The sequence below is a fragment of the Triticum urartu genome, chromosome 5 (genome assembly GCF_003073215.2).
Source record: "Triticum urartu cultivar G1812 chromosome 5, Tu2.1, whole genome shotgun sequence".
Classification (NCBI taxonomy): Eukaryota; Viridiplantae; Streptophyta; class Magnoliopsida; order Poales; family Poaceae; genus Triticum; species Triticum urartu.
This window is the reverse complement of record NC_053026.1, coordinates 521,058,156-521,130,244: the sequence shown is the minus strand read 5'-3', so window position 1 is coordinate 521,130,244 and position 72,089 is coordinate 521,058,156. Positions and strand designations below refer to the sequence as shown.

Here is a 72,089-nt window from a genome sequence, read left to right as displayed (position 1 = left end):
TCCAGGACGACGAAAAGCGCCGGTTCGGTCCTTTTTTCCATCAACGGCCGCAGGCCGAACCCGGCGCACTGGGGGGCGATCGGGGGCTCCAGCGCAAGGGAAAAGCGCGGCTGGCCCACACCGTCAGGCAAAAAGTCAAGATTTTTTTTCCCGACCCGCCTTCCACCCCCGCGCCCTCGGCCACCACTAGCTATATCCCGGCGCCGCCCGCCGCCCTTCACCGCTAGATAGCCATTCCCCGCCGGACAAATAACAGAGGTTCGCCGCGGCAGCCCCTCCAACAACAGTTGGGCGTTTCCGGCCGCCGTATCCGGCCGCGGAGGGGCAGTTCGGCAGGTGCACGCCCACCGGGCGCAAGGTGTTCGGCGATTTGCCTGCCTCGGCGATGGACTCGGATGACGAGGAAGCGCTCGCCGTGCTGCTGGAGGAGGAAGCCGAGGCCGACGTCCAGGAAGAAGAGCATCTGATGGTGCTCGCCGCCCTCACCCAGCTGCTGACGAGCAATGAAAAGTCGCGGCGAGGTGGATCGGCGCCGGGGCGGGTGAAAGCAAAAAACCGGCATCGTCTCGAAGGCTACTGCATGCTCTACTCCGACTACTTCGCCAATGTTCCACTTCACGGCGACAAAACATTTCAGCGCCGTTATTGGATGAGCCGAAAGCTCTTCCTCAGGATTGTGAATTCCATCCGGGAGTTCGACAACTACTTCAAGTGCAAAATGGATTGCACCGGCAAACTTGGATTCACCTCGATCCAGAAGTGCACGACAACAATGAGGATGCTTGCATACGGAGCTCCCGGTGATTCACTGGACGACTATGGGCGCATGGCCGAGTCCACCAGCATGGAGTGTTTCTACAAGTTCTGTCGGGCAGTGGTGGCAGTGTTTGGACCGCAATACTTGAGAACACCCAATGCGGAAGACACTGCTCAGATCCTAGCACAGAATGCAGTAAGAGGATTTCCTGGGATGCTTGGAAGCATCGACTGCATGCATTGGAAATGGAAGAATTGTCCATTTGCTTGGCAGGGGATGTACAAAGGCGGCAAAGGCGGTTGCAGTGTGGTACTGGAGGCGGTGGCTACACAGGACCTCTGGATTTGGCACTCCTTCTTTGATATGCCAGGAACTCACAATGACATCAACGTGCTGCAGTGCTCTCCTGTCTTTGCCAAGCTTGTTGAAGGTCATTCTCCTCCGGTGAACTTCGAGATCAATGGGTGGCACTACAATAAGGGGTACTATCTAGCTGATGGCATCTATCCGAGATGGTCGACATTTGTGAAGACGATCTCAAACCTTGTGCCAGGAGGCAAGAACGCCTGGTTTGCGAAGGTTCAGGAGGCTTGTAGGAAGGATGTCGAGCGGGCATTTGGTGTGCTCCAATCTCGATTTGTTGTTGTCCGATACCCCGCTCAGACATGGTCAAAAGATTAAATGTGGGAGATTATGATTTGTTGTGTCATCTTGCATAACATGATCATCGAGAGCGAGTAAGAAGACCCAGTGTTTGACACTGAACCATACTACAGGCAGGGTCCTCTAGCCGAAGTTTATCACTAGCTACGGCGACCCGGACTGCCTATCTCAGTATGCGTTAGGAGATCCGAGACACACAGGTGCATCATCAACTGCAGCAAGATCTGATAGAGCACCTATGGAGGCTAAAGGGCGACATCGGGCACGACATGTGATGAAATATGAGTTTTTATTTGTTGAACTATATAATTTGTATTGAATTATTTGTTGTTGTACTATTTTGTTGAAGTATTTGATTTTTCTGTGATGAAATATGTGATAAAAAAATTTATGTTGATAATTGAACGCCGAGCAACGACGAACCACGTCGAATATGGGCCTATTGTCGCCCATATGGGCCCTTTATTCGTCGAAATGGGGCTGGAAAGTGGGCCAATATCGACGCCTGGTGGCGAGCTGAGAGCGATGACTGGACGCAACCCCCCCCTCCCCAGCGGTGATTGTATAGCCGGCTCGCGCGGGGGGGGGGGGGGGATTTTTATACGTCCTAGGGGGTCAACTGCTGAAAATGCTCTAAATAAATAAATTTCGTAAAGTTAATGTCCCCGTGACCGTGAGGCACGGCGCCTTTGGCCAGCAAGCTACTATGGCACTTGTATCTGATCGTACTCGTCACCGTTGTTTACCAAGCTTTCTCTCACACACACAAGCTGATCGACAGAGCCGGCCAGCGCATCCACGGTCAGGTCGCCCCCCAAGAGCAGAGGGTTTGTTACAGCATCGTTTATCGTTTTACCGGTGCTACGATCGATGCTGTTGGCCTCTAGGTTTGGACGGTTCGTATCACCGTGTGCGTATGGGCACGAATCTTTCTTTTCTTTGCCCGCCCGACGGACAGACAGTTTCAATGGACCCTCTTGTTTTCTCCGACTCGATCTCTCTTAGCTTGACCAGAAATGTTCATTCATCAAGAGCTTTGATCGGCCACGACGAGTTGGTCTTGTTAATTTTTTTTAGGTGAACCAGTTGGTCTTGTAGATGACTAAGAATTCCTGGGCCAATTCCTCTTTGCTAATCATCCATGCTTCAACATAAACAATCCCAACATTCTCTAGATGTCCTAGAATCTATTCCTTGATACTTAAGGCATGTCAAGCTGATAGAAACCCAGGCCAGCCGCTGAACTGCCCATGTTTTAACTGATTCTTGACCGCATAATGAGAGATTTCATACTGTTGCTCATACGGTTGGGGGTAGATATCACCAATGTTTTAACTCACAAATCAATTTCTAGACCTAGTCCTATATCTAAGGCTGGTCATAGTGGGAAATAACTTATACTAGTGTCATGCATATGACATTAGTCTAAGTTACTATAAACGATGTAGACCTAGTCCTATATCTATGTTTATAGTGCAAAGTAACATAATAGTAGTGTCGTATACGGCTTCATTTATTAGCTTGTAGACTCATCTTGTATTGGGAAACGCTATGTTGCAGTAACATATTATGTTACTACTTCTCATTAACTAATTGCCATATAAGCAAAAAAAATTGGAGTGCGTTATGTTACTCGCTAGGTTACTCCCACTATGACTAGCTTAACTAACGAATTAGAATCCCTTGATCATCGCACTACTAGAAAAAGGCTATAGATTTCTTTTTAGAAAAGGAGGTAAAAAACCCGGCCTCTGCATTAATCGGTGTGTACAATCATCTTTATAACTATTCATCAAAGATCTGACAAGAACATACATCACGCCATCCGAAGCCATCACTCACACATACAAACTCGATAATGTAGAGTGCTCTCGCTCCCCATATCTAAAACCAATGTGGTCGTCGATCTATCCACATAACGTATCGGAACCTACAACAGCAAAACTAAAGCGTATGCCACATGCACACATTTTAGAAGCCGACATCATTGAACCGATGACCCATCTTCGGGAAAGAGATCATCATCACCCTTGCCAGTCCGACCATCTGTTGACACCACCACGGTGCCGAGCGACACCACCTCCCTACGCGCAAACTGCCGAGCAAATCATGGTAATCTAGAAATAGAATGGACTATTGTTATCTTCTTTTTGTTGATCCGGTATTGGAACTAAAAAGAGTATCCCGCACATGTTTCCCCAGAGGTGACCTTGTGTTATCTAACCCACGAGAGGAGAATTTCCTTGAAGGGATGGTCTCTAGCAAGCTTTTGCCGAAGTGTCAAATCCAACTTTTGACCGGATAAGCAAGCATATATTGATTCAAACACTTGTAATAAAAAGAAGGTACTGGGATGAGGTCTTAATGCTTACAACCATGTATTGGTGTTGGGATAAAAAATGATATTAGTTTGTGTTCGGGAAGTCACCCATCAAGAGGTGCTTGCTTCATTTGGAATGGCGGATGTGTCCAAATAACATCTTGACCGGCATGAGTCTTGCATCAAGAATCGGTACCGAAGGCTCTATCCGTCTCACGGGGTTGCCTCGATAATTAAGATAATAATATTAGACAAAAGCTTGGGCGTTCAATGACTACACCTCATGAATCCCCAAAGATAGGATCCATGTTACCCTACTAAACCTTACTGTCACCGGTGTTTGATATAATACTTCATGGTCCCCTTGCTCCTAGACTCACCGGTGCTCGATCTCCATGTTTCTGGGTACCTGCAGGGATGAAGATCGCCGGCAAAACAAAAGATACTTCACGATACAATTTTATTTTACACATACAAGACGTTGTGTCAAAGACTTCTGTTGATCCCATTAACAAATACCTGGGGCTGCAAGGCTCATGCCTCACCTCATACCTTACCGGACTACTCACACATGGAGATCAGATCGCGAGAAGAAATCATTGAAGTACACATCTTGAGATTGATTGATTGCAATATGCTTACAATGGATGCCTTATGCGATGCACGATTACATGAACTAGATGAGAGAGGGCTATGGTGGTGGAGATGGCTATGGAGGTGAAAATGGTGGCGGCTAGGGTTTGTGGATGAAGATGATGATGAACGGGTTCTGGTTGTGCTCGATGCTCCTCCTTTGCTCCGTCTGTTGACATTTCGACGGGGTCCCCTTAATAAAAGTTGTTCCGGTGGATGAGCTACCTCGATTTCCATGCCAAACGATTGCTCATGCAAGCGCTCGTGGTCGCATGGCATGTCGTTTTTCGCTCTAGAGTCCTATGACGCTTCCTGGTGATTCATTTCTTCTCCATTTTCCTTCCTTTCCTTTCTCCCACATGATATCTTCCCTTTTCAGCCCAATTCCGGTGGAAAAAATATTAAAGAAAGGATTTGTAAAATCCTTTGCATTCATTAGCCATTAGTGGCGATATCGGAGTGAATACCTCTCTTTTAGTGAAATATCTCGGTTTAAACAAGGTTGAAATGAGAGTAAAAATATCACTCATCAACTCCCCAACCTTAAACTTGATCGTCCTCGAGCAACATGGAGAGAAATCCGAATCATAAGGAACTCAATTGTTTAAACCGAAATAACGAGAAGGTTTTGGTTCACTTACGATCGGTATGCCTAGATAGCCCTCCACTTCTTGACCTGAAAACTTATCATAGATATAGCAGTGGCATGGTTATAGTGCAAGTGTTATTGAGGCAAACATAATCAACGCAAGTTTCTATTCCCACGAGATCCCATCTGGAGGCCTTCTCCGGTACTCCGTCGGAGGGGGAATCGATCACGGAGGGGCTCTACATCAAACTTGCTGCTATTTCGATGATGTGCGAGTAGTTTACCACAGACCTACAGGTCCATAGCTAGTAGCTAGATGGCTTCTTCTTTCTCTTTAATCTTCAATACAATGTTTTGCTTGATGTTCTTGAAGATCTATTCGATGTAATGACTTTTTGCGGTGTGTTTGTTGGGATCCAATGAATTGTGAGTTTATGATCAGATCTATCCATGAATATTATTTGAGTTTTCTTTGAACCCTCTTATGCATGATTGTTATAGCTTTATATTTCTCTCCGATCTATTGATTTGGTTTGGCCAACTAGATTGATTTTTTTGCAATCGGAGAGGTGCTTTGTGATGGGTTTGATCTTGCGGTGCTCAATTCCAGTGACAGAATGGGACATGTCACGGATTTGCATTGTTTCCATTAAGGATAAAAAGATGGGCTTTATTCATGCATAAGTTTACTTTGTCTACATCATGTCATCTTGCTTAAGGCAGTATTCCGTTCTTTATGAACTTAATACTCTAGATGCATGCTGGATAGCGGTCGATGTGTGGAGTAACAATATTAGATGCAGGCAGGAGTCGGTCTATTTGTCTCGGACGTGATGCCTATATACATGATCATTGCCTTGGATATTATGATGATTATTTATTTTTCTACCGATTGCCCAACAGTAATTTGTTTATCCACCGCATGCTATTTTCAAGAGAGAAGCCTCTAGTGAAAACTATGGCCCCCGGGTCTACTTTTTATCATATATTAAATCAAAATTACCTTGATGCAGTTTTTCTTTCTTTCTTTCTTTCATTTTGTGTCTTAATTATCTACCTATCACCATAAAATTCTTGCAAGTAACCACCAAGGGATTGACAACCCCTTGTTCGTGTTCAGTGCAAGGATTTGTTATTTTGTGTGTAGGTACTGCTAACAAGATGTTGCGTGGTACTCCTACTAGATTGATAACCTTGGTTCTTAACTGAGGGAAATATTTATCTGTGCTATACTGCAGCATCCTCTCCTCTTCAAGGAAATTCCAACACAGCTAACTGATGGTAGCTGGAACTACGTCGGTATTTCCCTGGAGAGTGTGACGCCCCCAATTCGATCGTACACTAATCATACACGCAAACGTGTACGATCAAGATCAGAGACTCATGGGAAGATATCACAACACAACTCTACAAATAAAATAAGTCATACAAGCATCATATTACAAGCCAGGGGCCTCGAGGGCTCGAATACAAGAGCTCGATCATAGACGAGTCAGCGGAAGCAACAATATCTGAGTACAGACATAAGTTAAACAAGTTTGCCTTAAGAAGGCTAGCACAAACTGGGATACAGATCGAAAGAGGCGCATGCCTCCTGCCTGGGATCCTCCTAAACTACTCCTGGTCGTCGTCAGCGGGCTGTACGTAGTAGTAGGCACCTCCCGAGTAGTAGTAGTCGTCATCGACAATGGCGTCTGGCTCCTGGGCTCCATCGTCTGGTCGCAGCAATCGAGTAGAGAAAAGGGGAAAAAGGGGGAGCAAAGCAACCGTGAGTACTCATCCAAAGTACTCGCAAGCAAGGAGCTACACTACATATGTATGCATTGGTATCAAATGGAAAAGGGGGTATCATATGTGGACTGAACTGCAGAATGCCGGAATAACAGGGGGGTAGCTAGTCCTTTCGAAGACTACGCTTCTGGTAACCTCCATCTTGCAGCAGAGGAAGAGAGTAGATGGTAAGTTCACCCAGTAACATCGCATAGCATAATCCTAACCGATGATCCTCCCCTCGTCGCCCTGTGAGAGAGCGATCACCGGTTGTATCTGGCACTTGGAAGGGTGTGTTTTATTAAGTATCTGGTTCTAGTTGTCATAAGCTCAAGGTACAACTCCAAGTCGTCCTGTTACCGAAGATCACGGCTATTCGAATAGATTAACTTCCCTGCAGGGGTGCACCACATTTCCCAACACGCTCGACCCCCTTTGTCTGGACACACTTGTCGGGGTCATGCCCGGCCTCGGAAGATCAACACGTCGTAGCCCTACCTAGGCACAACAGAGAGGTCAGCACGCCAGTCTAAATCCTATGGCGCAGGGGTCTGGGCCCATCTCCCATTGCACACCTGCACGTTGCATACGTGGCCAGCGAGCAGACCTAGCCTCCCTTATACAAGAGCAGGCGTTCCAGTCCAACCCGGCGCGCGCCGCTCAGTCGCTGACGTCACGAAGGCTTCGGCTGATACCACGACGTCGAGTGCCCATAATTGTTCCCACGTAGTTGGTTAGTGCGTATAGGCCAGTAGCCAGACTCAGATCAAATACCCAGATCTCGTTAAGCGTGTTATTTTGAAGTAACCGCGAACGCCGACCAGGGCCAGGCCCACCTCTCTCCTAGGTGGTCTCCGCCTGCCCTGTCGCTCCGCCTCAAAGTAACAGTCGGGGACCGTCGGGAACCTAGGCCCACCACTACCTGGGTGGAACCACCTGCCCCTTCAGCCCCCAACATCGGAATCACTTGCGGGTACTCAACGAGCCAACCCGACTTTAGTCACCACCTGTATAGTATGTATCTATAGTATATACCCGTGATCAACACCCGACGTGATCACGACCCGATAGTATAGCATGGAAGACAGACAAGAATGTAGGGCCACTGATGATAAACTAACATCCTATACTAAGCATTTAGGATTGCAGGTAAGGTATCAACAGCTGTAGTAATAATGACAGGCTATGCATCAAAATAGGATTAACGGAAAGCAGTAACATACTACACTACTCTAATGCAAGCAGTATAGAGAAGAGTAGGCGATATCTGTATTGGAAATATGCCCTAGAGGCAATAATAAAATGGTTATTATTATATTTCCTTATTCATGATAATTGTCTATTGTTCATGCTATAATTGTGTTATCCGGAAATCGTAATACATGTGTGAATATATAGAGCACAACATTTCCCTAGTAAGCCTCTAGTTGACTAGCTCGTTGATCAATAGATGGTTACGGTTTCCTGACCATGGACATTGGATGTCATTGATAACGGGATCACATCATTAGGAGAATGATGTGATGGACAAGACCCAATCCTAAGCATAGCACAAGATCGTGTAGTTCGTCTGCTAGAGCTTTTCTAAGTGTCAAGTATCATTTCCTTAGACCATGAGATTGTGCAACTCCCGGATACCGTAGGAGTGCTTTGGGTGTACCAAACGTCACAACATAACTGGGTGGCTATAAAGGTACACTACAGGTATCTCCGAAAGTGTCTGTTGGGTTGGCATGAATCGAGACTGGGATTTGTCACTCTGTATGACAGAGAGGTATCTCTGGCCCCACTCAGTAATGCATCATCATAATGAGCTCAGTGTGACTAAGCAGTTGGTCATGGGATGATGTGTTACGGAACGAGTAAAGTGACTTGGCGGTAACGAGATTGAATAAGGTATTGGGATACCGACGATCGAATCTCGGGCAAAGTAACGTACCGATTGACAAAGAGAATTGAATACGGGATTGATTGAATCCCCGACATCGTGGTTCATCCGATGAGATCATCATGGAATACGTGGGAGCCAACATGGGTATCCAGATCCCGCTGTTGGTTATTGGCCAAAGAGGTGTCTCGGTCATGTCTGCATGGTTCCCGAACCCGTAGGGTCTACACACTTAAGGTTCGGTGACGCTAGGGTTGTAGAGATATTAGTATGCGGTAACCCAAAAGTTGTTCGGAGTCCCGGATGAGATCCCGGACGTCACGAGGAGTTCTGGAATGGTCCGGAGGTAAAGATTTATATATAGGAAGACTAGTTTCGGCAACCGGGAAAGTTTCGGGGGTCACCGATATTGTACCGGGACCACCGAAAGGGTCCCGGGGGTCCACCGGGTGGGGCCACCTATTCCGGAGGGCCCCATGGGCTGAAGTGGGAAGGGAACCAGCCCCTGGTGGGCTGGTGCGCCCCCCTTGGGCCCCCCTGCGCCTAGGGTTAGAAACCCTAGGGGTGGGGGCGCCTCCACTTGGCTTGGGGGGCAAGCCATCCCCTTGGCCGCCGCCCCCCATCTAGATGGGATCTAGAGGGGCCGGCACCCCCCGGCCCCTATATATAGTGGAGGGGAGGGAGGGCAGCCGCACCCAAGTCCCTGGCGCCTCCCTCTCCCTCCGTGACACCTCTCCCTCTCGTTGGTGCTTGGCGAAGCCCTGCCGAGATCCCGCTGCTTCCACCACCACGCCGTCGTGCTGCTGGATCTCCACCAACCTCTCCTCTCCCCTTGCTGGATCAAGAAGGAGGAGACGTCTCTCCCAACCGTACGCGTGTTGAACGCAGAGGTGCCGTCCGTTCGGCGCTCGATCGTCGGTGATTTGGATCACGACGAGTACGACTCCATCAACCCCGTTCTCTTGAACGCTTCCGCTCACGATCTACAAGGGTATGTAGATGCACTCCTCTTCCCTCGTTTCTAAATGACTCCATAGATTGATCTTGGTGATGCATAGAAAAATTTTAAATTTCTGCTACGTTCCCCAACAGTGGCATCATGAGCTAGGTCTATGCGTAGTTTCTATGCACGGGTAGAACACAAGTTGTTGTGGGCGTTGATTTTGTCAATTTACTTGCCATTACTAGTCTTATCTTGATTTGGCGGCATTGTGGGATGAAGCGTCCCGGACCGACCTTACACGTACGCTTACGTGAGACTGGTTCCACCGACTGACATGCACTAGTTGCATAAGGTGGCTAGCGGGTGTCTGTCTCTCCCACTTTAGTCGGCTCGGATTCGATGAAAAGGGTCCTTATGAAGGGTAAATAGAAATTGGCATATCACGTTGTGGTTTTGGCATAGGTAAGAAACGTTCTTGCTAGAAACCTATAGCAGCCACGTAAAAACTTGCAACAACAATTAGAGGACGTCTAACTTGTTTTTGCAGCATATGCCGTGTGATGTGATATGGCCAAAAGGATGTGATGAATGATATATGTGATGTATGAGATTGATCATGTTCTTGTAATAGGAATCACGACTTGTATGTCGATGAGTATGACAACCGGCAGGAGCCATAGGAGTTGTCTTAATTTATTTATGACCCGCGTGTCAACATAAACGTCATGTAATTACTTTACTTTATCGCTAACCGTTAGCCATAGTAGTAGAAGTAATAGTTGACGAGACAACTTCATGAAGACACGATGATGGAGATCATGATGATGGAGATCATGGTGTCATGCCGGTGACGACGATGATCATGGCGCCCCGAAGATGGAGATCAAAAGGAGCAAAATGATATTGGCCATATCATGTCACTATTTGATTGCATGTGATGTTTATCATGTTTTACATCTTATTTGCTTAGAACGATGGTAGGATAAATAAGATGATCCCTCACAATAATTTCAAGAAAGTTTTACCCCTAACTGTGCACCGTTGCTAAGGTCCGTTGTTCCGAAGCACCACGTGATGATCGGGTGTGATAGGTTCTAACGTTCGCATACAACGGGTGTAAGCCAGATTTACACACGCAATACACTTAGGTTGACTTGACGAGCCTACCATGTCAAGACATGGCCTCGGAACACGGAAGACCGAAAGGTCGAACATGAGTCGTATAGAAGATACGATCAACATGAAAATGTTCACCGATGATGACTAGTCCGTCTCACGTGATGATCGGACACGGCCTAGTTGACTCGGATCATGTATCACTTAGATGACTAGAGGGATGTCTATCTGAGTGGGAGTTCATTAACAATTTGATTAGATGAACTTAATTATCATGAACATAGTCTAAAATCTTTGCAATATGTCTTGTAGATCAAATGGCCCACGCTAATGTTGTCCTCAACTTCAACGTGTTCCTAGAGAAAACCAAGCTGAAAGACGATGGTAGCAACTATACGGACTGGGTCCGAAACTTGAGGATCATCCTCATAGCTGCCAAGAAAGCATATGTCCTTGAAGCACCGCTAGCTGAAGCACCACCCCCAGCAAACCAAGACGTTATGAACGCTTGGCAGTCCCGTGTTGATGATTACTCCCTGGTTCAGTGCGGCATGCTTTACAGCTTAGAACCAGGGCTCCAAAAGCATTTTGAGCAACACGGAGCATATGAGATGTTCCAAGAGCTGAAAATGGTTTTCCAAGCTCATGCCCGGGTCGAGAGATATGAAGTCTCCGACAAGTTCTACAGTTGTAAGATGGAGGAGAATAGTTCCGGCAGCGAGCACATACTCAAAATTTCTGGGTTGCACAACCGCTTGTCTCAGCTGGGAGTTAATCTCCCGGATGATGCAGTCGTTGACAGAATCCTTCAGTCGCTCCCACCTAGCTACAAGAGCTTTGTGATGAACTTCAATATGCAGGGGGTGGAAAAGACCATTCCTGAGGTATATTCGATGCTGAAATCAGCGGAGGTGGAAATCAAAAAGGAACATCAAGTGTTGATGGTGAATAAAACCACTAAGTTCAAGAAAGGCAAGGGTAAAAAGAACTTCAAGAAGGACGTCAAGGGGGTTGCCGCGCACGGTAAGCAAGCTGCCAGGAAGAAGCCAAAGAATGGACCCAAGCCCGAGACTGAGTGTTTTTATTGCAAGGGAAGTGGTCACTGGAAGCGGAACTGCCCCAAGTACTTCGCGGACAAGAAGGGCGGCAACACCAAAGGTATATGTGATATACATGTTATTGATGTGTACCTTACCAGTACTCGTAGTAGCTGTTGGGTTTCATAGTAATTTCAAAAAATTTCCTATGCACACGCAAGATCATGTGATGCATAGCAACGAGATGGGAGAGTGTTGTCTACGTACCCACGCAGACCGACTGCGGAAGCGTTGACGCAACGTAGAGGAAGTAGTCGTACGTCTTCCCGATCCGACCGATCAAGCACCGAAACTACGGCACCTCCGAGTTCGAGCACACGTTCAGCTCGATGACGATCCCCGGACTCCGATCTAGCAAAGTGTCGGGGAAGAGTTCCGTCAGCACGACGGCGTGGTGACGATCTTGATTCACTACAGCAGCAGGGCTTCGCCTAAACTCCGCTACAGTATTATCGAGGAATATGGTGGCTGGGGGCACCGCACACAGCTAAGGAATAGATCACGTGGATCAACTTGTGTGTTTCTGGGGTGCCTCTGCCTCAGTATATAAAGGAGCCAAGGGGGAGGGGGGCACCGGCCAGGAGGAGGGCGCAGGAGGAGTCCTACTCCTTCCGGGATTAGGACTCCCCCCCCAATCCTAGTTGGATTAGGATTCCCTGAGGGGGAAAGAGAGAGAAGGGGGGCCGGCCACCTCTCCTAGTCCTAATAGGACTAGGGGGAGGGGGGAGGCGCGCGGCCACCTTGGGCTGCCCCTTTCTCCTTTCCACTAAAGCCCATCTAGGCCCATATGGTTCCCGGGGGGTTCCGGTAACCTCCCGGTACTCCGGTAAAATCCTGACTTCACCCGGAACACTTCCGATATCCAAACATAGGCTTCCAATATATCAATCTTTACGTCTCGACCATTTCGAGACTCCTCGTCATGTCCGTGATCATATTTGGGACTCCGAACAACCTTCGGTACATCAAAATGCATAAACTCATAATATAACTGTCATCGTAACCTTAAGCGTGCGGACCCTACGGGTTCGAGAACAATGTAGACATGACCGAGACATGTCTCCGGTCAATAACCAATAGCTGGACCTGGATGCCCATATTGGCTCCTACATATTCTACGAAGATCTTTATTGGTCAGACCGCATAACAACATACGTTGTTCCCTTTGTCATCGGTATGTTACTTGCCCGAGATTCGATCGTCGGTATCCAATACCTAGTTCAATCTCGTTACCTGGCAAGTCTCTTTACTCGTTCTGTAATACATCATCCCGCAACTAACTCATTAGCTGCAATGCTTGCAAGGCTTATGTGATGTGCATTACCGAGAGGGCCCAGAGATACCTCTCCGACAATCGGAGTGACAAATCCTAATCTCGAAATACGCCAACCCAACATCTACCTTTGGAGACACCTGTAATGCTCCTTTATAATCACCCAGTTACGTTGTGACGTTTGGTAGCACCCAAAGTGTTCCTCCGGCAAACGGGAGTTGCATAATCTCATAGTTATAGGAACATGTATAAGTCATGAAGAAAGCAATAGCAACATACTAAACGATCGGGTGCTAAGCTAATGGAATGGGTCATGTCAATCAGATCATTCTCTTAATGATGTGATCCCGTTAATCAAATAACAACTCATTGTTCATGGTTAGGAAACATAACCATCTTTGATTAACGAGCTAGTCAAGTAGAGGCATACTAGTGACACTTTGTTTGTCTATGTATTCACACATGTATTATGTTTCCGGTTAATACAATTCTAGCATGAATAATAAACATTTATCATGATTATAAGGAAATAAATAATAACTTTATTATTGCCTCTAGGGCATATTTCCTTCAGTAGCTCCTGGGTATTTGATACCGGTGCGGTTGCTCATATTTGTAACTCAAAACAGGAGCTGCGGAATAAGCGGAGACTCGCGAAGGACGAGGTGACGATGCGCGTCGGGAATGGTTCCAAGGTCGATGTGATCGCCGTCGGCATGCTACCTCTACATTTACCTACGGGATTAGTTTTAAACCTCAATAATTGTTATTTAGTGCCAGCTTTGAGCATGAACATTGTATCAGGATCTCGTTTAATATGAGATGGCTACTCATTTAAATCCGAGAATAATGGTTGTTCTATTTATATGAGAGATATGTTTTATGGTCATGCCCCGCTGGTCAATGGTTTATTCTTATTTAATCTCGAACGTGATGTTACACATATTCATAGTGTGAATACCAAAAGATGTAAAGTTGATAATGATAGTCCCACATACTTGTGGCACTGCCGCCTTGGTCACATTGGTGTCAAACGCATGAAGAAACTCCATGCAGATGGACTTTTGGAGTCTCTTGATTATGAATCATTTGACACATGCGAACTATGCCTCATGGGCAAAATGACCAAGACTCCGTTCTCCGAAACAATGGAGCGAGCAACCAACTTATTGGAAATCATACATACTGATGTGTGCGGTCCAATGAGTGTTGAGGCTCGCGGTGGCTATCGTTATGTTCTCACCCTCACTGATGACTTGAGTAGATATGGGTATGTCTACTTAATGAAACACAAGTCTGAGACCTTTGAAAAGTTCAAGGAATTTCAGAGTGAGGTTGAGAATCAACGTGACAGGAAAATCAAGTTCTTCCGATCAGATCGTGGGGGAGAATATTTGAGTCATGAATTTGGCACGCACTTAAGGAAATGTGGAATAGTTTCACAACTCACGCCGCCCGGAACACAGCGTAATGGTGTGTCCGAACGTCATAATCACACTCTATTGGATATGGTGCGATCTATGATGTCTCTTACCGATCTACCGCTGTCATTTTGGGGCTATGCTTTAGAGATTGCCGCATTCACTTTAAATAGGGCTCCGTCAAAATCCGTTGAGACGACACCGTATGAATTATGGTTTGGGAAGAAACCTAAGCTGCCGTTTCTAAAAGTTTGGGGATGCGATGCTTATGTGAAGAAACTTCAACCTGAAAAGCTCGAACCCAAATCGGAAAAATGCGTCTTCATAGGATACCCTAAAGAAACTATTGGGTATACCTTCTACCTCAGATCCGAAGGCAAGATCTTTGTTGCCAAGAATGGATCCTTTCTAGAGAAAGAGTTTCTCTCGAAAGAAGTAAGTGGGAGGAAAGTAGAACTTGATGAAGTATTGCCTCTTGAACCGGAGAGTGGCGCAGCTCAAGAAAATGTTCCTGAGGTTCCTGCACCGACTAGAGAGGAAGTTAATGATGATGATCATGAAACTTCAGATCAAGTTGCTACTGAACTTCGTAGGTCCACAAGGACACGTTCCGCACCAAAGTGGTACGGCAACCCTGTCCTGGAAATCATGTTGTTAGACAATGGTGAACCTTCGAACTATGAAGAAGCGATGGCGGGCCCAGATTCCGACAAATGGCTGGAAGCCATGAAATCCGAGATAGGATCCATGTATGAAAACGAAGTATGGACTTTGACTGACTTGCCCGATGATCGGCGGGCCATAGAAAATAAATGGATCTTTAAGAAGAAGACAGACGCGGATGGTAATGTGACCATCTATAAAGCTCGGCTTGTCGCTAAGGGTTATCGACAAGTTCAAGGGGTTGACTACGATGAGACTTTCTCACCCGTAGCGAAGCTGAAGTCCGTCCGAATCATGTTAGCAATCGCCGCATTCTATGATTATGAGATATGGCAAATGGACGTCAAAACGGCTTTCCTTAAGGAAGAATTGTATATGATGCAGTCGGAAGGTTTTGTCGATCCTGAGAATACTGACAAGGTGTGCAAGCTCCAACGCTCAATCTATGGGCTGGTGCAAGCATCTCGGAGTTGGAACATTCGTTTTGATGAGATGATCAAAGCGTTTGGGTTTACACAGACTTATGGAGAAGCCTGCATTTACAAGAAAGTGAGTGGGAGCTCTGTAGCATTTCTCATATTGTATGTGGATGACATACTATTGATGGGAAATGATATAGAATTCTTGGAAAGCATAAAGGCCTACTTGAACAAGTGTTTTTCAATGAAGGATCTTGGAGAAACTGCTTACATATTAGGCATCAAGATCTATAGAGATAGATCGAAATGCCTCATTGGTCTTTCACAGAGTACGTACCTTGACAAGATATTGAAGAAGTTCAATATGGATCAGTCAAAGAAGGGGTTCTTGCCTGTGTTGCAAGGTACGAGATTGAGCACGGCTCAATGCCCGACCATGGCAGAAGATAGAGAAAAGATGAGTGTCGTCCCCTATGCCTCGGCCATAGGGTCTATCATGTATGCCATGCTGTGTACCAGACCTGATGTAAACCTTGCCGTAAGTTTGGTAGGAAGGTACCAAAGTAATCCCAGCATGGAACACTGGACATCGGTCAAGAATATCCCGAAGTACCGGAAAAGGACTAAGGATATGTTTCTCGTTTATGGAGGTGACGAAGAGCTCGTCGTAAAGGGTTACATCGATGGTAGCTTCGACACAGATCTGGATGACTCCAAGTCACAAACCGGATACGTGTATATTTTGAATGGTGGGGCAGTCAGCTGGTGTAGTTGCAAGCAAAGCATTGTGGCGGGATCTACATGTGAAGCGGAGTACATGGCAGCCTCGGAGGCAACACAAGAAGCAATCTGGGTGAAGGAGTTCATTACCGACCTAGGAGTTATTCCCAATGCGTCGGGCCCGATGACTCTCTTCTGTGAAAACACTGGAGCTATTGCCCTTGCCAAGGAGCCCAGGTTTCACAGGAAGACCAGGCATATCAAGCGTCGCTTCAACTCCATTCGTGAAAATGTTCAAAATGGAGACATAGATATTTGTAAAGTGCATGCGGACCTGAATGTCGCAGATCCGTTGACTAAACCTCTCCCTCGAGCAAAACATGATCAACACCAGAACTCTATGGGTGTTCGATTCATCACAATGTAACTAGATTATTGACTCTAGTGCAAGTGGGAGACTGTTGGAAATATGCCCTAGAGGCAATAATAAAATGGTTATTATTATATTTCCTTGTTCATGATAATTGTCTATTGTTCATGCTATAATTGTGTTATCCGGAAATCGTAATACATGTGTGAATATATAGACCACAACATGTCCCTAGTAAGCCTCTAGTTGACTAGCTCGTTGATCAATAGATGGTTACGGTTTCCTGACCATGGACATTGGATGTCATTGATAACGGGATCACATCATTAGGAGAATGATATGATGGACAAGACCCAATCCTAAGCATAGCACAAGATCGTGTAGTTCGTCTGCTAGAGCTTTTCTAAGTGTCAAGTATCATTTCCTTAGACCATGAGATTGTGCAACTCCCGGATACCGTAGGAGTGCTTTGGGTGTACCAAACTTCACAACATAACTGGGTGGCTATAAAGGTACACTATAGGTATCTCCAAAAGTGTCTGTTGGGTTGGCATGAATCGAGACTGGGATTTGTCACTTCGTATGACAGAGAGGTATCTCTGGGCCCACTCGGTAATGCATCATCATAATGAGCTCAGTGTGACTAAGCAGTTGGTCACGGGATGATGTGTTACAGAACGAGTAAAGCGACTTTCCGGTAACGAGATTGAACAAGGTATTGGGATACCGACGATCAAATCTCAGGCAAAGTAACGTACCGATTGACAAAGAGAATTGAATACGGGATTGATTGAATCCCCGACATCGTGGTTCATCCGATGAGATCATCATGGAATATGTGGGATCCAACATGGGTATCGAGATCCCGCTGTTGGTTATTGGCCAGAGAGGTGTCTCGGTCATGCCTGCATGGTTCCCGAACCCGTAGGGTCTACACACTTAAGGTTCGGTGACGCTAGGGTTGTAGAGATATTAGTGTGCGGTAACCCGAAAGTTGTTCGGAGTCCTGGATGAGATCCCGGACATCACGAGGAGTTCCGGAATGGCCCGGAGGTAAAGATTTATATATAGGAAGACCAGTTTCGACCACCGGGAAAGTTTCAGGGGTCACCAGTATTGTACCGGGACCACCGGATGGGTCCCGGGGGTCCACCGGGTGGGGCCACCTATCCCGGAGGGCCCCATGGGCTGAAGTGGGAAGGGAACCAGCCCCTGGTGGGCTGGTGCTCCCCCCTTGGGCCCCCCTGCGCCTAGGGTTAGAAACCCTAGGGGTGGGGGCGCCTCCACTTGGCTTGGGGGGCAAGCCATCCCCTTGGCCGCCGCCCCCCATCTAGATGGGATCTAGAGGGGCCGGCACCCCCCGGCCCCTATATATAGTGGAGGGGAGGGAGGGCAGCCGCACCCAAGTCCCTGGCGCCTCCCTCTCCCTCCGTGACACCTCTCCCTCTCGTTGGTGCTTGGCGAAGCCCTGCCGAGATCCCGCTGCTTCCACCACCACGCCGTAGTGCTGCTGGATCTCCACCAACCTCTCCTCTCCCCTTGCTGGATCAAGAAGGAGGAGACGTCTCTCCCAACCGGATCTAAAATGCTATGCGCACCCAGATCTGTGTACATAGAGGTGTACCAGAGGGTGACAGTGGGGCCCAGGGGGTCCTAGTTGACCCAGTCAACTGTCAACAGAGCTGACCATTGACTGGTCAAATCTACTAAGTGGGGCCCCATGTCATAGAGACATTAGGTTAATTACCTAGTTAAGCCTAAATTAATTAAGTTAATTAAGTAATAATTAATTAACTAATTAATTTTACCATTAAATATTTTATTTATTACTTTTTTTAAAGGGGCATGGGGCCCGTAGGCCAGTGGCACAAGGGCCAGCCGGGGCGGGTTAACGCGGCGGGCGTGGGATGTGGGCGCCCGCCCGAACGAGGCACGGGCGCGCGCATGCACGGTGCGTCGGCGCCGGGTTCGTGGTCGGCGGCGCGGCTCGCCGGCCGGCCGCGGCGGGCAGAGGCGACGCAGGGGGCAGCGGTCAGCGGGGCGACGACGACGCGGCTCACGGGCAGGACGGCTGCGGCGACCGCTGCGGTAGGGGGCGAGCAGCGGCGCAGCAATGGCAGGGGCAGCGAGCGCGGCGTGGGGAATGGCCGGGCGAAGGAGGCCAGCATCGGCCACGGGGTGGAGCGGGAGGCGCGGCGGCGAAGGCGAGCAGCCGCGGGTGCGTGTGAGGGCGCGTCGGGGACGCGGGTTAGCGTGCGGCCAGCGGGCGTTGGCGAGCGCAGCGGCGGCAGCAGCAAGCTGCAGCCAGCAACGCGAGGACGGGGGAGCAGCAGGGCGCGGCGGCACACATGCGGGCGCGCGCATAGCCGGAGTGGGGCGCCGGACAGGGACGACGCGGCGAGGAGAGGTGGGTCGAGGCTCACGCGCAGCCGCAGTAGGCAGGGGTCGAAGGCAACGGCGGCCGACGCGAGCGAGTGGCACGACGGGTAGCTCCAGTGGGTGGAGGGCGCGGTCGGGCGGAGCCGCCACGGCCAGGCGCGTGAGCAAACATGGGACGGTGTTGCATGCGGGTAGCAGGGCGGGGGAGTAGGGTGCGGCCCTGGGTGGCCGTAGTTACTGGCGTGTGCGCGGAGGACCGTAGGCGGTTGCGGCGGCAGCAGTAGCGAGTAGGCGCGACGGCGGGGTTAGCTACGACAGCAAAACTGGAGGGGGCAGAGGGGGGCGTGCGCGTGTGCTCACAGCGTTGACGAGAAGGCCTGGGGACGCCGGAGGAGCTCAAGGCGGCGCGGATCAACGCGGTGGCCGCCGAAGCCCGAGGAGGAAGTCGAGGTTGGGGTGGCATCACGGGGCCGTCCGGTGCCTTGTGGCTCGACGTCGAGGAAGAGGACGGCGCTAAGGTGCTCCTGGACTCGTCGACGAGGCAAGGAACGGACGGTGGCCGTGGGATCGAGCGGCGCACGACGACGACATCGGGCGCGGTTGGATCTGGAGGAGGGGGGGTCAGAGATAGAGTGAGAGGGAGGGGCGCTCTAGGGTTAGTGGGGCGGGGGGGGGGGCGCCGGGGTCTTGTAGGGGGCGGTTCGCCGATGGATGGTCGCCACGGCGCCGACCGGTGTTGTGGCGGGCATCAATGGCAGTCACAGCTGAAGTGAACAGGGGAAGGGGGTAACAGGGGCGGGTTGGGCCGGCCTAGTGGCCAGTTGGGCCAAGGCCTAGGGGAGGTGGGAAGGCCTTTTGTTTTTTAGTTTTTACTTTTGTTCTTGTTTTTTTGTTGCCATTTATTTTAGTCCTAGTAAAAATATAAACTTAGCATCTAAATTAGTATTTCAACCTAGTCCACAGACACAAAAAGTCTAAGCACCAAATAACTTATATTTGACATTTTATTACTTATAAAGGTATTTAAATAATTGTTGTTGCTACTGTTTTAATCATTTTAGTGTATTTCAGAATTTTATAAAAGTGTGGTTTCTTCACCCACATTTAGTATGGATTAATTGACACAAAACGAACATTTTAATTTTAATGTTTCAAAACTTTCACCTATTGACTTTAATTTGAAGTTTAAATGCCGAACCGGTTTTGAACTAATGCGAGATTAACAACAGTAACCGTGGTGACGTGGCATCAATAATGTGGGATTACTGTAGCCTAATTATCCGGGCGTCACAATTCTCCTCCACTACAAGAAATCTCGTCCCGAGATTTAAGAGGTGGAATAAGGGGGAAAGTTCTGGTTACGAAATTCTAATGGATCTTCTCGGTCTTGGTTGCTCCTCTCAAGAGTTTGCTCCATGATGGTTATCCCTCCATTCCTCTACTTTTGTGCGTCGGGACGAAGTTGTCATCCTTTCTTTGGGAACTCCATCGTACTTACGTAAAATGATAAGGGGTAACTCGAAAGAACGGAACTCTGCACGGTTGCTTATCCGGTAGATAACATTAGGGAAGGTGGCGAAAAGTAACTCTCGAATTGAAACTTAAGAAATTGCCGAGAGCAAGGTAAGGAGGCACCATGAGAAGTTTCGAGTAGGTAGGCAATCGTTCGATGCCTAAACAAAGTGTGAAAGGGGGCCCAGAGCAACGAGAATAACTATTGCGTCTGATACCGGATTTGATGATCTCATCGGAAGGTGGCTCGTGAATTACATATGAGGCCACGCGCGAGGAATATCTTTGGGAACAGGGGGTGTACAGGAGAGTCAGGTTTCGATCCTGGAACCTATGGGTTATGGGCCCACCATGTGGGTTGAAAGCAGGAAAGCACTATCAGGTGCACGGTCAAGATAGCAAGGTATGTCAGAGGATAGCCTGTCAGTTAAGTTGGCAACAACGTTGGTACCAAGGGTGAGGGACGAAGAGAACCATTTCCCTGCTCGTTGAAACGAGGCGGACCAATAGGCAAGGTTCTCTTCCATCGGTGGTTACCGGAATGTCATCCACAATAGTAACATGGTCTTGCTGACAGAATTGTACACCGAGGTGTTTACATAAGCAGGAGAATATTACAGCTTAGATCATTTAGATCACAAGAAACGTTAACCCAACCAATGAAAAGGAAAATATGATTATCAGATTAAACAGAACAATGGAAAAGAAAATGTGTTTAAACACATATTTCAAGGGTATATCCTTCCCAAGGACAAGCAGAGTATGATATCCATGACATGATATATCGTAGAAAACCCTTTAGGAAAAGGGAGAGAAATTTGATGACATTACCCATACAACGGTGCTTGGGGTAATTTATAAAGAAATTTTAGCATTGTGCTTCAAATGTTCATATTGAAAATCGGAGTACCACATACATGCTTCGAGATAGCGTTGGCATGGTCTTTAAGCAAAGGTTAGACTTTGGATACGCAAAGGATCCATCAGGAACAACCCATAGAATAAGTGTTACAATTTCCTCATGTAAGAATGGTTAACCTTGTTAAACAGGAAACTATAACCACAAGTCCTCCGGCCAGGTGTGATGGGCATGACATCACCTTACCGATATATGAGGATCAGTGTTATAACTCTTGGAAATATGTCCCAACCATCATATCTCACCGAGATTTAGATCTGATTGGTGTCAGGATACCTCTGACTCAGGATGCCTGAGAAGAAAAGGTGCAACACAGTTGTCGAGATGATCTTGTAGAATTCTTAGGAAATTAACTATGGGAGCGAGTTCCGAAACAAGAGTTCATCATTAACCCAAGGGAATGATGAGGGGGGTGGCTGATGGACTCAGCGACAATTCTTCAAGATTTCCAAAAGATGGATTTCCACACTTATGTGAACAAGGAGATAACATTTGTCAAATCAAATGATATAATGTTGTATGCTCGAGGAGAACATCCACGAGCAAACATTGGTTCAAAGCAATAGGGTTGCCAGAAGTTTTGAATTTACACATCATAGTTCATTTGTCGGTATTCCGGTTAGGAACAACACGAGGACCAAGAAGGAATGGTGATGGTGATAAGTATTACATGTATCAAGAATTCTCGGGAGGTGGTGAAATTCTCACGACATTCTTGACATAAAAGATGGTAATACTCCAAGGTAAAGAAGAATAATTGCTGGATAGCACGGGTCTCCAGGTATAACACAAAACACGAACAAGTTTGTGTTGGAGGGAAAGCAATAATGTTGTCGGTGATAACACAAATCATCGAGGGACAAGGATGGTACTTGTCATCATCAATTTGGTTGATATTCTGGAAGGAATCAAAATGTTGTTTGACGATCACGACAAATTGTTGAGAGATTTCATGAAGGTGTAATCGACCGGTGATGACATCGAGTCAAATGAATGGTGAAGCGAAAGGTTATTGGAACCAAGGGTATGACACAAACTCGAAATCAAGCTTGCTATTCAAGGTGAAGTGATAGGGGGCGAGCAGCGGCGCGGCAATGGCAGGGGCAGTGAGCGCGGCATGGGGAATGGCCGGTCGAAGGAGGCCAGCATCGGCCACGGGGTGGAGCGGGAGGCGCGGCGGCGAAGGTGAGCAGCCGCGGGTGCGTGTGAGGGCGCGTCGGGGACGCGGGTCAGCGTGCGCCCAGCGGGCGTCGGCGAGCGCAGCGGCGGCAGTAGCAAGCTGCAGCCAGCAACGCGAGGAGGGGGAGTAGCAGGGCGCGGCTACACGCGTGCGAGCGTGCACATAGCCGGAGTGGGACGCCGGACAGGGACGATGCGGCGAGGAGAGTCGGGTCGAGGCTCGCGCGCAGCCGCAGTAGGCAGGGGTCGAAGGCAACGGCGGCCGACGCGAGCGAGCGGCACGACGGGTAGCTCCAGTGGGTGGAGGGCGTGGTCCGGCGGAGCCGCCATGGCCGGGCGCGCGAGCAAACAGGGGACGGCGTTGCATGCGGGTAGCAGGGCGGGGGAGTAGGGTGCGGCCCTGGGTGGCCGTAGTTACTGGCGTGCGCGCGGAGGACCGTAGGCGGTTGTGGCGGCAGCAGTAGCGAGTAGGCGCGGCGGTGGGGCTAGCTATGACAGCAAAACTGGAGTGGGCAGAGGGGGGCGCACGCGTGTGCTTACAACGTTGACGAGAAGGCCCGGGGACGCCGGAGGAGCTCAAGGCGGCGCGGATCGATGCGGTGGCCGCCGAAGCCCGAGGCGGAAGTCGAGGTTGGGGTGGCGTCACGAGGCCGTCCGGTGCCTTGTGGCTCGACGTCGAGGAAGAGGATGGCGCTAAGGTGCTCCTGGACTCGTCGACGAGGCAAGGGACGGACGATGGCCGTGGGATCGAGCGGCGCATGACGACGACACCGGGCGCGGTTGGATTTGGAGGAGGTGGGTCAGAGAGAGAGAGAGAGAGGGAGAGGGAGGGGCGCTCTAGGGTTAGTGGGTGGGGCGCCGGGGTCTTGTAGGGGGCGGTTCGCCGACGGATGGTCGCCATGGCGCCGACCGGTGTTGTGGCGGGCATCAGTGGCAGTCACAGCTGCAGTGAACAGGGGAAGGTGGTAACAGGGGCGGGTTGGGCCGGCCTAGTGGCCAGTTGGGCCAAGGCCTAGGGGAGGTGGGACGGCCTTTTGTTTTTTTGTTTTTACTTTTGTTCATGTTTTTTTGTTGCCATTTATTTTAGTCCTAGTAAAAATATAAACTTAGCATCTAAATTAGTATTTCAACCTAGTCCACAGTCAAAAAAAGCCTAAGCACCAAATAACTTATATTTGACATTTTATTACTTATAAAAGGTATTTAAATAATTGTTGTTGCTACTGTTTTAATCATTTTAGAGTATTTCAGAATTTTATAAAAGTGTGGTTTCTTCACCCACATTTAGTATGGATTAATTGACACAAAACGAACATTTTAATTTTAATGTTTCAAAACTTTCACCAATCGACTTTAATTTGAAGTTTAAATGCCGAACCGGTTTTGAACTAACGTGAGATTAACAACAGTAACCGTGGTGACGTGGCATCAATAATATGGGATTACTGTAGCCTAATTATCCGGGCGTCACAGAGAGGGAGGGATGATGTAGCACAACGACGGTAGGTATTTCCCTCAGTTATGAAACCAAGGTTATCGAACCAGTAGGTGAATCAAGCAACACAACGTAAACAACCCCCGCACACAAATAACAACACCTCGCAACCCGACGTGCTAAAGGGGTTGTCAATCCCTTTCGGATAACGGCGCCAGAAACGGCGAGTGACGGGAGATAAAGTTGTAAATATTGATAGATCGAACGCCAAATAAAATAAATTGCAGGAAGGTATTTTTGGATTTTTGATTTGATAGATCTGAATAAAAATGCAAAGAAAAAGTAGATCGCAAGGAAAATATATGAGAAAGAAGACCCAGGGGCCGTAGGTTTCACTAGTGGCTTCTCTCGAGAAAAATAGTAAACGATGGGTAAACAAATTACTGTTAGGCAATTGACAGAACTTCTGATGAGGACATGACTAGCTTGGATACGACCAAAAATATTGCATACATGCATATTTGTCAAGTGATTTCTAGTGCAAACTATTCAATAATCTATTTATGTTATCCAGAACAAAAATACTTCACACACTTTTGTGTTTTGTCTAATTGCAGGTGTATGGGACATTTGTACAATCCACATATGAAGATAAGGGAGAAAGAGATGTTTACTTGCTGTTCAAAAAGTTCTCTCACGTCACTTTTGGTCCAAGAGAAGATAGAGTCCAAGTCTCTCACGTTCTGAATTCAGATTCGGACTGCACAGACATACCTCACTCAAAACGCCAACAACTTTTTCATACGGACTCCGAATTGGGTGATTCTTTTTTTGTTGGAAACTAGATTTTGTGCTCTTTCCAACCCAATCGGATTCACCTTCAAATTCATCCGGACAATTGAGATATCGACGAAACAATCTGACGTTGCAGCAAAATCCGAGTCAAACAACAAGTCCAAAGGTGTTGCATCACCTCCACTTGAGCTCATGAGCCTTGTACGACCTAGGATTAGTTTTAGGCTGCCTTGGGACATCCTTCCACCTCCTTGGCCGCCACCCCTTGCTCCTATATAAGTAGATCCATCTAGTAGCTTTTTCCTTGGGTTTTGTTTAGACTAAAAGTTCGCCATAGCTGCAACTTCATGTACTTCGTTTGTGTCCAACGACCAGACCAAGACGTCACAGAACCCCACCTTCATCTATAAAGCTTTCCTCTTATATTCGCAATATGCATATTGCAATTTCAATTTCTTGCTTGTTCTTCGTTGCTTGCTGGAAATAGACCCTCGTGGTCAGGTTGATCGTGCTCCGGCGTGGTCAATAACCTCTCGGAGTTGGTTTAGCGATTGCTAAGGCGCGACGTCCTCGCACGTTCGTAGTCGGATCGTCAAAGTCGACTTCCACCAAAACGATAGTCACCATCTCATCGAAAGTTCGGGCCCGTCACCTCTATCAAGTGGTATCAATTTTCAGGTTGCTCGGTGAGAATTTCCAGTTGTTCCTAGATTAGATTTATTTTCTTACGTATTGTCCAAGAAAAAGCCACAAAAAAGTTACATCTATTCATCCTTTGTCCAAGCCAGTCTGAGCCTTTGCAATTTTTCTTTTCATTGCTTGCATAGTTGAATTATCGGTTGCATCATCGTGTCGAGTTGCTGGTCTTAGTGTCTAGTTCGTTTAGAGTTTCGAGTTCTGTTCACATTAGTCACGCCGCCGCTGCATCGTTATCCCTTCCACTGTCCACCACCCATCCATCAATTTTCTCCACGTGCTACCCACTGTTCATTGTCATAATCATAGTTGAGATCGTTCCCATCTTCGCTTAATCCAATCTACATCTTATCTAGTTTGTTTTGGAAAGAGGGAGAGAGAAAAAAAGACAGAGAAAAAAAGTAAAAAAAGTCAGAGAAAAAAAGAAAGAAAAAAATGTGAGGAAAAAAGAGAAAGAGATAGAAAAAAATTCAGATCTATCTAGACTCAATCTCGTAGCTGAATTCGGTTGGAATTTGTTTTATGCACTGTTCAGTAAAATAGGCATAACTTCCTCATACGAAGTCCGTTTTGGCTCCGCAAGTACTCAAATTAAAGCTAGAGACGAGCCACATCTAAATAGTTGCAGAAGCTAGTTCAATACTTGGAACCTCAAAATCGGCTTCTAAATAGGTCTTTTTGTCCTCCGAAGTTTACGAACACAGCTTATTCCAGTTTTTCAAGCCAGTTTTAGAATTTTTTGACTCCTCGTATCAACTCGGAATTGAGTGATTCTTTTTGCGTTTGAAAGCTTGAGTCAGTGCCATTCTTGAGAAAAATTGGCACAACTTTTTCCAGAGAAAAGTTGGAGAGAAAGTTGTTGATATATCCTCCTTGGCTATTGTTTCACATCATTATCTTTACTGCTATTGTGATCTTCACTTATATCTTGCTGTCCAGAGCTACTTCATATCCTTTATTGATGCTAATTGTGCTACGCCGTGACCTCATTAGTGTTCTAGGCTCGCGTCTCTAGTCCGGTCTAGCCTAGGACCAGCACAGTACCGTCGTTGAGCGTTTCTTCAACATTGCATCTCTGAATTGATTATTGCTAATCTTTTGCTACCATATACTTAAGCCTTCCAAGCTTCACATATTTCTACACCGTGTTTACGCACTTTCCCCTGGCAATCGCTTTACTCAATCTTCAGAGTTATTTGACACCGCTGGTTGCCGATCACCACCTGCTGCATGGTAAGAACTTGTAAGATATTGAGATTTGCTATACTGTGAGCGTTTTATCACCACTTCTAAGTAGTTCACAGGAACATTTTTTTGGGATTCTTTTTCTTGTTTCTACTAATCATGACAGGATCAAGAGTTAATTATTGGGCTTTGTCGATCATGGGAGACGTGCCACCACCTTTGCAAATACCACAACCGTCACAAGAGGTGCACAAACATCCAAATGAACATGATCAGTTAATGTATCTATACCACCATTTAATGGCCGTTTTAGACCTGCTTTATATATTAAATGGGAGTTCGACATAAAACATATATTTGATTCCCATAATTTTGATGAGCATAAAAAAGTTAAGGTTGCGGTTGGTTCTTTCACCGGTTATGTTTTGGTTTGGTGGAGTGAATATTGTCGGTTACACCCTGATTATATACCTACTACTTGGGATGATTTGAAACTTGCCATGTGACATACATTCGTCCCCGCTTATTATACTCGTGACATGATTAAAATGTTGCAACATTTAAAACAAGGTAGTGACACTGTAATGAAATATTATGATGATTTACAAACTATCTTGTTGCATTCCTCTTTAGAAGAAAGTGAAGATGATTTTATGAATAGATTTTGGGGAGGATTAAACCGTGATATTCAAGAGATACTAATTCATGAAGAGTGTTATCCTATGGACCATTTGTTTCGTCTTTCTTGCAAAGCTGAACAGAAAATAAAACGATGTGTTGCCCACGAGGAGAACAAGCGCACGGTGCACATTCCAAGAGTTGATACGATTGTTCCTTCAACTACTAGGCATACTATGACAACAACATCCGTTGTTGTGCGGACTACATCTCCTCCACCATGTGACACATCATCACCGAGAGTGCCTACATCATCTGAGATGATCATAAAAGGTAATGACAAAGGTACTGATCTTCCACCTCCAAATGAGTATGATGAATACCTTGTCAATTTCAGTTCACCATGTGATGACCTACCCACTACTTTGATCACACCACCTATTTAAGAGGACTATGTTGATGATTTGACTTTGGCATGTGATCAAACAAATGCAATATCAGTAATGTCGAGTGCACCCAGTGAATTAACTGTTGATGCAAAAGAACTCATGTTTAATCATTTTGATATGACCTCTAATCTTGGTGTTGATTCTGTGTCCAATGACTTATTGCATGTTTGCTTATTTAAGCATGTTGTAGCATGTAAATTTGATGCAATTAAGATTTATTCACCAATGTTAGGATGGTTTAATGATGAATATTGTCAATCTTTTGAAATGAATAAGAGCTTCACTTATATGTGCAAACTGAGTTGCAATATTTTCATGCCTTCTACTTCTTCTGATAATTTTTTTGGCTTTAGATTTTATGAACTATGAAATTTACTCATGTATACATGTGTCATATGTGCAAAAATCAAGGAAAGTAAAAATGTATGATATACACATATACAACATGTACACCTTGTCTCTTTTGTTAGCCACATTTCATATTAAGCAACACCGAGGACGGCTTTATTTTCAAGAAGGGGAGGATGATGAGGACATGACTAGCTTGGATACGACCAAAAATATTTCATACATGCAAACTATTCAATAACCTATTTATGTTATCCAGAACAAAAATACTTCACACACTTTTGTGTTTTGTCTAATTGCAGGTGTATGGGACATTTGTACAATCCACATATGAAGATAAGGGAGAAATATATGTTTACTTGCTGTTCAAAAAGTTCTCTCACGTCACTTTTGGCCCAAGAGAAGATAGAGTCCAAGTCTCTCACGTTCTGAATTCAGATTCGGACTACACAGACATACCTGACTCAAAACGCCAACAACTTTTTCATACGGACTCCGAATTGGGTGATTCTTTTTTTTGGAAACTAGATTTCGTGCTCTTTCCACCCCAATTGGATTCACCTTCAAATTCATCCGGATCATTGAGATATCGATGAAACAATCTGACGTTGCAGCAGAATCCGAGTCAAACAACAAGTCCAAAGGTGTTGCATCACCTCCACTTGGGCCCATGAGCCTTGTACGACCTAGGGTTAGTTTTAGGCTGCCTTGGGACGTCCTTCCACCTCCTTGGCCGCCACCCCTTGCTCCTATATAAGTAGATCCATCTAGTAGCTTTTCCCTTGGGTTTTGTTTAGACTAAAAGTTCACCATAGATGCAATTTCGCGTACTTCGTTTGTGTCCAACGACCAGAACAAGACGTCACAGAACCCCACCTTCATCTATAAAGCTTTCCTCTTATATTCACAATATCCAGATTGCATTTTCAATTTCTTGCTTGTTCTTCGTTGCTTGTAGGAAATAGACCCTCGTGGTCAGGTTGATCGTGCTCCGGCGTGGTCAATAACCTCTCGGAGTTGGTTTAGCGATTACAAAGACGCGACGTCCTCGCACGTTCGTAGTCGGATCGTCAAAGTCGACTTCCACCAAAACGATAGCCACCATCTCATCGAAAGATCGGGCCCGTCGCCTATATCAACTTCAAATAATTATGACGATATCCAGGCAATGATCATTACATAGGCATCACATCCAAGATTAGTAGACTGACTCCTGCCTGCATCTACTACTATTACTCCACACATCGACCGTTATCCAGCATGCATCTAATGTATTAAGTTCATGGAAAAACAGAGTAATGCAAATAAGAACGATGACATGATGTAGACAAGATCCGTTTATCTATATGGCGGTAGATATAGATCTCGTCTTTTTATCCTTAGTAGCAACGATACATACGTGTCGGTTCCCTTTCTGTCACTCGGATCAAGCATCAAAAGATCGAACCCACTACCGGGCACCTCTTCCCATTGCAAGATAAACAGATCAAGTTGGCCAAACAAAACCCAAGTATCGGAGAAGAAATACGAGGCTATAAGAGATCATTCATAAAAGAGATCAAGGAAACTCAAATACTTTCATGGATATAAAAACATAGATCTGATCATAAAATTGAAGTTCTTCGATCCCAACAAACACACCGCGAAAGAGTTACATCATATGGATCTCTAAGAGACCATTGTATTGAGAACCAAGAGAGAGAGAGAGAGAGAGATGAAGCCATCTAGCTACTAGCCATGGACCCGAAGGTCTACAAAGAACTACTCACGCATCATCGGAGAGGCACCAATGGAGGTGGTGAACCCCATCCGAGATGGTGTTTAGATTGGATCTGGTGGTTCTGGACTCTGCGGCGGCTGGATGAATATTTCGTCGACTCCCCTAGGGTTCTGGTATTTTTGGGGTATTTATAGAGCAAAGAGGCGGTCCGGGGGGGCACTCGAGGTGGGCACAACCCACCAGGGCGCGCCTAGGCCTCCTGGCGCGCCCTGGTGGGTTGTGACCCCCTCGGGGCACCCCCAGGTGCAACCAGGGCCCACTGCCTTCCTTCTGGCCCATAAAAAATGTGTGTAAAGTTTCGTGGCATTTGGACTCCGTTTGATATTGATTTTCTGCGATGTAAAAAACATGGAAAAAACAACAACTGGCACTTGGCACTATGTCAATAGGTTAGTACCAAAAAATGATATAAAATGACTATAAAATGATTATAAAACATCCAAGATTGATAATAAAACAGCATGGAACAATCAAAAATTATAGATATGTTGGAGACGTATCAGCATCCCCAAGCGTAACTCCTACTCGTCCTCGAGTAGGTAAGTGATAAAAACAGAATTTTTAATGTGGAGTGATGTTCATCAAGTCATATCATATTCTTTTCTTTATAGCATGGACATTTGGACTTTTATGTGATTCAAAGCAATAGTCTAGTTTTGACATACTAATTTAGATACTCAAGCATATCAACAAGCAACCATGTTTTTCAAAATATCAATGCTAAAATAAGTTATCCCTAGCCCATCATGCTCAAACATTGATCCATTCATGAAACACACTCAAATATTAACTACACCCAATACTTGAGCACGATCATATTGCCTCCTAGTTGGTGCTTTTATGAGAGAAGATGGAGACTCAAATTTCAAAATAAAAATTGCATAAAGTAAAATAAAGTCCCTTCACAGAGGGAAGTATGGATTTGTAGAGGTGCCAGAGCTCAAAGTGAAAAAATTGAGATAAAAACATTTTGGGAGGTGTATCCATCCCACCAACGAAAACGACTTAGAGTTACCAACACTTTCCATGCTTAGATATATCATAGGCGGTTCCCAAACATAAAATAAAGTTTATTCCTTTTTCCACCATAACTTTCACTTTCCATGGCTAACCTTATCCACGGGTGCCCTCCATACCAACACTTTCCAAGGAATTTATTATTTGACAACATAAAGTAAATTCATTTGTTTTTGCATTTCGATATTGGGAATCCCTAATACATTTGCCTTACTCTCGTGCAATGACAAGTGAATAAACAGTCATCTTGAGAATAACACATCTAGCATGGAAAATATTAGCCACCCCTCACCGCTCCGCGAGCGAAACAAACACACAAAAGAGAAGTTTATTTTGAAAATTAGAGATGGCAGATGCAAATTTGCTTAGAATGGCAAAAGAATACCGCATATAGGTAGATATAGTGGACTCATGTGGTAAGACTGGTTTAAAGGATTTTGGATGCACAAGTAGAGGTCATACTTAGTGCAAAATGAAGGCTAGCAAAAGATTGGGAAGCGACCAACCAAGAAACGAATAATCTCATAAGCAAGCTTTAAGCATAATTAACACCAAATAATGCACCACAAGTAGGATATAATTTCATTGCATGATTATTGACTTTCGTGCATGCATAGGGAATCACAAACCTTAACATCAATATTCTTACTAGAGCACAATTACTTATCAAGATGACTCACATATCACATCATCATATCTCAAAACTATTATTAAGAATCAAGTTTATTTTGTCCAATGATCTTCATGACATTTTCTTTTTCTTTATCCTTCTTGGATATCTATCACTTTGGCACTAATTTTCATGTGTTGCTTTTCATAAGCCCGAACAAATATAAGTGAAGATCATGAGCATAACAAATTTTCTTTCTCTCAAAATAATTTAAGTGAAGCAAGAGATAATTTCTTCAAAATTTTACTAACTCTCAAATAAATCTAAGTGAAGCAAGAGAGCATTTCTTCAAAAATAACAAAGCACACCGTTCTCAAAAAGATATAAGTGAATCACCAGAGCAAGTCCTAGCTCATAAAAGATTTAAGTGAAGCATAGAGAGCAATTCTAACAAGTCATGACATAGTTTTGGCTCTCTCAAATAGGTGTGTCCAGCAAGGATTGATGACTTAAAACACAAAATAAAACAAGCAAAGACACATATCATACAAGATGCTCCAAGCAAAACACATATCATGTGACGAATAAAAATATAGTCTCGAGTAAAATACAGATAGTTGTTGTAAGAAAGCGGGGATGCCACTCGGGGGCATCCCCAAGCTTAGTTGGTTGCTCATTCTTGGATAATAGCTTGTGATGCCGGGGCATCCCCAAGCTTAGGCTCTTACATCCTTCCTTCATCCATCGTAAGATAACCCAAAACTTGAAAACTTCAATCACACAAAACTCAACAAAGCCTTCGTGAGATCCGTTAGTATAAGAATAATAAACCACTACTATAAGTGTTGTATCAAACCCATTCATATTTTGTTTTTGTATTATATCTACTGTATTCCAACTTTTCTATGGCAAAAACTCATCAAAGAAAACCATAGAGCCATCAAAATAAGCACACAACACAAAGAAAACAGAATCTGTCAAAACAGAACAGTCCATAAAAATCTGACTATTTCGAATACTTCTGTAACTAAAAAAACTCTGAAAAATTAGGACGACCTGAGAAATTTGTATATTGGTCTACTAAAATTGGAGTGTATATTTTATCTCTCTCTGGTAAAAAACGAAAATTAATTTCGTGAGCGTAAAAGTTTCTGTTTTTTCAGCAAGATCAAACAACTATTGCCCAAGAAGATCCTAAAGGCTGTACTTGGCACAAACACTAATTAAAACACAAAAAACACAAATCATAACAGTAGAATAATTGTGCTAACACTCAAGAACAGAAAGCAAAAAGCAAAAATAAATTTTATTCATTAGGTTGCCTCCCAACAAGCGCTATAGTTTTACGCCCTTAGCTAGGCATATAGCAAGGTTGTCATCTTTGTTCCTTGGAAAGAAAAGATAAAATTTTCTATCAATGGCATTTAATTTTCTATCTTGTGAAAGCACATGACCATTGATAGCGGAAGAAAGATTAAGCATGTTGCGAAAATTCGTATCTAAACTAGCCTTCATCTCTTTAATTATTTCATTTTGATAAAAGCACATAAGAGTAGTTGATTCAAAATTTTCTCCTTTGGGGTGCCCAAATATGGCTTTCATCTTCTCATAAGTATAAACGGCATCCCCTTGAAGAAAACCGTTTTAAAATATAGAATCTAAGACTTGCTTGAAAGAGGAAGGTAAACCATCATAAAAACTTTTCAAGTATATCTCTATCTGATATTGGGGCACATAGCTAGCTTGAATTCTCAACAACCTATCCCAAGCATCTTTCAAAATAATGAAAAATCCCGGGATCATCTTCATCACAATGGTTAAGATTTTTCTTAACAACCCCGGTAGATCCCTCCATAGCATCATTGTTTATGAGCTTAGAGAGGACAGAGGGGCTATCCAAAGCATTAAGACTGGGGAGAAAACCCTTAGCTCTTTTGAGATCGGACATGGTGAGAAAAAGGCGAACGGAACAAGAGAGGCAAATAAAACGACAAAATTTTGTGAAGCGGGGAGAGGAAAACGAGAGGCAAATGGCAAATAACGTAAATTGCGAGGAGATGAGATTTGTGATTAGGAACCTGATTATGTTGAAGATCCTTCCCAGCAACAGCGCCAGAAATTCTCCTTGATGGTAGCTGGAACTACGTCGGTATTTCCCTGGAGAGGGAGGGATGATGTAGCACAACGACGGTAGGTATTTCCCTCATTTATGAAACCAAGGTTATCAAACCAGTAGGAGAATCAAGCAACACAACGTAAACAACCACTGCACACAAATAACAACACCTTGCAACCCGACGTGTTAAAGGGGTTGTCAATCCCTTTCGGGTAACGGCGCCAGAAACGGCGAGTGACGGGAGATAAAGTTGTAAATATTGATAGATCGAACGCCAAATAAAATAAATTGCAGCAAGGTATTTTTGGATTTTTGGTTTGATAGGTCTGAATAAAAATGCAAAGGAAAAGTAGATTGCAAGGCAAATATATGAGAAAGAAAAATAGCAAACGGTGGGTAAACAAATTACTGTTGGGAAACTATAGAACTTCAAATAATTATGACGATATCCAGGCAATGATCATTACATAGGCATCACGTCCAAGATTAGTAGACCGACTCCTGCCTGCATCTAGTACTATTACTCCACACATCGACCGCTATCCAGCATGCATCTAGTGTATTAAGTTCATGAAAAAATGGAGTAATTTAATAAGAACGATGACATGATGTAGACAAGATCCGTTTATCTATATGGCGGTAGATATAGATCTCGTCTTTTTATTCTTAGTAGCAACGATACATACGTGTCGGTTCCCTTTCTGTCACTGGGATCAAGCACCGTAAGATCGAACCCACTACCGGGCACCTCTTCTCATTGCAAGATAAATAGATCAAGTTGGCCAAACAAAACCCAAATATCGGAGAAGAAATACGAGGCTATAAGAGACCATGCATAAAAGAGATCAAAGAAACTTAAATACTTTCATGGATATAAAAACATAGATCTGATCATAAACTCGAAGTTCATCGATCCCAACAAACACATCGCAAAAGAGTTACATCATATGGATCTCCAAGAGACCATTGTATTGAGAATCAAGAGAGAGAGAGAGAGAGATAGAGGAGAGAGAGAGAGATGAAGCCATCTAGCTACTAACTACGGCCCCGAAGGTCTACAAAGAACTACTCACACATCATCGGAGAGGCACCAATGGAGGTGGTGAACCCCATCCGAGATGGTGTCTAGATTGGATCTGGTGGTTCTGGACTCTGCGGCGGCTGGATGAATATTTCGTCGACTCCCCTAGGGTTCTGGCATTTTTAGGGTATTTATAGAGCAAAGAGGCGGTCCAGGGGGCACCCGAGGTGGGCACAACCCACCAGGGCGCGCCTGGGTGGGTTGTGCCCCCCTTGGGGCACCCCCCAGGTGCAACTAGGGTCCATTGCCTTCCTTCTGGACCATAAAAATCTCCGTAAAGTTTCGTGGCATTTGGACTCCGTTTGATATTGATTTTCTGCGATGTAAAAATCATGGAAAAACAACAACTGGCACTTGGCACTATGTGAACATGTTAGTACCAAAAAATGATATAAAATGACTATAAAATGATTATAAAACATCCAAGATTGATAATAAAACAACATGGAACAATCAAAAATTATAGATACGTTGGAGACGTATCACTCACAAGTAGCATTTCTCTTGAAACTATTCCAAATATTAATGAGGCAATTCCACAAATAAATCCTTGATACTCTCTTCCTACTATCATTCAACAGATCGTGATTACCTTAAGCTTGTGGCTCCATAGGTTCGGTAAATCACAGACATGAACGAAACCCCATCATTCAATGACCGATAGCGGAACCATGGACGTCCATATCGATCCCTATGATCACATGAATGGCATTCGAGTGAACATTTGGTTATCATGTGGTGCCCCCTTGCTTCGCAATACTTTACAAAACTCAAGGTGTGTCGGTATCCTCCTCAGCCATCCACATTCTCACTATACCGTTCTTCGCGTTACCAGTTTTGTTCCTCTTTCTTGTTGAAATGTTCCGGCATCCCCATGACGCAGTCACCTGTCTCTGACCAGATGATGACGGACACTGTCATAATGAGAGGGCCCTAAGAATATCTCTCCATCACAGGAGGAGCAAATCCCACTCTCGAGCTATCCAGTCCCTTGTCAAACTTCCCGATGAACCTGTAAGTTGTCGTTATGATCACCATGTTACTGATGACGTTTCAGCAACCTCAGAGTCCACCTTATGGTAGGAAGTGATTGCGATACTCTCATGGTCTGAGGAACTAAAAACACATGCTAACACTCTATGTTATAACAATTGAATTCATGCGATATTATCTCAAAGTGTAAGAAACAAGTTTGGGTCGATTCAATACGACCGTTCTTATAATGTCATACTCTCAATGTTATTTTAGGACTATCGTTACACTTAACAATATCCTAATATCCAGAAAACATGATCACTAACAACACTTGAGCCAGTCTTAGAGGCAAGACTAGGAACCTATTCTTTACCGTTTATCATTCCACACATGCATATGTGTTTTTCATTGAATCACATATTCCAGGATCATAGTGGTTATAGCATGAAATATACACTCTTAATTATGAAAACATAAATATAATAATACTATATAATTTCCCTAGGGCATATTTCCAACAATATTATTTATAGCAACACAATAGCCAACATGCATAGTAGCTACATTAAATATGTACCTGATAGATACGGAGTGTCCCGATCTTTCGATGAGATGATAACTATCGATTTGGTGGAGACGACTTTGACTATCCGACTACAAACGTGCACGACGTTGTGCCTTAGCAATTGCTAAACCAACTCCGAGAGGTTATTAACCACGCCGGAGCACGATTAACCTGACCACGAAGGTCTATTCCTGCAACCAATCGAAGAACAAGCAAGAATATGATAAAGCAATCTGAATATTGTGAATATAGATGAAGTATTGATAATTGTGGGGACCCGGAAGTGGTCTTGGTTTGGTCATTGGACGTAAACGAAGTACACGAAGTTGTGTTGGCTAACTTTTAACTAAACAAATCCCAAGGGAAAAGCTACTAGATGGATCTATTTATATAGGAGCAAGGGGTGACGGCCAAGGAGGTGGGAGGACGTCCCAAGGCAGCCTAAAACCAACCCTAGGTCGTACAAGGCCAATGGGCCCAAGTGGAGGTGATGTAACACCTTTAGACTTGTAGTTTGACTCGGATTCTGCTGCAGCATCAGATTGTTTCATCCATAACTCAACGCTCCGAATGAATTTGAAGGTGAACCAAATTGTGTTGGAAAGTTCACGAAATCTACTTTCCAACAAAAAAGAATCACCCAATTCGGAGTCCGTATGAAAGAGTTATTGGCGTTTTGAGTCAGGTATATCTGTGCAGTCCGAATCTGAATCCAGAACGTGAGAGACTTGGACTCTATATTCTCTTGGCCCAAAAGTGACGCGAGAGGACTTTTTGAACAGCACATAAACTTCCCTTTTTCCCTTATCTTCATATGTGGATTGCACAAATGTCCCATACACCTGTAATTAGACATGGCACAAAAGTCTGTGAAGTATTTTTGTCTTGGATGACATAAATAAATTATTGCATAGTTTGCATTAGAAACCACCTCACAAATATACATGCATGCAATATTTTTGGTCGTATCCAAGGTAGGCATGTCCTCATCATCCTCCCCTTCTTGAAAACAAAGCCGTCCTCGGCGTTGCTTAATCTGAAATGTGGCTAACAAAAGAGACAAGGTGTACATGTTGTATATGTGTATGTCATCCATTTTTACTTTCCTTGATTTTTGCACATATGACACATGTATACATGAGTAAATTTCATAGTTCATAAAATCTAAAGCCAAAAAATTATCAGAAGAAGTAGAAGGCATGAAAATATTGCAACTCAGTTTGCACATATAAGTGAAGCTCTTATTCATTTCAAAAGATTGACAATATTCATCATTAAACCATCCCAACATTGGTGAATAAACCTTACTTGCATCAAATTTACATGCTACAACATGCTTAAATAAGCAAACATGCAATAAGTCATTGGACACAGAATCATCACCAAGATTAGAGGTCATATCAAAATGATTAAACATTGGTTCTTTTGCATCAACAGTTAATTCAATGGGTGCACTCAAAATTGTTGGTATTTCAGCTGTTTGATCACATGACGCATTCATGATAGTAACAAGACTCTCAAAAATAGGTGGTGTGCTCAAATCAACAGGCAACTCAACACATGATGCATTCAAGTTAACTAGGCATGCATCATTCTCATGTGAAGTTATATCATCAATACCTTTACGGTTACCTTGTCGCAAAGACATAGCTGATGTAGATACGGACGTTGACAATGTACCATACTCTTGAGTTGATGTCGCACTCACAATCCGAGGTGGGGCTGCTCTAGTAGGTGCAACGGTGGAGGAACCAATCGGCGGTGGTGAGCATGAACTAGAATAATAGTTGTCGTAGTCACCCAATGCATCCTCCTGTATCTGTCTCTCAAAGGTACAAGCACGAACATACATACCAGTAAGGCAATGAGGAATATACTGAAATCTTGCACGAATATCATGGTTCAAACCACCAAAAAATCTATTCATTGTATCGTCCTCACATTCTTCTATGTCACAATGATGCATATAAGATTTGAACTCTTGGTAGTAAGCATGAACAGTGTTACTGCCTTGTTTTAATTGTTCCAATTTGTGAAGCAATTCATGATGATAGTAAGGAGGAACAAATTGTTGTCTCATTACAACTTTCAAAACTTTCCAAGTTGTGGGTTGGTTATCAATATTTTTCTTACAATGTACACTCCACCAAACAGAAGCAAAACCAGTAAATGCTCTAGTGGTAGCTCGTACTCTCTCAAGTTCAGAAAAATCATGGTGACTAAAAACTTGTTCTACTTCAAGCTCCCAAGCTAGATAAATAGCAGGATTAAATCTACCCTCAAATGATGGTAAAGAGATAACCTGACCATATGCTTGTGTGTGTTGTCCCACCTCTCGTGATGATGAAGATGTATCTGTCGTCCAAGAACTTCTATCTTTGGACCCTGTCATGATTAGTATAAAGAAGAAACAAAATTCAAGAATAATGTTCCTATTAACTACTAGGGTGTGGTGGTAAAGCGCTCACAGTAAAACAAATATCAATATCTTACAAGTTCTTAGCAAGCAGCAGGTGGTGACAGGCAACCAGCGGTGTCAAATAACTTCGAAGATTGAGTAAAGTGATTTCTTGGGGAACATATGTATACATGGTCTAGAAATATGTGGATCTTGGAAGGCTTAAATATATGGTAGCAAAAGATTAGCAATAATCAATTCAGAGATGCAATGTTGAATAAACGCTCAACGACATTACTGTGTTGGTCCTAGGCTAGACCGGACTAGAGACGCGAGCCTAGAACACTAATGAGGTCACGATGTAGCACAACTAGCATCAATAAAGGATATGAAGTAGCTCTGGACAGCAAGATATAAGTGAAGATCACAATAGCAGTAAAGATAATGATGTGAAACAACAACCAAGCAGGATATATCAACAACTTTCTCTCCAACTTTCCTCTTGAAAAGTTTGTGCCAGTTTTTTGATAATTGTTTTCAAGAATGGTACTGACTCAAGCTTTCAAACGCAAAGGAATCACGCAATTCCGATTTGATATGAGGAGTCAAAAAATTCTAAAACTGGTCTGAAAAAAATGGAATAAGTTGTGTTCGCAAACTTCGGAGGGCAAAAAAACCTATTTAGAAGCCAATTTTGATGTGTCAATTATTGAACTATCTTCTAAAACTATTTAGATGCAGCTCGTCACTAACTTTAATTTGAGTACTCGCGGAGCCAAAACGGACTTCGTATGAGAAAGTTATGCCTGTTTTATTAAACAATGCACAAAACAGATTCCAATCCGAATTCAGCTACGAGATTGACACTAGATAGACCCAAATTTTGTTTTTTTTCTTCTCTTTTTCCTCACACTTTTTTCCTTTTTCTTTCTCTGACCTTTTTTTACTTTGTTCTCTCTTTTTTCCGTCTTTCTCTCTCTCTCTCTCTCTCTCTCTCTCTCTCCAAAACAAACTAGATAAGATGCAGATTGGATCAAGCGAAGATGTGAACGATCTCAACTATGATTATGACAATGAACGGTGGGTAGCAGATGGTGGAAATTGATGTATGGGTGGTGGACAACAGAAGGGATAACGATGCAGCGGCGGCGTGACTAATGTGAATAGAAATCGAAACTCTAAACGAACTACGCACTAAGACCAGCAACTCGACACGACGATACAACCGATAATTCAACTATGCAAGCAATGAAAAGAAAATTGCAAAGGCTCAGAATAGCTTGGACAAATGATGAATAGATCTAACTTTTTTTGGCTTTTTCTTGGGCAATAGGTAAGAAAATAAATCTAATCTAGGAAAAACTAGAAATTCTCACCGAGCAACCTAAAAACTGATACCACTTGATAGATACGGAGTGTCCCGATCTTTCGATGAGATGATAACTATCAATTTGGTGGAGACGACTTTGACTATCCGACTACAAACATGCACGACGTTGCGCCTTAGCAATCGCTAAACCAACTCCGAGAGGTTATTAACCACGCCGGAGCACGATCAACCTGACCACTAAGGCCTATTCCTACAACCAATCGAAGAACAAGCAAGAATATGATAAAACAATCTGAATATTGCGAATATAGATGAAGTATTGATAATGGCAGGGATTCGGAAGCGGTATTGGTCTGGTCGTTGGACACAAACGAAATACACGAAGTTGCGTTGGCTAACTTTTAACTAAACAAATCCCAAGGGAAAAGCTACTAGATGGATCTATTTATATAGGAGCAAGGGGTGACGGCCAAGGAGGTGGGAGGACGTCCCAAGGCAGCCTAAAACCAACCCTAGGTCGTACAAGGCCAATGGACCCAAGTGGAGGTGATGTAACACCTTTAGACTTGTAGTTTGACTCGGATTCTGGTGCAGCATCAGATTGTTTCGTCCATAACTCAATGCTCCAGACTAATTTGAAGGTGAATCCAATTGTGTTGGAAAGTTCACGAAATCTACTTTCCAACAAAAAAGAATCACCCAATTCGGAGTCCGTATGAAAGAGTTATTGGCGTTTTGAGTCAGGTATGTCTATGCAGTACGAATCTGAATTCAGAACGTGAGAGACTTGGACTCTATCTTCTCTTGGCCCAAAAGTGGCGTGAGAGGACTTTTTGAATAGCACATAAACTTCCCTTTTTCCCTTATCTTCATATGTGGATTGCACAAATGTCCCATACACCTGCAATTAGACATGGCACAAAATCCTGTGAAGTATTTTTGTCCTGGATGACATAAATAAATTATTGCATAGTTTGCATTAGAAATCACCTCATAAATATACATGTATGCAATATTTTTGATCGTATCCAAGGTAGGCATGTCCTCATCATACATTAAATATGTACAACTTTATTAATACCTAGTTCACTCACAATCTCACATAGTTTCTTGGAATCCTTGTTGCAACTTGCTCTTACTAGTAATCTACAACCTGCTTTCATTCTCCTTCAATCGGCAAAATTATAATATTCAAATCATCATAGCATGCTTACATCATCATATTATACTCATGCCTCCTTTGGTTTGTAGGAATTTCATAGGATAGAATTTCTAAAGGAAAAAAGAAATCTTGTAGAGCGCCTTGGTTTGTAGGAATGGGTTCCTATTCATATGTAGGATTGGTTTCTATCCTTTACATTTTAAAGAAAAAGACATTAGCTCAGGCTTCCTTTGTTTCATAGGATAGGAATATCATATGAATAGAAAACTTGTAGGAAATGAGATGGCATGTATCCCAAATCGTATGAATAGGAATACGAAAAGAGATATCATTTGGTTCACATGATATGATTTTTTTCATTGAGTCTGCGCTAATGTTTATTTTACTTTGAAATGTGGAGGATAGAAACCAATCCTACATATGAATAGGAATCGATTACTATAAACTAAAGGGCTCCAAAGGAAAATTTCTTAGAATAGTCCGATCCTTTAGAATTCTTATGAAATCCCTCCAAACCAAAGGATGCCTCAGGCCTAATGGAAAGATTACTATCCTATGAACCTAGTGACATCTCTTTTCCTATGGGAGCTAACATACATGTTATCTCATTTCGTATGATCTTTTTATTTATATGAATTTTCTATCATATGAACCAAAGAAAGCCTTACTCTAAGACTAAATGAGAGGAACAATAAATAGAAAAATTAAAAAAAAATCAATAACCTTAGATCCAATCATATTATATGAAGCGATTAATATTGCTAGCTCTGGATGACATGATAGTCTCATACAACCAACTACCGGCTTATTATTAACCTTACTCTGAGAGAGACCAAAGTAAATGGCAGTTAAGATTTGAATAATTTTAGAGTTATCTTTATAAAAAGCATTTTTATTAACTTAAAATGTAGCATCAATTGGATACAAACCACTTCATTGTGGAGTTGATAGGCCAAATCTTCACTCCACCAATTGTTGAGTATTCCAGTGTCCAGATTGACAGCATTTATGCATGTAGAGGATATAGTATGCTTCTCGCAAAAAAGAGAGGATATATTATGCAGAGTAGACAAGGGCATAATAAAATGACGACCTGCCAATTTGTTCTTACATTCCCACATGGAGTATATATCTTTGTAATCATCTGGTCAACTTTGCTTAGCGAAGCGCGTAATATACATTTTAGTTGTACCGAACACAGGTTTTAACAGTGAGTTAAAAAAAAACAGTGAGTTGTACCTAATAGCAGTATAAAATCAATGTTGTACGATACACATCATATTGCTACTTCCTCTGTTCCATATTATAGTGCATATACAGATTTTTTTAAAATCAAGCGTTATAAACTTTGACTAAGTTTGTGAAGAAAAATATTTTACATCTAGAATGCCAAACGTATATCATTAGATACATTATAAGATGTAGTTTCGTACTTTATATATTTGATACTGTATATATAAATAGTTTTCTCTACAAACTTGGTAAAAATTTGCAAAGTTTAACTTATTTAAGAAATCTGTACGCACCATATTATGAAACGGAGGTGTCAGAGTACTAGTAGAACCATGAGAAGGTTAAGAAACAGGAAAACAAAATACCAAAAGGTTACAAGAAATACTCCATGTGCATTATCAAATCCAAATTTAACGACCATTTCCAGAGCATAATGGACATGGTTTGAATTGTGGCCAACTTTTTGTTTGAAACGTGACTAATTTTGGTACCATTTCTTTTGTGTGAATTTCTTCAGATTTATCATTTATGTAGGAGTACGAAAACTTATGTGTATAATAACTTAAATAAATTCTAGCACAGAAAATTACAAAAAGTCTGGGCGGCAAATGTTAGTATTGAATTAGGAATCTCAAAGCATAATTGAGGTGGATGGTCTGAACCAATTCAGTCTGGGTCGCTATATAACACGAATAGGCCTTCACTAGAGAACTAAGAAATTTCATGGCGTCCTCTCTCCCATCCTCGTCGTCGTCTTTACCCAAAGCCGACGACGAGGCAGCATCCAACCAAGAAATTTACGACCAACTCCGAGAGGTCGTGTCCACGTACCCGGCGGCTCCGAGGCTTAGCGGCATCGGCCGCCCATACGTCCGCCACCCGGACGGCTGGTACGCGTTCACGCCGGGGGTGCTGAACGCCATGGTGATCAAACGGCACCTCGAGGCGCGCGACACCGACGTCCTCCTCGCCACGTTCCCCAAGTCTGGCACTACCTGGCTCAAGGCGCTCCTGTTCGTGGCCCTCCACCGCAACGCCGACGGGCGCGACCGTCTCGCGGCCCACAGCCCCCACCAGCTCGTCCCATTCCTGGAGGCCCAGGTCTTCACCAACGGCCGGATCCCCGACCTGAGCTCCCTCCCGGCGCCGCGGCTGCTGATGACGCACGTCCCGTCCGTGTCGCTGCCGGAGTCCGTGGCCGCATCCGGCTGCAAGGTGGTGTACCTGTGCCGGGACCTCAAGGACTGCCTCGTGTCGCTCTGGTACTTCTGGAACGGGCTCGCGCCCGCACCGTGGGACCTGGGCGAGGCGTTCCGGCAGTTCTGCGACGGCGTGTCGCTGTTCGGGCCGTTCTGGGAGCACGCGCTGGGGTACTGGCGCTGGCACTTGGAGAGGCCGGCGCAGGTGCTGTTCCTGACCTACGAGGAGCTCGCCGCGGACACGCTCGGCCAGCTGAGGCGCCTCGCGGGGTTCGTCGGGCGCCCGTTCACGGCGGAGGAGCGGGAGGCGGGGGTGGACAGGGGGATCGTGGATGCCTGCGCCATGGAGAGCCTGGCTGGGCTGGAGGTGAACCGGTCTGGGAAGGCCGACATGGCCGAGTCGTCGGTGCCCAACAGCGTTTTCTTCAGGCGCGGCGTCGTCGGGGACTGGAAGAACCACCTGACGCCGGAGATGGCGAGGAGGCTCGATGAAATCACCGAGAGCAAGTTCAGGGGCTCTGGCTTGGTGTTGCCACGGGCAACCACACATCTGAAGATCTGAACTAGTGGATTCATCAGCATCTACCAAAAATATTCCTCTTCATAATCCACATCTCCACACCTCTCCATTTTCCACTATGCTTGATTTCTTGATATCGACAACATATTTTCAACAGCTGCATTCTTAACGGCCAAAGTAAAGATGAACAACATATTTTAAACTTACGGGTATAGACTCACCACCTGTGTTCGATCCGCTGCCGCTTCAATTAGAGCATCTACCGCGGGCCTCCTCAAATCCTTACACAGACACGCCCGACCAATAATCGGGCAGAAGACAGAGAAAAAAAAATGTCCCAATCAGATTCTTCGTACCATCTTTATACGTCCGAGTTGTCCGTAAATCCTTATATTGAGACTAAATATAGGAAGGAGACGAGGGCTTACGGACGTGACCGAACGCATTCAGTCAATACGTCACGTAGGATGCAGCCCACCCGGGACCACCTTTTCTCTTTCTTTATTCTTTTTTCTTCTCTCTCTTCATCTCCACTGATCACATGTAAGAGCATCGATAGCCGGATATGTCAAATATGGCTCCAGTGATCGGGCAGCCTCAAATTTCACTTGTTGCATCCGGACATCTCATACTAGGTTCTTAAATCCATACAAAGACATGCAAATGAAATAACCTACGTACTACGTCGATCACCTAGCTACTCATCGCTGGAGATGTCGATGATCTTCGTGCCCGGCTCCGGCAGGATTGGCGGCAACTATAGCTTTGGCTCTTCCAGCGCCTCCGGCTGCTCCGCTCAGGCCTCCTCCGCCTCTATCTCCACGTCGAGTTCGGCGGAGAGCGCGTCGGACTCCGCCTGCTCCCGTCGGAGGAACGCCCGGTTCGCCTCCACATAGGCCTCATCCTGGATGGACTCTAGGATGGCCTGCTGCTCCGCCATCTCGTCGGACTGGGTGACGGCGAACTCCGCCTAGTCCATGTTGAAGCCTGGCAGCTGATGCTTCGGCCGCTCCGCCTCGTCCGCCTCCTCCACCTCCATCGGAGCCAGCTCCTCCTCCTCCTCCTGCTCCGGCGAGTCCAGAGGCAGCCCGACAGTGATGTGGGCTGCGCGCGCAGCTTGTCTCGCCCGGATCTCCTGCTGGATCTCGGCACGGTGCTCCAACGTGAGCATTGCGTAGTAGGTTATCTTACTCCGAACCATGGCGGACCATCGGAGCATGGGTAGAGCGCCGGAGCAGGAGAGGGAGGAAGTGGATGGGCTCAGACTGGCGGCGCAGAGAGGGGGAGGTGGATGGAGTAGGGTTGCGGGACTCCGGCCGGGTTAAATAGGCGGATTTGCTCTCGAGCAGCGAGCCGGAGCGGCGCCATGCGGTGTTCACAGCGCGACGACAGAAGAGGCGTCCGTCGCAACGCCAGGTTTTCGGGCGAGTCTGTGTGGGACCCCTTCGTCAGTCCTACGTGACGCGCGTGCCCGGGCACCCCCATATCCGTCCCATATTTGGGCTAGATATGAGGGGTGCCGGTCAGCCCGGACATTTGAAACTCATTTGAGGGGGCCATCTGGGTCACAAAAACGTGACCGGTCAGTGACAGGGCGGCCCGTCCAGGCGTATAAGACGTGTTTGGGGCGCCCGACTGTAGATGCTTTGAGTGACCGGACATACAAGAAAGAAAGTAAGAAGTGTAGTTGCATGGACGTGCAAATAAGAGCTCAAAATGGATATGCCTAGACACAGACGTTTGTGAGATAAGATTTGTTCGTTGGGGCTGTAGATGCTCTTAAGGGATGTATCATTCTTTCTTTAAGCCCTCTTAGATTTAAAGGATTTCTAATGAATTTTTGAAGAATTTTAATCTTTAGGAATTTTCTCCTCCTAGGGTTATTTGATACATAGGACTGAATTGCAATCCATATGAATTCATAGGATTTACTTGTACTAGTTTTCATAGAAAAAATTTCATCCACTTCACCCCCATGTAAAAAATCTTACGTTTTTCCTGCGCACAACCAGACTTTCGTACTAATCTTGTAGGATTCAGAATGACATGCCACCCTATTCCTCTGATTTTCTTATTCCTGCAGTTTACAAATTCTGTGATCAAAGAGGCCCTTGACCATTTTTTGGGTGGACTCTTGTCTTTACTGCTCTCACACAAAACTCTAAAGCTCACACATCTAAACCCCTCAATGATGCATTTATTGAGTAGATTCAGTATGGAGAAAATTACGCATTTCGTCCTTGGACTCTCTGGCGCATAATAGTTTGATACCTCAACTCGAGAAACACTACAATACGGTTTCTATATACATGAAAATACGTAACATGTACAGTCAAATATACAGTTCCTTCGATGGTCGATTGCTCCGGTGCCGTCACGTGGCACAACTCTTTTGCGGAAAACCCCCTTGTTTTTTTGGAAATCAACCCACGCTCCACTGTGGCCCCATGCATGGCCTTTTATCATCGATCCCAGCTCTGCATGCCATCGTGCAGTGCGGGTGGCCAATTAGACTCATGCGCGACGTGTCGTGCGGGAAACCGGTTGGAATCTACAAGATGCCTCGCATTGGCCCCGACGACTGCGCCAACAACGGCGACAACGGAGTCATTAACCTAGGCGGGAGGGAAGAGGAGTAGTTAGTTTTTAATGAGTTTCGTTCAAAACTTTATAAAAATCCAAAAATTTGAATGTTTGAATGAATCGTGGAATGTTTTGAATTATTTGTTTGAATGCCATGTTTTGAATTAGTACTTGTGTCGTTGTGCGTGTGTTTTGGAGTTAGACAGGCCTGAATGCACCTGAATGTGTAACTATCAATAAATTTAGTGATCATCATAACTATATATCATTCATCACATCAAGTAAATAAACACAATTTGAACTAATTAAACATACATCTGGTCTTAACATTACATAGATCAGGGGCTGACATCAAAAGTGGCACACATCAGGTCTTAACAGTGTAAAAGGTAGGCCCTAGTTAATTAACTTGCATGCTCTTTCACATCTTCAATCCATCAGCTTGCAGTGGCAACCAAAACATCCTCGTCCAATTTTCATTTGTAAAACAATGAAGCTATCTGCCAGCTTTTCATAATACTTAGGGCTACCGATGCTGAACTATTGCCACTGTATCATAATACATATTATCAAACTTCAGTGCTACAGTAATATTATAAAAATGCAATGTTTTCTTACTGCTACAAAGGTATGTGATTCACAATACTAATAATATTACTAAACATTAGCTAAGTGCACTAGCTTTGGGGTTTACTAAGATTAACAGTCAAAATTTAGTACATTCAATACTAATAATACTGGTAATATAAAAATTGACAAAAATTCAATGCTTCTTTCTAAGATTAGCTAAGGACATTAACATTGGGGTTTGCTAAATCCTACGTACAAATTTTCTAGATACGATATCTATGAAAGAGTAGCTAACTACATTAACATTGGGTTTACTAAACCCTACCTACAAATTGTCTAGATAAGATGTCTATGAGGAATAATAAGATACTCCCTCTGTTTCTTTTTACTCGGCATATAAGATTTGGTCAAAGTCAAACTACACAAAGTTTGACCAAATTTATATAAAAAATATGAACATCTACAATACTAAAACTATATAGTATGAAAATACGTTTCATGGTGCATCTGATAATATTGATTTCATATTGTGAATGTTTATATTTTTTAATATAAAGTTAGTCAAACTCTACAAAGCTTGACTTTGACCAAACCTTATATGCGGACTAAAAAGAAATGGAGGGAGTATCTCTACTGCGCAACGGTGGAGCGTGCAATCCTCAGGCGGCGGGGAAGTGGGGATAGCGACGAGGCGGGGCTACCTTCCTTGCATGCAGCCTCCTCCTTCACTGATTGGCTGACACTGGTATGTCCTCCTCGTGACCAACCACATTGCCATGACCAGCCGCGTCCAGTGGCGCGCCATGGCCAGCCAGTGCCGTGGGCCACCGCCAGCGCTGTGGCTGCCCTGAACCGCACCATGACCCAGGCCACAAGCTGCGCCATGAGTCGTGCCCTGTCCGGCGCCATCACCATACATGCGAGACTTGTAGGCCCTCTAGTGATACCTCTGCACCGGATTGTTGCTCTCCATCTTCATCATCGCCCAGTAGACGATCTCCACCGGAAGAGCGACCACCGTGAGCACTCTGGGCTTCTCCTCCTCTATGACACAACCAGTGATGCCGACTGCTTCCTCGTGGATCATCGACTGGTGAGGGAACCACGAGCATATCTTGCACAGTCGTCGAGTTTCTACACATCGTCGGCAGCCACCTAAGGCCTTATTCGGTTGAGGTGGTTTTTGAAGGGGAATGGCAGGATTTGAGGGGGATTAGATCCCCTACAAGCCAAAATCCTCTCCAATCCTCTTGGGAGGGGGATTAAATGAACAAGGCCTAAACGGGGATTGCCGCCAGCAAATGAGTGATCTGCATTGTGTCTTGGAGATTGGATGGCGACAGATGGGTGATCTATCGGCGAGGGTTAGGGATTTGGGCGAGCTCAGGTTAGGGATTTGCGTGAGACTAGGGGTTTTGGATGAGAGAAAGATGAGGACGCGACGATACAAAGAGAGAGGAGTGGTGGAGTGGAGGCGATTGTCTTATTGAATAAGGCAGCATCGATTTGACTATTAGACGTGTGTGACCAACATGTGGGCCCAAGACGATGACGCTGGCACGTGGGGCCACGGTGGAGCATGGGTGGATTTCCAAAAAATGAGGGGTTTTTTCGCAAAAGAGCTGCACATGCGGCGACACCAAAGAGATCGACCGTCGAGGGGACCATACATGTTACATATTTTCATGTATAGAAACCATATTGTAGTGTTTCTCGAGTTGGGGGTACGAAACTTTTAGGTGCGAGAGAATTCAAGGACGAAATGTGTAATTTTCTCTCCAATATGGTATTATTTGACTTTGTAAAGCTATGCTTATGCTGATTTACACTGTATCTCCTTCTTGAAGCATCTTTCTTATCAAACAAACTTTCCAAAGTGACAAAAGCCGAAGCAAATCTACTCACCCTGACCTTAGGCCCTTCCCAGTGCTTCACGCTGGACATGTGCAAAGCATGTCACATAAGAAATAAATGACATGACACATCAATTAAGGAGGAGAGAGAGCACTTTGGTAACCCAGGAAGAACCAATGTCCAAGCACGTGAACCTAGACAAATCACTTAAATGAAAGAAACTAACCAATGCCTGAAAAAGTTTAGGTGATAAATCATTAAATAAAATGAGCTTAGCAACAAGCACCCATGCATTGAGGAGTTGAGTTGCTAAGCTATTTAATGCACTTAGCACCTCATGTAAGCACCTTTGCATTTATGATATCTCTCCTTGTAGCAATCCTTATCAATGCCATAGTCTTGTGATATAGTATATAGATGAAGATGACAAGGTTCTTTGTTTGATCTATCGCCCGCTCGTACGGCTTGACCGGCCAGCCTGTGGCTTCGGCCTCTTGCTCCATCTGGCTCTGGAGCTTCGGGGTGGAAGCTCGCACTCCTCGATTGGTGGTCGTGCGTTCTGATGGTGTCACACCGGCTGCTGGCTTGTGCGGCGTGGCTCGACAAGCGACCGGATCTGGCCAGACTCAAGTGGATTTGGCTTGCTGGCTATCTTTGGCCAACACTGAGCATTGGGGTGGCTCCCGCTTAGTCATGGCGTGGTGACTGCACGGGAGGCGTGTGGGCCAGCAGAGGCGCGAGTAGACTGCACCGGGAGGTTGTCGTTTTGCTCCGAGCGAAGGCCTGGTTGCCTTTTTGAAGGCCGATGGTAGCGGCGTCCCTAGGCGTCGTTGTTCTTCTTGGAGGCACCACTGTAGAGGTTTGCAACCCTGACCCTGGATCTAGTTCTCCGGGCGAAAGCTTAAGGCTTGGTGTCGGGTCGGGGGATGACGTCGTTTCCTACGTCGCTCCCCCCTTGGGGCGTCGCCTTGAAGATCTTCGATCCCATTCACGCTCTCTAGGGGTTGGACATTCGCGACATTGTGGTCGGCAGGTGCCCGTCCGAGAGTGAGGTGTGGCGTGTGGTGTCAAGTTTTGCAAGGATGATGATGATTGGCTAAGTAGGGTCGCGACAAGGCTTCGGTAGTAGTCTCTTTTCGGCGTGTTCAACAAGTTTCGTCTTTGTCTCGCCAAGCCGTCACAGAGTCGGAGCTGCCTAGGTGGCGACGATAACATGTGATTGGTGGTCTTTGAGGCGGGCGCCCCTATATCTCGCATTCAGTGAGACGGGTGGAACCTTCGTTGAAGGGTGGCACGAGTTGGCCCGGCCCATGCACATGGGAACAACAACCTCGATTTTTGTTATTTTTCATTTTTTGCTTTCCTTTTTTTACTTCTGTTTATAATTCCAAATATTCTAAATAAATATATTACAAAAACTACTGTACATAAAACATTTGAAAAATACTGACCAAGCATTTGAAAAATGTTGAATGTGTATAGAGAAAACGTTTATCGCATATACGAAATATATATAAAAAAATAAAATGTTTATGAAACAATTTGATCATGTATTAAAAAAATATTAATCAAGCATTTGAAAAAAAAGTGAACAAGCATTTCAAAATTGTTAATCAAGCAAGCATTTGGAAAATGTCAAAAGTGTACAGAAAAAATGTTGATAATGTATTAAAAAACGATGAAAAAAATGTGATCATGTATATAAAAATGTTAATCAATCATTTAGTTTTTTAAGAAGTATTTATAAAATGTTAATCAAGCATTTGAAAAATGTTAAATGTGTATAGAAAAATGTTGATTAGGTATTAAAAAATGATGGAAAAATTTAATCATGTATATTTTTTTATCAAGCATATGAATTTTTTTGGAACAAGTTTATGAAAAATGTGAATCAAGCATATTAAAAATTTTAAATCTGTTTAGAAAAAATAGTGACCATGTGTGAAAAAAATGTTAATATTGCATTTACAAAATGTTAAATGTGCATAGGAAAAATGTTAACCATGTATTAGAAAATGTTATATTGTATTTGAAAAATGTTAATCAAGCATTTTTTAAATGTATATAGATAAAATATTGACCATGTATTAAAAATGTTAAATTTTGTGTTGGAAAAATGTTAAACATGTATTAGAAAAATATTTTTGACATATACAAAAAATGTAGAATGAAAACTAAAAGAAACAAAGAAAGACAAAAAATGAAAAAAAGCAAAATAAACCAAAGAAAAAAGAAATAAAAAATGAATAAAAACCACAGAAGGAAAAAAGAATATAAAAAAGAAAGAAAACCAAAGAAAAACAACGAAAAAAGGAAAAAACAATGAAAATGGAGAAAACCCGGTGAAAAACAATAAAAAAAACGAAAAAATCCTGGAAAAACAGGGAAGAAACAATGGAAAACCCGGCTCATTTCGACTTAATTAGTTCAGTGGCTAGCCGCGCTTGCATCAACCATGAGACCAAGGTTGGAATCAACCTGCGCGCTCCCTTTTCTCCTCTCTTTTTTCCTTTATTAACTATGCGCTAATCGGCCGGCCCAATTACTGTAGACCCTTCAACGAAACGTCCTAGCAACTCGCTTAATGCGAGTATAGTCGCCGCACTTTGAGGATGCCTTGGTTGGCGCGAGCTCTGCATATTTCTCTTGTGTCTGGCGGTCTTCAAGTCGGACAACCTAATATTGGCAGTCGCTGTCTCTGTGTAGGAGTGATGACGATGGCACTTGATGACAACCTCGATTATGGGTTTCTTCTCTCTATGACGTGTGTATCATCATGTTGATGGCCAGATAATAATAATTCAATACTGGTTTGTGGTTCTATGCTACTTGAAAAACACACATTAAAAAGGCAAGGGCTGGTATGCCCGGTGCAGTAGAAACATTCGATGCAGTAGAAAACACTGCGATAGAAACGCTACAGTAGTAGAAATGCACGAATGAATGAATGTTTACTCAAATCTTACAGAGCGAACATGCACACCTTAGCAAAACATGACAAAGTATAGCGCAAAGAACAATTCGGCACTGTATCACAGTATCAGTTCATAATATTTATTCCCTAAAAAAACAAAAAAAAAGTTCATAATATTTACTGTAACAACACATTAGATTTTTTCTTTTTAGAGGAACAACACAAGAGATTGAAGATGGCACATGTACGAAAGCTTGGCCAGGAGAAGAGGACAGAAACTTCGAAAGCAGAACGAACACATTCCGACGAGCTACAAACAACGGCGCAAATGTTACGAACTCTAAAGATAAGTACTACTGGAGAGCCAAATTGAGGCCACCCTTGTTGGGCCAGGAGGGGAGGGGAGAGGATGTACAGCTTCAGTCCACCACAAGATCTATATGTACACCAGAGGCAGCGGACCAGCTCTACTCTGGACTCTGGAGGGGTCAATGCGCATTAGTTTCTACCACATACAACACTTGTATTGTATGCAAATAACTTGGCTAATTCCTCCAAGCTGGATAGCAACTCGGTTAATCCGAAAGGATCTCCTCCAGCTCGGAACCCTCCTGTCTGACCGAAGAATCATCGTCGGCCTCAGCTTCGGTATCAATTACCTCTTCTGTCGCAGTGGGGTCGTCTTCAGTGACCATCTCTTCTCCAGCGGCAGGATCTTCTTCAGTAATCATCTCTTCTTCTCCTGTCCCTGTGGGATCGTCTTCAGTGTCAGATCCATCCGCCTCTTCGTCGGTGTATACAGGATAGGCTGGTTCGCCGATGGCCTTCCTTATTCCCGTGCGGTTAACAATTTCCTGATTACTACCAGGGCTCGATTTATTTTCGTCCGTCTTCTCGCATATACACGCAGCAGGGTAGGCATGGAATTCGCCTCTTCCTGGCTTCACTTCCATGGGATCTCCCATAAATCCTTTCTGGACTTTTCGCACCTGCGACGAGAATTTGTCCCATGACATATTTCCTCTGTTTGTAAATAAGTGGTAGAGCTGTTTGGCATTTGGCCGGATTGTTCTCCTGTGGCCAAAATATCTCCTGCGAGGAGCAGCATCACACGGTCAGAATTCAGAAATGTACTAAGATGAACGAAAAATACAAATGGCCAACAGAGATATACAACAGAAGGAACAGAAGCATCACCTCCGCCCAGCAAGTATTTTGGCCATGTTGCCATTATTGTTAGTCACAAAAGCATCACTTCCATCACAGACAATGAAATCAATTGCGGCCATGCGGGATGAGTGTGCCAAGAATGGAGTCAACTCATCTTTGCTTGACAATGATTCTTTTGTATGGTAATTTGGGAAGAGCGCTTTGAGGGGTGCCAAAGTTTCTTCCCCTCCATATATCTCACCAGAAGCAGCATAGATATGGACATCGCTTCCATAGCCCAATGCCCTCAACAGTAGCCCTACCTCCTCCGGAGTTAGTGGACACCTACCTTGCCTTCTTCCTTTCTCTGGGTTACTTGTCTGAAATTTAAGAACACAACAGGTTAGCAATAGGTAGCTTTAGCTCACTATCTAAGTAACTGAGACATGAAACTGTTCATACATGCAAGGTTTTCCATCGCTTGCGAATGGCACCTAGATCTCTTCTCTCCTTTTCTCCACCACCATAATAACACCCAGAAAAGGCAAGCATGTCACTTTCAAATCTGCCATAAAGGAGTGAACTTAGATAGATAAAATTATGACCAAAGGAAATGTGTAGATCAAGGACAGCTTCAACTAGCTGTACCTCAGATGAAGAGCAATAAAATATCTGCTCTTCTCTCGCATTCGCTGTATTAGCCTTTTACCCAACTCTTTTATTGGATCAGTAAATCTCAAAGCATGGTAATTTACTCTGCAGCGCAGTTTTTGTAGGTCAGTGTCCAACTTATTTGAGAGCCTATAGTCATATTTAGTCAGTCGAATAGCCTGCAACACGAGATACATAGTAAATAAGCTATGTTAGTGCGGATTTTTCATTTACTGAAATCTATCAAAATTAACCTGATCCAAAAAATGAGCTAAAAGAGAAATCAAACTACAGACAGGCATAGAAAGCAACACAATGTACCAAGAAGTTACAGAATGAATAGAATGCCAGCATAAATGGAAAACACCCCTACATAGGTAAATTCGGTAAAGGTTGTCTAAGTTACTAGAAAAAAAAATCAACTGTCAGAGTATCAGGTAAAGTAACTGGCCAGTTAATCTAACGAATGTCCATAAATGCTTAACTTTTTTTTGAAAAGGAGGCTGAAACCCCCAACCTCTGCATCATTATGATGCACACGGCCATTTGTTATTATAGTCAACGCAAGGCAACGATGGCAAAAAAATCAACAAACAGAGTGCACAACATAGGCAACCACGGCCGAACCATTACAAGGCATGAAATTAACACCTATGACCAAAGTCAACTTCTTCCACAGCAACGTCTCCAAGAAGGAATAAACACCCTCATGTCCTCGTCGCCATGTCTGGCCGGAATGGCATGGACATGGATTTTCATCCTGATAGCTGAGAACAGCCAATGAAGGCCAGCGCAACAGCAAGGAGACACCGCCTTCAACAAGGTAACGAAGCAAGTTCGTCACTCCTGAGCCGATCAATAAAGGCCAGGACTAGAGTTTTCACCCCGAACCCTGAAGCGGTGCTCCATCATAATCTTGGTGCCGGATATTCCGATAGTTGCACAAGCCAATACTCCCCGCCAGGCCAGAAAGGCACTAGCAAATAAGTGGGACGTCTTTTAACGGAGTTTAATATGTTGACATGTTGTGGATGACAAGAAAATCAGGAGAATTTCGTATAGAACATATAAAGCAGAGTGATGAGGGCTCCTACTTCTTTCTAAAATGAGGGTTCCTAGTAAGCCAAAAGGCCAATAACTTACATGTTTCTTCAGAAGTGCAGGCAAGACACGCTTCAAGTAACATTGTGGAGTACACTTTCGGGGTATACGCATTTTATAAGGTCGCACAGCTTTACCTCCTTTTTGTGGAGGTTCTTTGATAATTTTGACATCCTTCGCAAGAAATGAAATGAACCAGTCGATATCAAAGATTTCGGAAAAATTGCTGCAGCAGATATTGCATTAATTATAGAACAAGTGCAATTGGTTCACCTTAAACAATTGAACAGTCATAGAAGACCATGAGTTCAAATTTGGGAGCGCTCACTAATTGCATACCTTGAATCTTTCCAGAAAGATGTTTGGTCCAATTTGGGAACAACAAGTGTAGCGTTTAAAATGCGCGCAGCAACTACAGCATCAACTATCTGAAAATAAGCAAATGCCATGACTTGACTGATACACACAGTCCAAAGGTACAAGACAGAAAAAAACACGCACACTTCAGAGTTGCAAGTAATGTACAAAGCATGAGTGCTGCAGTAAATTGTTATTCTGTGTAACTCAAGAATGGGGATGGAAACTATCAACTCTATAGCCATAAGGAAAAGAAATAAGGCTCAAGAAACAAAGGAAGCTGGTATCACATAGTATACTGGCAAATAGATCTGCTCTTCGTTTTTTTTTTCTTTTGTTGAATGAATGAATGGAAATGGACAGGAGAGCCCATTGTTTCCAAAAAAAACTGCAAAATAAACAGCACATGCTTCTAATGTGTAGCTCTAGTCCGGTCCAAAAAAAAGTGTAGTTCTAGCCCAACAGAAACTTCTCAAATGTATTACGGCATTGTATCAGAAGAATGGTATTTTGATATTTTCTTGGACAAATAACACTCAGAAGGGCACAAAAACAAATTTAGATACTGCAAATATTTGAAGGAGACCCTGATGAAATATCTTAGACAATCAGTGAAGATGAGGTTAGTGCTTTTTAATCATATCCATTCACACGCATGAGAGCATATTCATACAAGGGAGGGAGGTCGGGACAGGTGCACCTCACCCCTGTTCTCTGCTGATTCAGACCTCCACTTGTAACAATAAGCAAATATCGATCTGGTTGCGTGGCAACACTGGAATCTGCAGGATTTTAAAAAGGCTTTAGGAGGGAATTAGTAAAGTTAACGTAATACAAAGATGACACCTCAAAACTATTCCCAAAATGTAGCACTCTACAAGCACTGATACACACACAGAGATACATTCATCATCCACACCATGTACACAAGGGCTCACCGAGAAATTTTCCGCTAGAGTGACTGCATCCATAGAAGTTGCTAGCGAGCTCCGAACCCCACAGATCTCTCGCAGTCCATCGACTCATCTACATTTGGGTAACACGACAACAACCAATTAATCAATCAGTTATATACTGAAGTTAAACACCGGCTGCTGCTTTCATCAATCAATCAATCAGTTATATCCAGTTTAAAACATATTAACACAAGAGAATTCGAAGAAGAGTGACCGAAGGAACCGGTGCATTCAAGACTAAACCCTCCACGGATCAAACCAGCTATGGTAGGAGGACTAGAACAGGTCACAATCATCAACCCATATTCCATATTAATCAAACAATCCATCCGATACATGAATCACGATTAAATCCTCGCATTGCCGGAGGCGTCGCCGCCCGCCCTCTTAGCCCTGCGTTTTCGGCAGCCGAGCTGTTCGGATGCGCACTCGCGCACAGAGAGCAAAACAAGACATCGAATCGAACTGCGCGAAGGGTCGAGGGATTGGGGGGAAGAGCCGGAGCTGGCGTCCGTACCGGAGGGTGGCGGAGGGATCGGCGGGAGATGCCGGGGTGGCGGTCCGCGAGCGGCGGCGCGGAGATGGCGATGGAGAGGAGCGATACGGCGAGGAAAAGCAGGAGGAGCGCCGCCACCGCCGGCAGCAGGGCGCCGCGGCGCGGGTGGGCGCGGCGCCTCGGGTAGCCCATCTCCGGTCGGGGGCAAGGGGAGACGGGCGGCGGGCGACACGGGTGACGCGGCGGGGCGGTCGCCGGGGCGGCGGCGGCAACATAGATCAGGGGCTATGGCATCGGCGTCGGGGATTTGGGGCTCGCGGCATTTTTGTCCCTAGCGTAGCGCACCTTGCCGGAAATGGAGATTTCTATTTGAATATTGGCACGCTGTGTTTCTTGTAATAAAGCGCTTATTAAAGTGGCCTGGCCAATTTTTTTCCGAGGTAAACCATGTGTCATTTATTCATGAGCAGAACTTAGCCACAATCAAGAGGCAGTCTTTTTTTTTAAGCAACCATATACTCCCTCGGACCTTCCTTTATATAAAGTGTATTTGTTTTCTCAAAAGTTAAACGAGTGCATGTTTGACCAAATTTTTAGAAAAATTATTAATATCCACAATATGAAATTTATATCATTTGATTGAGCATGAAAGGTAGTTTCATATTTTACTTATTAGGTATTGCAGATATTTCTATTTTGTTCTATAATCTTGGTCAAACTTTCAAATGGTTGACTTGCACGGAAACCAATGCACCTTATATTCTGGAACGGAGGGAGTAATTCATTAGACAATCTATTCACAGAGATTACACATATACCATACGAGACACAAATGCTTGTCAAGCAACTTTGCACAAAGAATTACACAAGAGGTAAAACTACTGTTTCACCCTTGCAGAAACTCGTGCCTCGCCGAAAAATAGTCCACAAACGTCCTCCGCTGCCACCATGGCAACACCGGAAAAAGATGAGAACAGCTACCATACCAAGATCTAGGAGAGCACCACCGCATACAAATATGCTTTTTGAGCCGATGAAGCGGGTCGCCGCAAGCGACGAGACCAAGTCTTTGTGGCACATAGGCTGGGGATCTTCCCCGTGGTCACCAGATCTCGACACCATCAACTTCAACCGATGTAGTCGAAGAAGAGGAACGTCGTCGCCTGCCGTCATCCACGCACCCAACTGTAAGACAGTAAACACAACTACAACATCTGACACGACCGCGACCCGCGAGAGTGCCATCAGCCAACCACCAGACGACCGGGCCACCTGCCCCCGGACGCCACCGGTTGCAGCGACGACGAGATGGAGGAAGAGCGGAGGCAAATTATTCCGATGCGGCATTACCTCCTCCATGAAAGCAACACCTCAAGAAAGCACTAGGCCAAACCTAACTATAGACCTATGCCGAAGCACCAGGGTCCCCACCGCCTCCGGTCGCCGGACCAACGGACAGATGAGGTAGGGACATGCGGTAGTGGCTTGGAGGTCGGTGCGGTTGAGAGCAGATGGATCGCCCCGAACCGTAGGGCTGGGAGCGAGCGAAAACCATCTCACGGAAGTTCATCAAGAGGCAGTCAGAACACAAACGGGACAACACTTTGCAAGAAGAAGAAACCCACAATTTTTTTAAAGAAACGTTTGGGATCCTAAAAGCAAAATAACCAGCTGTCGCCGCCATACGCCGCCATCGCAAAAGATTTGTCGGACGGAAGGAAGACGTCAACTTGCCCCGGATAGAATCAGTGCCATAATAGACAAGCGCGTTGTGAGTCGATGAAGCAAACCATCGTGCGGCCTAAGACCTTGTGGCTCGTCGACCGGGATCATCCCCACACCCTTCTATCCACGACTTCACTGCACTCATCCAACAATATTGGAGAGAAGACCCGAAGCCACTATCCCACCCCGCCTTTCTCGTGTTGAACCGGCCGTCTTCCAGATTAGGTCGCCACTTTCATTCTCGATGGTGATAACACCGACGACCCCGCTGCATCCGGAACGAGGCCTCCAATTCCCACCACAGCGTCGGAGCAAACACCATTGCGACGAAGAGATCGAAGCACATAGGGCCTCCACCTAGTTGCTATCGCCACTTCACCAACTAGGCTTGACCACCAGACCAACCAGATCCACTTCCGATGACAAAGAGGAGCACGTCAGGGAGGAATCCAGAGAAAATTCATTCACTGTTGTCACAACCACCACTGGATAGACGCCATGGCCGATTGAAAACCTAAGCACGCTGGCCCTAAACTACTGCTAAACAAGTCACGCACGAGATCTGGCAACTCCCCTCCCGCCGACGACCGAAGGTCGTCAGGGTAGGAGAGCCGCCGAAGACGGCAGGGAAACTGGGAGTGACTAGAGCCGGCAGTTTCGCTTTGTTCTCTCCGCGGGAAGGGAAAGACGAAGCATGGTTCCTACGTCTTGAGGGAAGAGAAACATGGCCTGGCCTTGTGAGCAGTGGCAAATCCAGGATTGGAGCAAAACCAGGGCCCAATTTTTTTTGTCGCGAGAGAAAAACTTAACGTCCATCGAACTATAGCTACCTCAAATAGGGCTCAATTACACCACAAATTTAGAATTTATAAACTCAATGCTTAAAGATACAACAAAAAGGATAACAAAAACTACGAATAGTACGTGAAGTAAAAAGAGTACCAAATCAATGGCTTGCTTCATTAGTGTCTTTATGGTGCCATGATCCACCACATTTACAGTTTGCCTTTGATTTTTGAAAGCCACATATTGTTGTCTAGCTTTATTGTGAGCACTATCATGTTTACCAACATGTGTATCAATAATACTAAGTCCATCCTTCCAATTTTTAAACCCTACTGTTGTGAATGCCTCAACACCATAGTTTTCTACAATGGGTTGCTTAAAAAGAAAGCAATAGAAACAAAAGGCCGCCTCCTTAGCAACACTATATTCTAACCAATCAGAATGCTTCTTGAACCATTTAGCTTGAAAGGATCTCCTTTTCAAAGAATTTCCTCTAGTTTCTTTTTTAAATTTATGACCACTTGGTTGGCATTGACCCATATTTACAAACATCCTTCTAGCAACATCTATAATGTCCGGACCTAAGCTTTCAATAGGTTTCCTAAGATCAGGATCAGGTTGAATATCACCTTCTTCCCTCAGTTGACCACGAGAAGAATCGGGAATAACAAAAACGTTGCTTTCTCGAGCTGGGATTGAAGGCGGTGGTCCCATTTCTGTAGTTGTTTCATTTTCTGGAGTTGCTTCAGTCCTCTCGGCCCCTTGATTCCATACTAAAACTCTGGGTGTAGACACTTCTATTTCGGACACGGATGAAAAATATCTCTTCATCTTTTATTTCTACAAAATGAAGTGAAATTGATATTAACAGTAGCAAATCCAAACATTACATCAGTCTAGCAGATCAAAAAATGTTCAAAAAACAACAAGTTGTAGTCTTAGTGTGCCCAGCCACTTACCAATCCTGGGTAGCAGAGATCAGTCATGCGTGTGGTGGAGAGCAGGAGCTAGCAGATCGGGCGAGACGACGAGCTGAGCTGCGCGAGCGGCGGAGCAGGGCAGCAGGCGAGCAGGGGACGACCGGACGGCGGGACAGGCGACGGCGCGAGCAACGGAGCAGGCCAGGCGGATGAGCGGCGGAGGGCACGACGGAGTCACCAGCGGCCGTCATGAACAGCGGAGGCCGGAGGGCACGGGCGAGCGGCGGGAGAGCACGGGCGAGCAAGGGATGGGGAGTCGGGGCGTGACTAGGTCTGCGCGTCGGGGGCGAGCTGGGCTGCGTCGTGCGCCCTGCACGAGTGTGAAGATTGATAGCCCGGGCCCTGGCTGTGCTTTGGGCTAAGCCCCGGCCCCATTTAGAAAACATGGCTAGGTAATAACTAAAAAAATCCATGCCCGGGGCCTGGCCCTGGGGGCCTGGGGCCCAGATCCGCTCCTCCTTGTGAGTGGAAATGCAATGGTGATTTACTATAAACAAAAGAACTGCCACCATGGATTCTTCTTAAATAGTACCACAAAAAGAAAATGCACCACATGCAATAATCATTTATATGCAACGACTTTCATTAATTCAGCTTCGAGCTGATATGTTGATAAAAAAGACACCGCCTTAATCAAATCGTTGTCCAATCATGATGTTGGCGTCTCTCGACTGATAATGACGGGTGGTCAAAATGTCGACATGTTGAGGTGATGAGGGCATGAGGTGCAAGAAAAAAAAGAAGAAAAATGATGAAAGAAAGCCGTGACATAAAAGGGAGTATTGTGGTCCTGAAGAGACGGGTGGTCGAGGCCGGGGAAGGAATAGACTGAGGAGGTGGGTATCGACAAGACAAAAAAGAGTGAGAGAAAACAAGTTGCTCGTGCGCCTTGTTCTCCAAATGTTATCGAGTGTTTTTATATATGTATGCATGCATTTAAGGAAAAAAAATCAATGTCTTTATATCAAATTATAGGCTATTACTTGGAATCACTTGTGTCTTAATATTCGTGTCATGATTAGATTATATGATCAAGATTATGCTAGGTAGCATTCTATATCATTTTTTTTTGTCATTTACCTACTTGAGGACGAGCAGTAATTAAGTTTGGGGATGCCGAGTCTCCGTCGCATCTATAATTTTTGATTGTTTCATGCCAATATTCTACAACTTTCATATACGTTTGGCAACATTTTATATTATTTTTGAGACTAACATATTGATCCAGTGTCCAGTGCTAGTTCTTGTCTGTTGCATGTTTTTTGTTTCGCAGAATATCCATATCAAATGAAGTTCAAACACGATAAAAATTTATGGAGATTTATTTTGGAATATATACAATTTTTGAGAAAAAGAATCAACGTGAGACAATACTCGAGGGGCCCACAAGCCCAAGGGGCGCGCCCCCAACCCAGGGCGTGCCTAGAAGACTTGTGGCACCCCTATAAGGCAGTTGGTTCCCTTCTTCGGCCGCAAGAAAGCTAATATCCGAATAAAAAACGTGTTAAAATTTCAGCCCAATCAGAATTACGGATCTCCAGGAATTTAAGAAAAAATTTCAGCCAAAAAATAGGAACGAGAGAGAGAGGGAGAGAGAGAGAGAGAGGAAAGAGAGAGAGATCCAATCTTGAAGGGCCTCCTGCCCTTCGAGAGCCATGGAGACCATGGACCAGAGGAGAAACTCTCCTCCCATCTAGTAAAAATATCCAACAGGTTGCTTCTGTGTAAACATAGCTGAAAGTATTAACGAGATTATTTTGGTTTTAATACCAAAGGTAAAAAAAAATCCAACTCAACTAACATAGTTTTGACCTATTTCTTTGTGTAATGTTCTGTGTAAGATTGCTTCCAAAGTCATATCCAACATGTTGAAATTAGTACTCCCAGACATTATCTTAAACAAACAGTCTACTTTCGTCCCAGGTAAACTTATTAGTTATTACCGACAATACAATTGCAACCTATGAGTGTCTTCATTTTATGAAATGGACCACAACAGTGAGTAATATGTATTATGCTCTGAAGCTGGACATGATGAAAGCATTTGACAGAGTTGAGTGGGATTACTTAAAAGCAAAAAATGTTGAAGCTAGGTTTTCTGAGAAGTGGGTGGATATTGTGATGGGCATGGTGAGTTCGGCAAAATTTTCAGTGCTCTTCAATGGTAAGAACTACCGAGTTTAAACCACCGCCTGGGATTCGACAAGGAGACCCCATCTCTCCATTCCCTTTCTTGATAGCAGCAGAGGGCATTTATTTCCTCCAAAAATCAACAGACGAGTCACCCAATCTAAATGGTCTCACGATCGCTATTACGGTGCCACCAATCAACCATTTACTATTCGCAAATGACAACACACTGTCCTTTGAGGGAAGTGCTAGTGGAGCAAATGAGGTAAACCAGGTGTTGAGTTACTATTGCATGGCGTCTGGCCAACGTATTAACCATGATAAGTCACTTACTTTCTTTAGCAAAGGGTGTCCAGACAATGTGAAGCGGGAAGTGAAGGCCTTATTGCAAGTGCCAAATGGAACCCTTGGTGCTAAATATTTGGGAATGCCCACTCAAGTGGGGTCCTCCAAAAACAGTGCCTTCAAGTATCTAAAGGACTATCTGTGGAGTAAGGTGTAAGGATGGAAAGAACAAATGATGTCATTAGCAGGGAAAGAAGTTCTGGTGAAGGCTGTGGCACAAGCAGTCCTGGTTTATTCTATGTCTTGTTTCAAATTGCTGAGAGGTTTGTGTGACCACTTAAATATGTTGACAAGAAAATTTTGGTGGGTGATACGTCTCCAACGTATCTACTTTTCCAAACACTTTTGCCCTTGTTTTGGACTTTAACTTGCATGATTTAAATGGAACTAACCCGGACTGACGCTGTTTTCAGCAGAATTGTCCATGGTGTTATTTTTGTGCAGAAATAAAAGTTCTCAGAATGACCTGAAAATCCCCGGAGACACGTTTTTGAATTAATAAAAAATACTGACGAAAGAATCAGCATCAGGGGGCCACACCCTGTCCACAAGGGTGCAGGGAGCCCCCCTGGGGCGCGCCCCCTGCCTCTCGCCCCCCTGGGACTCCACCGACCTCAACCCCAACTCCATATATTCACTTTCGGGGAGAAAAAAATAAGAGAGAAGGATTCATCGCGTTTTACGATACGGAGCCGCCGCCAAGCCCTAATCTTCCTCGGGAGGGCTGATCTGGAGTCCGTTCGGGGCTCCGGAGAGGGGAATCCGTCACCATTGTCATCATCAACCTTTCTCCATCACCAATTTCATGATGCTCTCCGCCGTTCGTGAGTAATCCCATCATAGGCTTGCTGGACGGTGATGGTTGGATGAGATTTACCATGTAATCGAGTTAGTTTTGTTAGGTTTTGATCCCTAGTATCCATTATGTTCTAAGATTGATGTTGCTATGACTTTGCTATGCTTAATGCTTGTCACTAGGGCCTGAGTGCCATGATTTCAGATCTGAACCTATTATGTTTTCATGAATATATGTGAGTTCTTGATCCTATCTTGCAATTCAATAGTCACCTACTATGTGCTATGATCTGGCAACCCCGAAGTGACAATAATCGGGACCACTCCCGGCGATGACCGTAGTTTGAGGAGTTCATGTATTCACTAAGTGTTAATGCTTTGGTCCAGTACTTTATTAAAAGGAGGCCTTAATATCCCTTAGTTTCCAATAGGACCCCCTGCCACGGGAGGGTAGGACAAAAGATGTCATGCAAGTTCTTTTCCATAAGCACGTATGACTATATTCGGAATACATGCCTACATTACATTGATGAATTGTAGCTAGTTACGTGTCACCCTATGTTATAACTGTTGCATGAGGAACCGCATCCAACATAATTATCCGTCATTGATCCATTTCCTAGGAGCTTTTCACATATTGATCTTTGCTTAGTTACTTTTCCGTTGCCACTTTTACGATTGCTACAAAACTGCTACTGTTACTTTTGCCACCGTTACCGTTATTTCCATACTACTTTGCTATTAAATACTTTGTTGCAGATATAAATTCTTTCAGGTGTGGTTGAATTGATAACTCAACTGCTAATACTTGAGAATATTCTTTGGCTCCCCTTGTGTCGAATCAATAAATTTGGGTTGAATACTTTACCCTGGAAAACTGTTACGATCCCCTATACTTGTGGGTTATCAAGACTATTTTCTGGCGCTGTTGTCGGGGAGCATAGCTCTATTCTTTGAGTCATTTGAGATTGATATCTGTTGATCACTATGAGGAACTTGAAAGATGAAATAACCAAGATTTTTCCCTCAACTATGAGGGGAGGTAAGGAACTGCCATCTAGCTCTGCACTTGATTCACCTTCTATTATGAGTAAATTTGCGACACCTACACCTGTTATTGATTCTGATATGTCGCATGTTATTGATGATGCCACTTCTGCTATGCATGATGCTTATGATGAAACTACTTCTATGCTTGATAATACTGTGCCATTAGGTGAATTTCTTGATGAACAACTTGCTAGGGTTAGAGAGAATAAAATTATTGAAACAGATAATATTGATGAAAGTGATGATGAAGATTCTCCCCTAGATATGAATTGCCTGATGTGCCTGAGGGTTATTTTATGGATGAAGAAACTGCTAGAGATCTTTTTGCTTGCAAGGATAGATATGATCTTAAGAAACTGTTAGCTAAGCTGGAAGAAAAGTCTTTGAATGCTAGAATGAAATATGACCCTGCTTTTGCTACTTCACCTATCTGTATTTCTGATAAGGATTATGATTTCTCTGTCGATCCTGAGTTAATTACTTTGGCTGAATCTGATCCTTTTTATGGCTATGAATCTGAAACTGTTGTGGCACATCTTACTAAATTGAATGATATAGCCACCCTATTCACTCATGAGGAATTTTTTTTTACTACTATATCCTTAAGTTATTTCCGTTCTCATTAAAGGGTGATGCTAAAACATGGTTTAATTCTCTTGCTCCTAGTTGTGTGCGTAGTCCCCAGGATATGATTTATTACTTCTCTGCTAAATATTTCCCCGCTCATAAGAAACAATCTGCCTTAAGGGAAATATATAATTTTGTGCAAATTGAAGACGAGAGTCTCCCACAAGCTTGGGGGAGGCTTCTTCGATTACTTAATGCTTTGCCTGATCATCCTCTCAAGAAAAATGAAATACTTGATATCTTTTATAATGGACTAACCGATGCTTCCAGAGACCACCTGGATAGTTGTGCTGGTTGTGTTCTCAGGGAAAGAACCGTTGAGCAAGCTGAATTGCTATTGAATAATATATTGAGTAATGATAATGATTGGACACTTCCTGAACCAACCCCTAGGCCAACTCCGAAGAAAAGGGGTATTCTATTTCTCAGTCCTGAAGATATGCAAGAGGCAAAGAAATCTATGAAAGAAAAGGGTATTAAAGCTGAAGATGTTAAGAATTTACCACCTATTGAAGAAATGCATGGTCTTAATAACCCGACACAGGTAGTAAAGGTAAATTCTCTCTATAGATTTGATGAAGGAGATATTCCTCATAATAAGTCTGCTAGCCAATGCTTGGATGAGTTTGATAATTTTATTGTTAAACAAGAAAACTTCAATGCTTATGTTGGTAGACAATCGAAACGTAATGCTTGTATGATTGAACGCTTGAGTGATTATATGTCTAGAGTTAAAGGTGACCTTAAACTTATTAGTAAACATGCTTCTATGGTTACCACCCAGGTAGAACAAGTGCTTAAAGCACCAGATGATTTGCTTAATGAATTAAATAATAAGAAAAATGATAATGTTGTTAGAGTTATGACTAGAGGGGGTAAAATGACTCAGGAACCTTTGTATCCTGAGGGCCACCCTAAGAGAGTTGAGCAAGATTCTCAGAGAACTAATGTTGCTGCACCTAGTCCTTCCAAGAAGAAGAAAAAGAAAAATGATAAGACTTTGCATGCTTCTAGTGAACCTGTTGTTGACACACCTGAGAATCCCAATGATATTTCTATTTCTGATGCTGAAACACAATCTGGTAATGAACATGAACCTAGTGATAATGTTAATGATGATGTTCATGTTGATGCTCAACCTAGCAATAACAATGATGTAGAGATTGAACCTGCTGTTGATCCTGATAACCCATAATCAAGGAATCAACGTTATGATAAGAGAGACTTCGTTGCTAGGAAGCACAGTAAAGAAAGAGAACCATGGGTACATAAACCCATGCCTTTTCCTCCTAAACCATCCAAGAAAAAGGATGATGAGGATTTTGAGCGCTTTGCTGAAATGATTAGACCTATCTTTTTGCATATGCGTTTGACTGATATGCTTAAAATGAATCCTTATGCTAAGTATATGAAAGATATTGTTACAAATAAAAAAAATTGAACCACCGAGGTGTGACACCCCAAAATTTTGACCTTGTTTTAATAAATTAAAATTTTTCCAGGAAATTAAAACTTTTATTTTCTGGGCTCCCTTTTGATTTTTTGAAACATTTCCTTCCTTATCATCATGGAGTTGTTCCCTAAAGTGAAAACCTTTCAAATATGTTATTGGACTTTTTTAACCTCTCAAGAAAAAATCTTCTTTTATTAGTAGAACTAATTACATAATTAATTTGCTTGATCTTTATTTTCTTGAAAAATGGTTTCCCATGATTTTATGGTCCTATTTGAACTACAACCAATTGATAAATTCATTCAATATTCCAACAAAAAATTGGAGATGTCATGTGATGTTTTTAAATCACTTTTATGCAAAAATATCTTTTATTCATGAAATATTTTGAGCTCTACACCCAATTTTCTTCTCTGGTCCAGAGTGCAATTTTGTACTACAACCCATTTAAATATTTCCTTCTAGCCTCCACCAAAATTATGGGATGTCAGTGGTAGCATGCAATTCAACTTCATGCAAAAACCTAATGTTGTTCTTTGAAAATTTGGAGTGAATCAACCTCTTTTCCATTCTGGTCCAGCCTTGTGATTTCTACTGCAACCCTATTTATTTTTGCTCCAGTGACCTTGTGCTTTCTCCTACTTGTAGTCAACCCTACCAAACCCCTAAGTCCAGGAGCATGCACCCATTGGATCATTTTTGGTTCATGAAGTGATGTCATTTGTCTCCTGTCCAGAATTGTAGTTTTGCAAAACTTGCACTAACAAGTTTGTGCTTTTCACAAACTAACCTCACCACCCTCTTATTCATCTAAAGAGACCCCACTCTGGAAGTTTTGGCCACTCCAAGTAATGCCTAGGTGCCTTTGGCATTTTGTCAAACACCTTGAGTGCATGAACAGCTTTGACATGACTTTTGTCAATGCACTGTGACCTTGCACCTCTGGGAAAACTAACCTGTCCACTAAGCCTCTAGATGACTTTAACCTAGGTCTGTTAAACCCCAACCTCACCCGAGACCTCTAGCATGCCTTGGCATTTTGTCGAGCACGTTCCGTGCGTGCTCTGGGCGCGAGCAGAGCACGCGTTTTGCATGTGCCGCGCCCGAGCCGCCGCATCGCGCCCCTGGTTTTGCCCACACTTCAGAACCACGCCACGCACTCCCCCTACTCACCGCAACACGCCAAGCAGCCCCTCGCCACGTCTCCGGCAAGCCAGGAGCTAGCCGCCACTACCGCCCGACAGCCTCTGCACTGGCCGGCGCCGCCCGAGCCTCTCCCGCTCGCCACCTGCCCCCTGGAGCAGCGCGAGCTCATCCACAAGCGTGTCCCCTAGCACACGTCGCCGCCACGTCGCCCTAGCTACAGAATGGCGGTCGCCGGCGACCTTATCCACGACCGCCATGGAACCGCCTTGACTCGCCTATAAAAGGAAGCCCCGAGCTCGTCCCTGCACGCAGGTAGTCTCAAGCCATCTCCCTAGGACCCCCCTTGGCCAGCAATCGAACCGGGAAGGCCGTCTTCCCCGACTCCGGCCAGTTCGGCCACCGCCGCCTCCTGGCTCCGTTCTTCACAACCTGGGCCTCCCCCTCTCCACTCACTCCACCAACAACATCCTGCAGCACCCATGAGTCCATCCCCCTGCTCGATTTTGGTCAGGGACCGCCGGAGCCAAAAGTCCACTCTTCCCAACAGCCACCGTCCGCTGCGGAGCTCGCCGTCGGCAGCTCCGTCCACCCCAGAGACCAAAGCGACCACCGGAGCGACCGCCTCGACCCCCTGAGCCTGCGGGTGACCTCGGTTTCTCGGATGGTGCCGCCGTTCGCCGGTGAGCGTCGCCGGAGTTCCGCCTCCGCTCGGGGCGGAGGAAGAGGAGGGAAAGGACTGGTCAAACCTGACCAGTGGGCCCGCTGGACCCACTGTCAGTGACCCACGCGCCGTCCACGCTGGAGTAAGTGGAAGCGTAAATCCAAAATACGCCTTCGACGTGGTCAGTAATCGAAACGTTTTTCTTTTTCTGTTTAATTTTTAAAAACAAATTTTGACCACAACTTTGACTACCTATAACTTTTTAATTATAACTCCAAATGAGTTGATTCTTTTTCCTACCTTCCTCAAATTTTATCTAGTTTATTTTAAGATTTATTTCAAAAAATTTCAGACAACGTTTTGGTACTGTTTTTGAAACTACATATTGATTCAAAAATATTTTGAATAGGATTTTTGGAGAGAGGAGAAAGCTTTCAAAAGTTTTGGAGTGCACCCTGCCTTTCCACACCATGAAGGCAAGCATCCTGAACCCCGGCATAATATTTTTGGTGTGTTAGTTGACACGGTTATAACACCACCTTACTTCGGAAAAACTCGTTATTTTATGTGGCGATACGATCATTTGCATGAAGGCATATTAGTGATTTCCTTGCTGTTGGAAATGAATATACTTGTGATGGTAATCATCCTCATGTGCCTTGCATGCATGCCAGAAAGGAATCCGGGAAAGCCTCTGCCTTGGGTAGGCGTGAGCTTATCGCCGGTCTCCGTCGGGACGGTTATGTCCGGTATGGCATGGTAAGGTATATTGAGTGGTGATTTTGTTGGTTGAAATATATTTGTTATACATGTCATGCAGGGAATTTATAAACCTCCTGAGTCGACCGTAGATCGAGTCTTGTTCCAGTAACCCCCATACTTGTTTTGTACTACCACTTGTCCCTGCCACAGGTAGGGTACGGTTCAGTAAGTCATCAACCCCTTTCAAGCACACACCGTACAGAGAGGCCATGGTGGAAGATACCGGTTGTAGCCGGTAGGCAGGCCACCTGGTCCGGGGGCATGCGTGTTTCCGGTTGGGACCGAGAGGGGAGGCCACCCCTTAGAGCGCGCGATATAAATTTGATCCCATGCTACGCGAGGTTGTAGCCTCCCCACTTAGAGTTTTTCTTAACAAGTGTCGTGGGTGATTCTAGACACCGGTGAGTTAAGCTGGTGTGTGTAAGTCAGGTGTGTTTTCAATTAAAAGACCGTAGACGGAATTAGTCCCGATGGACTAAAGGAATCCGTTACTCGTGGGTAAAGAGTACACCCTCTGCAGAGATTAAACCTATTCGAATAGCCGTGTCCATGGTTAAGGATTTCAGTCTGGGATGGGTCAAGGGTTGGTCTTAGTGTCGGTCTTCGGAGGAGAAATTGTTAAACCAGAACTTGGATTGTGACTTCTGACTTGTGAAGATTTTGATTATTATTATTATGGACTAACCCATTATATCATTGAGTATCCCTGGGACGGTTCTACCTCCTGGATATTCATTGTGATTATTTATTTTATAAGCCCTTTATGTGGTGTCGCTGAGACACCCGACTGTGGCATTGCTTGTTATTTATTTATTTATTTATTTTATAAGCCCTTTATGTGTTGTCGCTGAGACGCCCGACTGTGGCATTGCTTGTTATTTATTTACTTTATAAGCCCTTTATGTGGTGTCGCACAAACGCCCGACTGCGGCATTTTATTCCCACTCCATTATTGCTTATTCATGTTGCATATAAATAACCTACTTGCATGCATAAAAGATGTTTTATTTATGACTGACGATGTGATCATAGAATATTTCAGTGCATAATTATCAATTATATTATCCCAGTGTTCATAATGTTTGCGAGTACATTCAAAGTACTCACTGGCTTGTCCCTGGCTATTGTCTTGGCCAGATTTCTGCATGGAGAGGAGCGTTGCGGTGACAGCCCCGGAAACTAAGCAACGGTGATAGCAGCCTCGCGAAGATAGGAGTTGACCTGGTCAGCTGTTCCTGTGGGAAATGGAGTCCCATAGACACTGATGACTCACAAACCGCTTTCGCCATCGACCACTAGAAACCAATTGTTGTACTTAGAGGCCCGAATGGTCTTGTACTACATGTTCTGTATTTTTGCTTGGAACTTCTGTATCAAGTTGGTGCCTCATCAGCTAACAGTAATCCTGGGGCTGGTGAGCACAACGGCCATTTTCTGGAAATTTATACCCGGAAAACCGGTCGTGACAAACTTGGTATCAGAGCCAGGCCGACCATTGGCTGACCCTATCTTAGCCAGGTCGAAAAACCTTGGTTAACCAACCCACCAGACCTTAACGAAACCCCAGCCAAGCTTCTCATGTAAGATAGCCACACAGTGACCCCGACACTTTTGGCAGTCGGTGCCCAACCTACCAACCTAGCCGTCGATCACGCGCGAGTGACCGGCCCCTAAATAGTCTTTTTTGGCAAGCGTGCGAAGGAAGACTCCGTCCCCTTTTCCTATAAAAAAAGGGCACGCTAGCCCCAACCCAGCACATCACAGCCGCTACCCCAAATCGAGCCATAATGCCTGGCCCCGTCGTGCACAATGAGACCACAGCAACCAACCTTGGAGGCTTTGTGACCATACTCGCAAACCTCACCCATCGCGCCTATGCGCTAGAAGAGCCCCCGGAATATGTTGTGTACCAAGGGCCCATGAGCGGTGAGAGCCGTCAATTCTGGGCCACTGTACACATCTACAGTAGGGGTCTAGAGCCCGAGCGCCCCTACAGGTTCACCGGAAGGACAACTTCCTTTGAGCCACAAGCCATTCAACTAGCTGCTCGAGAGGCTATAGTTCAACTCCGGCACTTGTCACCCAGAGTTAACTGTCGCTCGTTCCACTACTACCCCAGATGTGAAGGGTGTGGTAGACCACCCCAAGTTGCCAACGGAGATCACGAGACGGATCCTGCATTGTTGCACCTAGTGCGCTATGTAGGTGCACTAGAGGAACTGTTCGATCAAATCACCATTGATATGATCGCAGCTCGTGGAGAGCTGGTTCGTCGAGCCCCGGCGAGAGAAGAGAACGAGCCCGACGCCGACAACCCAGTCGTACTGTTCGGACACCCGATCGAGTCCCTGAGGTCTGCCCCAGCCGTCGGCCAAGGTGCTTTGATGACCTAGAAGTGCTTCGTCGCCTCTTGGGAGCGCACTCCAACAGGGTTGTGGCCAACAATCCCCGAGATGGTCATCATCGCTACCCCGAGCCTGCAGCCGCTCAACCCCCTCAAGTGGGGTCCTCCAAAAACAGTGCCTTCAAGTATCTAAAGGACTATCTGTGGAGTAAGGTGTAAGGATGGAAAGAACAAATGATGTCATTAGCAGGGAAAGAAGTTCTGGTGAAGGCTGTGGCACAAGCAGTCCTGGTTTATTCTATGTCTTGTTTCAAATTGCTGAGAGGTTTGTGTGACCACTTAAATATGTTGACAAGAAAATTTTGGTGGGTGATACGTCTCCAACGTATCTACTTTTCCAAACACTTTTGCCCTTGTTTTGGACTTTAACTTGCATGATTTAAATGGAACTAACCCGGACTGACGCTGTTTTCAGCAGAATTGTCCATGGTGTTATTTTTGTGCAGAAATA

General features: G+C 44.5%; 2 protein-coding genes and 1 long non-coding RNA gene across 3 annotated transcripts; 1 reads left to right on the top strand and 2 right to left on the bottom strand.

Moving 5' to 3' along the window:
• The first annotated feature begins 43,147 nt into the window (after positions 1–43,147).
• LOC125556550 (cytosolic sulfotransferase 5-like) lies at positions 43,148–44,336 on the top strand. The gene has a single exon (XM_048719261.1). The coding sequence runs from the start codon at positions 43,148–43,150 to the stop codon at positions 44,183–44,185; it is 1,038 nt and encodes a 345-aa protein (XP_048575218.1). The 3' UTR covers positions 44,186–44,336.
• A 7,844-nt stretch (positions 44,337–52,180) lies between these two features.
• LOC125510329 (O-fucosyltransferase 16-like) lies at positions 52,181–57,144 on the bottom strand. Its single transcript, XM_048675484.1, has 9 exons — positions 56,796–57,144; positions 56,261–56,348; positions 56,028–56,104; positions 55,305–55,393; positions 55,008–55,191; positions 53,862–54,043; positions 53,676–53,778; positions 53,262–53,593; positions 52,181–53,156 (listed from the first exon to the last, which is right to left on the bottom strand). Exons 1-9 carry the CDS (start codon positions 56,964–56,966, stop codon positions 52,640–52,642), a joined length of 1,743 nt encoding a protein of 580 aa, XP_048531441.1. The 5' UTR covers positions 56,967–57,144; the 3' UTR covers positions 52,181–52,639.
• A 2,286-nt stretch (positions 57,145–59,430) lies between these two features.
• LOC125556549 lies at positions 59,431–60,604 on the bottom strand. The gene is made up of 2 exons (XR_007305126.1): positions 60,245–60,604; positions 59,431–60,125 (listed from the first exon to the last, which is right to left on the bottom strand). It is a non-coding gene; the product is annotated as an uncharacterized LOC125556549 (long non-coding RNA).
• Positions 60,605–72,089: the final 11,485 nt, after the last annotated feature.

Bases quoted from the DNA above. Each gene is read 5' to 3' on its own strand.
- LOC125510329 (XM_048675484.1), bottom strand. From the start codon at position 56,966: ATGGGCTACCCGAGGCGCCGCGCCCACCCGCGCCGCGGCGCCCTGCTG. The intron at 55,192-55,304 runs GTATGCAATTAG...TATCTGCTGCAG, and splicing joins TCTTTCTGGAAAGATTCAAG to CAATTTTTCCGAAATCTTTG. The intron at 53,594-53,675 runs GTATGAACAGTT...CTTAAATTTCAG, and splicing joins AGCGATGGAAAACCTTGCAT to ACAAGTAACCCAGAGAAAGG.
- LOC125556550 (XM_048719261.1), top strand. From the start codon at position 43,148: ATGGCGTCCTCTCTCCCATCCTCGTCGTCGTCTTTACCCAAAGCCGAC.